Source organism: Centroberyx affinis, unplaced genomic scaffold (assembly GCF_046629955.1).
Source record: "Centroberyx affinis isolate AG114_WGS23_722 - 3 ecotype Tasmania unplaced genomic scaffold, CSIRO-AGI_Caff_v1 ptg001279l_1, whole genome shotgun sequence".
Classification (NCBI taxonomy): Eukaryota; Metazoa; Chordata; class Actinopteri; order Beryciformes; family Berycidae; genus Centroberyx; species Centroberyx affinis.
The window spans coordinates 92,732-164,820 of record NW_027279788.1 but is presented as its reverse complement, the minus strand read 5'-3'; the positions used below and the strand labels follow the sequence as shown (position 1 = coordinate 164,820).

Here is a 72,089-nt window from a genome sequence, read left to right as displayed (position 1 = left end):
GTAAATGTTTCTCGCAGAGAGATATCACGGTCACACAGCTTGTTTATACACACAGTGGGTTGTTTAGCCGAGGGGATCCAAGCCTTTTACAGTGTTTTCCTGAAAACCAACTACATCGTTAAGCTCGTCTTTAAGTGTGTGTGCTCCAAATAAGCCTGCTCTCAGATTTGTTGATTAAAAACTCCAGAAATTTGGAACAACAAATTCAATTTAACTGTTCTATTCAAATTTGCTCTCTCATAGCTTTCAATACTGAATATCTTTGCCTGAATCCCCACAGCCAACAGCCATCGTGTGAACAGACCTGGAAAACGTATTGTGCTGGCACCACAGATTGTGCACAAGTGACAACCGCTGCTGATTTGAATATATCTCCAAAATGATCCATCTGAAAGGAAATAAACTTTCCAAAAAATATTTTTCAACCCCTTAGCTTTCAAATGTGTTGCACTTTAGTTTGGATGAACAACATAATAGATTCTCCATGTCAAAATTATCTCACTCCCACACTGCACTAAGTCATTCCCACAACATAAGGATCTTGTTTCCCACAACTTAGTAAGTCGTGGCCACAACATATATCACGTTTCCACAAGTAAAAAAAACAACAAAAAAACAAAAACAAAACACCATTTCACATCCATGATTTGGGCTCAAAAGAGGAGAAATGCTAGCTGTGGCATTGAAGTGGAGGCAAAGAAAGTAGTCGTATGTGTAGCTTATCTGCTGGGCAGAAGAAACTCTCTCTAAGGTGGAGCACCATGACACCAGCAACTATGGGCAATAAGACATTCACGTTTTACACGATGAACTCAGCTCCTTAAAAATGCCACCACAATATTATATAACATAATATAAAATGCAAAATAGAATAAAATAAACCCAGACTGACAAGAGGCAACCTAAGTATAAAATAGATAAAAATCAGTAACTAAATCTAATCTAATCCAAAACACAAAGGTAATACCACAGTAGGATACAAGAAACAGCACAAAATGCAGCAGAGTGGTCAGAGTTTAATAAGAGATCAGTTGATGGTGGTTGATCCAAAGTACTTAAAGCAGCAATATGTAACTTTTTGTCTGGAGACACAAAGTATATTGTTAGTGTTGATGAGATCTTGAAACATGAGGTAACCAGCATCCATAAAACCCACTACCGGTGTTGAAGAAGGAGACAACAACAATTCTGATGTTCAGAAGGGTTTTAAAGGGCGTTGTCTGCTGCACGTTTAGCCTTGCTGTTCTTTCATTTCTGACTGCTTTTTGCCGTTGTTGTTGTTGCTATGGTTTCCCTGTGTTTGACAGCCACAACCCACGGTCTCCATTCCATCCATCCATCCATCCATCCATCCATTTTCTAGCAGCTTAACTCCTCCTGGAATCGCTGAGACAAAGGACGGAGCTACTCCTCATTAGGCATTTAATATTCATATATTGTTAGGTGTTTCCATTATTTTGTTAACCAGTTATTTAAGTTAACTCTTACCAAGCCTAGCATCTGATGACAAGGACTAAGACGAATCTAAATAGGAGTCAAACTCATAGAGAGCATAGTCAAGTGAGAGAGCCAAACAGGAAGAGATATATAAACAAACACTCCATCTCTCTCATAAACTGATTTTATGCTTTATGTACAATAGCAACGTTTTTTGATTAGGCCTATTATTGTTATTTCTGTTCTGTTTTTCATCTCTTCCTGTGTTTGTGAAATGATGGAGGCCTGCGGCAGGCAAGTTGTGACTGGCAAAGGTGACTTGAAGCTGTGACGGTAATGGAAGACAGTAACAGCGCTGAGATAATTACAGCATTTTTGAGAGCATCGATTGGTGGATTGCTGTCTTCACGCTATAGACTGTGTGCTCACATGCACACATACACACACACACACACACACATGCATGCTGTACATTGAATGATAATAGCTGTCATCTGTGTGGATAAAATTGAGAAGGAACAATATCTTTGAGTAGATTGATGTTGATGTAATAACACAAGGAGGAAGAGACAATTTTTACACATTAACTCCACTCTGACAGCCAGTCCCTGTACTCTTCACCCCCCTATATAATACAATCTCTCTTCTTTTTTTTTTGCTGAAATCAGATTAAAGATACCAGTTTGTAAAATGTTCAGAAATCAGCACCTCCAGTGGGTGGGGTGTGTGTGTTTGGGAATGTGTTCTCCTGCATTGTTGCTAGCTACCTCCTGCACTGATAATCTTCTGGCTAAATAACTGAGCTACACACGTGCTGTGACTGTGATTAGCCATGTCCCACCGGGAGGGAGATTTATGAGCTCCAAGCTGTATTGTTTCATTCTAAGTCAGATACTAGGTGCTGAAAGCTCTATAGCAAGGCGGAGGTGTGCTATACTGGTGGCCTTTTTTAAAAGTTTCATTTACTAATCACTCTTGATGAACAACAGGGATCTTTAAATGCTTAATTAGATATTAAATTGCACCTTAAGGTTCAAGAAATCTCTCCAAGTAAGACTTCACTGATGTGCCTGTGATGCACACCTCCACTCTCCCCCCCTACCCCCACCCCCACTCCCACTTTCCCACATACGCAATACACAGTCAACGTGCAACTTCCCATAGGGGTATAATTACCTTTGTGGTGTAAACTGGGTAATTACTCGTGTCTCCACTTAGCTCTCAGCTGGAAACATCAAGTCGAGAGAACAGAGGGAGACAGAAGAAGCATCGCATCTGCTGATTCAGATGCAATAGCACTGATCGTGCAATTCATGAACAAATCATTACAGAACCACATGCTAGCATAATGAGAACAATATATATACAATCACCTGCATCCCCTTTTATGTTCTCCCCTCCCTTCTATAAATACCTATTATGAGAGAACAAATGCATTGCATGGAGATGGCTTGTGTGTATGCACGTATATGCATGTTGGTGCGAAAAAGAAAGATTGCAGGGAAAGAAAAAGAAGTAGCGCCTGCATGTTTTCACAGTGCGTGCTGTAAATGCATAGCTTCCAATTGACAGTGACTTTCAATATATGCTTTACAATAAAATAAAGTGAATTTACAACTCAACATGCAAGGGAAAAACAATCCAGTCCACTCATAAATTTATGAGTAGCCTATAGAGTTACGTTTTACAGCTTCTATAAAGCCTTCATTATAATAGCACAGACCTCTCTTCCTCTCTCTCCCTGTTAATGGAAAAGTAGAATAAGTAGAACCATCCCACTAGGTGTATCTAATCCTGGTGAAGATAAGCAAAACAAACAAGGGGAAATTATCAGAGTCATATCCGTCAGTGATCAGATTAGAAGCTATGAGGGTAGAGGATTAAAGCAGCTATCTACTGGCTCATTCTGAAGTACAGGTGCACACAGGAATGACATCACCATGATTACCTTGTGTGGTATGTTTACCGTTGTGGGCTGCACAGCAAGAGCTTACTGTGGATTGGCGGAAACATAGAGACAGTGAGGAGGGCTAGAGAGGTGCAGCATGAAAATAAATAAAAATCATGAAAAAAAAATCAATTTTGAAATATTTTCTTTATCGAGGTGGAGGGGTTTACGTGTCCCTGTGACCCTGAGAGCTGTGTGAGGCTTCTGGCAGGAATGTTTTTTTTAAATTGTCTTTGCCTTTTGTCATTCACATTTTCACACCTCATACTTTTATTTGAAAAGTGCAATAATGCTTTTATCTTGTAGAAAATGGTTTGTGTTAACATTGCAGTAAGTGGACACGGGTTAACAACATAGGAAATAGATAGAAAAATGAACCGATATAGAAAATATCGGTTCAGAAAGACCCTTATGACGGCCAAGGATACAAATTTGAGAACCTAGCCCAGATTAGCGACACCGGAGCGGGGCCCACTCCTGGAGCCGGCCTGGGAGCGGTGCTTGTAGGTGAGTGCCTGGTGACCGGGTGAACCTTGTAGCTCGGCTGGGCTCAGCCTAAAGTGTTGTTAGGAGGCTGTTGCCTTGATGGCCCAACACCTGCAGGGCAAAGAGTAGGGATCAGGTGCCTTGCCGATTGGGCAAGGGGGGAGAGCAGGGAAGGTCTGGGTGTCTTGGACCATGAAGACCAAAACTGGCTCTTGGGACATGGAATGTCACCTCGCTCGGGGACGGGGGGGGGGGGGGAGCCAGAGCTTGTGCAGGCGATTGGGAGATAACAACTAGATAAAGCTGGGCTCACCTCAATGCACAACACCGGTTCTGTATAAACTCCTTGACGGGGGATGGTCCCTCACTTAGTCCGGAGTTGATCAAGGAGAGAGGCGCCGGGCGGGTGTGGGGATACTCACAAACCCCTGGCTGGTCACCCCACAGTTAGAGTTTACCCCGGTGAACGAGAGGTCCGCCTCAATACAACTTTGAGTTGCAGAGGGAAGGACTTTGACTGTTGTTACACATGCCAAACAAAAGCTCAGAGTATCCAAACTTCTTGGAGGCTGTGGGTGGGGAAAAGGCCCTGTCTACGGACTTCATAGTTCTAGTAGGGGACTTCAACGCTCATGTGGGCAACAATGAGGAAACCTGGAGTGGTGTGACTGGGAGAAACAGTCTGTCTGATCGGAGCGGTGCTTTGTTGTTGGACTTCTGTGCAAGTCATGGACTGGGCATAACAAGCACCATGTTCAAACACTCATAAGTGTACATGGTACCAGATCGTCCTTGGCCAGAGGTCGCTGATAGACTTTTCATTTTAATTTTCTCATTTCATCAGAGCTGAGGCCATATGTTCTAGAAACTCAGGTAAAGAGAGGTGCAGAGCTGTCAACCGATCACCACCTGGTGAATTGGATCAGATGGCGGGGTCCAGTGGAGGTTCTGGCCCTTTTGGCGTTTTAAGCAAGGTGTCAATGTTGTTTTCCTTATTTATGTTTTTTTTTATTTCCTTCCATCTATCTATCCATCCGTCCATCCATCCATCCATCTATCCATCCATCCATCCATCCATCCATTCATCCATCCATCCACCCATCCATTTTCTAGGGTCACGAGGGGCAGAGGCAGTAATTGGAAGCTTGGCAGCTGTATATCAGCTGCTGCTGGGCTTCTATTTTTGTGTGTTTAGGAGAATGAGGTTGCATTCGGTTTGTTAGGTGTAGTTTTAGTGAGCTGTAGTGAGAATGTTTGGCGCCCTTTAACACCGGGCGAACTGTAAATGACAATGGGACAAAACATGGTAGAACACAGTGTAACAACAACAAGATGCATAAAATGACAAGACAGAGAAATAAAATAAATTAAAATAGCCCTGATACAGAAAAAAACAGTCATAGGGGAAGTGTGTGTGTGTGTGTGTGTGTGTGTGTGTGTGTGTGTGTGTGTGTGTGTGGTAGTGCATGTGTGGATGTACAAAAAGAGCAAAAGCAATAGAAGGGGAGAGAATTTGTGTGTTGAGGTACTGAGGGAAAACTTCAAGACGATTGGATCATCAGAAGCAAAGAACAAATAACCAGACTGCTTTAAAGCTTCTCATAAAATTCACAGCATAAACTTTTTACCTTTCTTGCTGAGAATATAACTTCACTCCTATTTTTACCCCGCTAATAAGGGCACACTAATGACTAACAACAGCCCAACAAGGACTATTATCCAAAAGGTTTCTAACTTATACTGTCATTGTTCTTACTGTAGGACAATAGCAACTTCTTTTTCTGAAGTGAAAGTTAGACTGGAAGGAACTGGAGAGAAGTATTCATCAGTGGGAACATGGACAACTGAAACTGATGTAAACCAGAGCACAGCATTCATGCCACGCATTGATCAAAGTATGGTTTAATCAAATGCAAACAAAATGCAAATTACTGAATGTTTACCATTCAGATCAGCGTCATTACCAGTACAAAAAAATCATCCAACAATCATACAGGGAGAAATCCATTGTAGGAGAGGCAGAGATACCATTGGGTATCGATTGAGGGAAGGTGGGTACAAGAAAAAAGCTAATTACAACATTTCATCACAAAATAACTGCTGGGATGCATTGAACGTCACAGATTGGTGATATAACACTGTAACAGTATCCAAGGGTCGATTTTTCTTTAAAGAATGATATGAGATAAATATCGTACCTAAATCTACCTCAAGTAATGCCTGAATGAATAATATCTGTGACCGACCCTCCTGTAAATGTATTAATATGAAATGCATGATGTATCTGGAAGAATAGTGTCTGTCTAATATATCATTTCTACTGAAGTCTGAGTCATTGTGACATTTAATCTGGTGCTCCACCTCCCTCCCTCTCTGCCACTAAAAGCCTTCCTGGTAGCATTGCCTAATGTAATAATAATCCATTGATTAGGTATGCATGCCATATAAGAACAATGGATCGATGTCAACTTCATCTGCCAACTATATTATATCTACTTGGGTTGACTACTAATGTGTGTCTAAAACAATATATCTCATGATTGAACTATTTTAATTGCAGTTGATTAATATTCTCTATTGGTTTATAAATCAGGTTACACTGGCACTTTCAAATCTATCTGCCTATCCATCTCTCTCTTTCTCTCTCAAGGTGTCATGCATGCATATAGGCACACGGCTCGCACTGTGTATGCTGGCCTTGGTGTTGGCATGGCCTCTGGCTCTCCAACTGGAGCAGAAAAAACATACATAAATGCCCTCTGGCCAAATCTGTTTATGATGGAGAGAGAGAGAGAGAGAGAGAGAGAGGGAGAGAGAGAGGGAGAGAGACAGAGAGGGCGATAGGGAAGGTTTATTTAACTGGTGGTTGGAAGGAGAGAAACAAAGAGAGGAGAAGATGAGAGGGACCGTGGAGTGGTGGGGAGAGAGAAATCAATGAAGAGCTCAGAGAAGGATGGCTGTGGAAACAGTAAGGAAAAACAATAGATAATGTTGGTGGAGAGAAAGACAAAAGGAAAGACAGATGAGGAGAATGACGGGATGAGTAGGGAGCGGGGGATTGGGTAAATTAAGTGAAGAGTGGGAGGAGGAGAGCAGGGAGGTGGTGAACAAAAGAAAGAATGGCCTCCTACATGAGAAACTGGGAGAGAGTCACGGTAGGAAATTAGGAAAGTAAGTAAGAAAGCTGCACCTACGGGTCCCTTCCATGAATACGTAGCATGAAAGAAGAAAGAAGATTGTAGAATACCGATGCTGCTGTCTCTGGAGCTCTCTCTAACTGGGCTAACTGACATCACACACTGAAACACACACACACACACACATAAAATAGGGCCCTATAAATACCCTTCTAAGAGTGAAGTGTCCTTGATAACACAATGAAATCCTTGAGCAGACACAGGCAGTCAAACTGTCTATTAAAATGTTCTGTAGGACCAGCAGAGATAAAGTTGGCAAAACAACCCGCACAGACCTCATTCAGCTTTGGGGAAAACACAATTTCCTCTTCCTGCGTCATGTGACTGGATGCGTTTTGTGGATGCAACAAGAATTTGTAAGATATGCACATCAAAGCAAAGCATGCAGATATTTTATAAGATGTCGCATGCTGGGTGAATTCCTGAACGTGTTGAAATTAGTGAATGTGAATCTGACCTCTGGGCCCGTGTTCATAAAGCATTTCAGAGAAGAGAATCGCTCCTAAGTGGCTAAAAAAAACTGTGAGTGACATAAATTCAGTTCTACTTTTATACCTAGGAGTAAGAGTTATTCAATAATCATCCTAACATTTAAGAGTACTCCCAAGTCGGAAAATATTTAGGACACCTCGAGATGTGACCTAAACTAGTTAGGAGTGGAAAAATAAGCTTGAGCTACCTTGGCTACTGTACTCAAATGTTTAGGGCCACTTCCTTAATTGACAATATGAAGATATGTACATTCAGGCATCGTGTGTTGGCAAATAAACATACTACCTGTGTGTTCGGTGGCCTTTTTAAATGTGCTTATTTTGTTACGGCATTTGGACAATATTAGGTACCACTGTTTCTCACATTCCTCAGGACTGCAGACAGCATAATGAAATGCTGTGCTTACCTCCTCCGCTACGGCCTTCCATACCTCTTTTTTGTCTCTGCTCGTTAAGGTTTCGTTGAATTTTCCATTTATTATTTCTTTGTTTTATTGCTTCTACACGCCAGTTTGGTTTGCGTTTACTCTCCGTTTTGGCATTGCTCTTGACATACAATTGTAGCTTTTATAGTGTCATTAATTGGTTGTGGAAATGTGTGGGCTGTTAGACTAATTGGCTGGGAGCCTATGAAGCCCAAAGCCAGTAGGCTAATCTATGCAGACATAAACAATTTGTTACAACTTGATTTGCATTTCTAATTTCTAAGTGGTGTAGCCTACAATGACATGCCAAAGTGTTTCATTTTGTCAGTTGATAAAAAGGTTTCCTAGGATTTCAAACCATCGTTGTGTGGAAGAAAACTGAGGACAAGAGAGTGTCAGTTTGACAGCTTTATTCAAGCTGCAGGTTGGGAGCAAAGGAACTCAACATCTTGATGATTACACTGAGTTTTATAGTGTTGAATATTCATGATTATGTTAATATGGATATAATGTAATAAAGCTATTGGTCAAAAAGTATATGGTCATATGAAGAAGAGTGAACAACCAATGATAATTATAGTTGTAGCACTTTAAGGAGATGTGTAATAAGAGGTGAGCACCTTCTTCTAGAGGACAACACGTTTTTATTTTGCCTGGGCCACTTGGTCAGTGTTATCTATGAGATTTGGGCATTTTAACATTCCAGGCTCACAGTTCTGTGAGAAACACACAAGATGTTTACAGTTTAATCTTATAATGGTGAAGCAGATTCAGTATTCTTGAGTTTTAGTCACTTAAGGTGTAAATATGGGTCAAAGGTTACATATTAAGTGAGCATATAAGAATGTTGCTTAGTCTAGCTTTCTTTTCCATTTTCCTCAACAGTTGCATATAGTCTATCCCTGTTGTTGTTATCGCCTACAAAAGAAAGAAAACTAAAAGCTTATTTGTTAGCTGCAATGGCTCAAAGGCCTAGGTAGCGTACAAATTTGTTGACTGTATGTCTTCTTTAATGAAACCAAATTGCATTTCCTTGTAAACCCTTAAACTTGCGATGCACCACTGTTGCAGGTGCCAGTCCCCAAATGAAAACTATCCAAGTGCAGGCCACGTTGGGCTATAACACATGGTTTACAATAACAGTAGTGCTAAGACCCAAGGGATAATTTCTCTATTCACTGATTGCTTTAGACTGATGCATAAGGTAGCCTGCGCTGGAGACATTATGAACAGACATGAGGCGAATCCTTAGAGAGCCATTTATTACCACTCAACATTCTGGTCTTTTTCATCTAAGCTGAATTGCACAATCACTACCATTTGCCAATACTTAACCTTTATTATACAGAAAAGTCGACTAAACAAGCTTGCTTTCTTTCCCAGCTACACTAAAGAAATAAATTACCATGGGAATCAAAGCAATCAAAAACAGTTGTACGTTGGGTTTAAACAATAATGAGCGTGCGGCTGGATCGGCTGCTGTAGCCTCTGTGTGCTGGATTCTCCCAACAGTTGATTTCATATTGCTTGCACTTGCTTAGGTAATACTGAGATCAAATTAGGACATTGGAAAATTTCCCCAGGGTCTTGGCAAGCTGGGTGAACCATTCTTAAGCTATTTTTCCAAGGCAGGCGTTTACACATGCAAATGCGCAGACATTTCTAAGGAGATAACTATCAATGTGGCAAAATCCTCTCACACAGAAACGCATGAATGTGCACATCATGAATCTAGTGTGGCGTAGGTATACTGTAGGCATCATTTGCACTTGAAGCCAATGCTACGTGAATGGTGCATGTACAGTACACTACATCTAAATGAAAGACTTTATGCCAGTGTTACACCTACGCTACATGTGTCGAAGGCTTGTGTCTCCACTGTAACTCCTTGTACACTCTTGGTTCCAAGTCTTGGTGTGACACTACAAGTGTTGCAGGCACTGGTTCTCTAGAATATTGTTGGTCTTGCAACGTCATCCACACACACACACACACACACACACACACACACACACACACACACACACACACACACACAGCACACACATTCACACACGGGAAGGCTTGAATGAACTACGTTTTAAGATAAGAATACAGAAAGATAGACTGTGATCAGGGCTACGACCTCTGTGATAACCGCAGCTCATTTCCATTTGCTGTCCTTGTAGCACTCACACGTACACACAGAGAGAGAGAGAGAGAGAGAGAGAAGAGAGAGAGAGAAAAAAAGAGGCAGAGGAACTGCGTGTTCACCCCACTGAAAGTCCAAACAGAAAATCACACATAACCACACCATTCCCAAGAAGAAGATATGACAACCTTACCACCAACCCAGTTCACTACCGCTTAGAATGTCACAGAGATAAAGTTCTCTAAGGATAACAAAAAAAAAATGTATTTCTCTTAATCTCTTCACTATGTCCTCCTCTGTCCCATAATGCCTTGGGGCTGGCCGGGGCTGCAGACTGACGCTTCTCCATCTTAAGTCTCAATCGCCAACAAGGCTTTAAGTTGGAAATGACTTTCCGATCCCATGGACGCCTTTTTTTAGATTTTCTATACGAAATACGGAGATACACTCTCTGCACCCTGCTTATGCCAGCAAATTAAAAAATGTCGACCACATCCAGATACAATATTTTTTTTCTGTCAAATCTTTGACCTGGCAAACTTTCACAAGTATAGCAAACCTCAAAAGTGGGGGTTAGTTAGAGTTGTTAGCAAGGTTTAAATGGTGTCAGTCTTTGTCTTTTATTTTTTAAATGAGTGAATTTCTCTTTGTGGATTAGTGAAATATGAACCACCAGCGGCCTTTTATCGTTCAGTTCCTTCCCTTATTGATTATTTTCTCTTCCCAAAAGCACAATCTGGAATAGTGAATGTCAGACAGACCACTACATTTAAAACCTGGACCTTGGATAGCTCATGATCTGTAGTCATGAAAAAAAGAAGAAGAGATGAATAGAAACCCCCGACCTTCCTAAAGTCACAAACTCAGTGGAACAGTCTCTGCAAAAGAAAGCGGGAGATAATGGAAAAAGTTGAGGGAAAGGTGACACCGGGATGAAAAGATCAGTGCGTGTGTGTGTGTGTGTGTGTGTGTGTGTTTAATCTCCCGAGCCTCCACACACAGCACGGCTCCCAGGCAGCAGACAGGAGATGGTACTGATCGTAGTAGGAGTGAGGGGAGCAGGCGGCTTGCTGCCAACATAAATCAGTGTCATGCCCTTGGGCCACACCTTACCAGAGAAGCATGTCACTTAAGCGCTGCCCTTGCTGGATGTATACTCAGACTGAACACAGACCAAGCCCTTTGAAATGCTCAGCTACTGACATTAAGGTGAACAATGTCTCCCGGAGTAATGTAAAGCAGCTACGCATGGTGTATCTAAAAACGGTATCCAGAATGTCTGTGATATGTCTATGAAATGTTTGATTCTTAAAGCAACAGCGCCTGTGTAGTAAAATCCATTGTTCGTAGCTTCTTTCTTATAATTTAGCAACTATTTAACCTCAAAATGTAGTGTAATAGTGAAGACATAGTGCAATATTCAAATCAGCACAAATACTTACAGTGCAACACTTATATTCTGTATTTGATTCTGATCTTATCTTTTTCTTCTACTGTTTCTATATTGTTTTTTTATATCAGTTTTTATTGGTTTATATTGTCTTTTATTCTTCTCTGTCTTTTAACATAAGCAACACAAGCAACCTCTAAGCTGCATTCCTTGTATGTGCAAATACTTGGCCAATAAAATGTTTTTGATTCCTTATTATTTTAAGAACAATTAGTGGGTCCATATAGAACCTGAAAGGTCTAGAGTGGCCTTTTAGAAAAAATTGGCCCCTAGCAACATCATTTTGAACTGTTTGAACTGATGCTGATGAGTTTCTACAAGACTGATCCAACACAGTTATTGAATGTCTCAATACATTGGAATAAAGAACATTTTTTTTTTTTTAATTATTGATCTTTGCATTTAGGGCTGTAAACGGGATATTACATTATAGGGGTTAATAAATGTTATTTTGTTTGAATTGTTAATTATTGACACACACACACACACACACACACACACACACACACAGCAAGAAGCATGGATGATGAAGACAAACACTGTTAACTTAACATCTTTTTAATTGCTCTCTTCTCTTGTTTGACATTATTGGAAGTCCAGAAGGAAAACACCCACTCTAATATAGATGCAAGAACACAAAAATGACACGGAGAGAGTAAAACAAATTTTTAAACACTCATCAAACAAAGAGTCATTTTAACAAGCATTCATCACTAAATCCACACAGTCACATGCTAACATGTGCATCTCCCACAGACATTTATCTCCAGCTTGATTTTTTTTAAAATAAAACAATGAAAATGAAATAAATTTGTGAGTCATCTCTCTCTAAAATCTTATTAAACAAACACTGAGCAGATGATGACCTAATGATGTCTAAAGCTAGAGACCTAAATAAAAAAGGAAAAAGGACCTCTAAAGAGGTCAGCTACAACGACTCACATAAAATACCAAATAACACGAGATACATTAAAAATGTCTTCACTTTTCGTCACTCATGAGAAGAAAATAAAATAAAAATGTAAGAAGGTCTAAACCAAAGTTCTTTGTAACCAAAGCAAGTCAAACTTCTTTGTTAAAAACGTCATTAAATTAAAGGTAAAAGTCATCTACATGAAATTTCCACAGTGTCACAACTGACCAGACATTTGTTGGAAGAAAGAGGAAAGCTAAATATCAGTCTTTTGTTTGGCTGCCGCTTAATCAGATGAATCTTTGGTTGCCCCTCTGCTGCCTCAGCCAGATATGCCGTTATCTCACTGGTGGAAAAAGTCAGCGACCGGTCAAAGACGCGTTTCATCACCAGGCGGCCATTTTGACGACCGGGATCAAGTTCAGCTGGCCATTTTGCGGATGCTGCTGAGGAGTCTCCTGCTGTATTCCCTGTGGTCTACTGGCTGGATTTCGATTACTGTTGCCTTCACACGACTCTCATCCTGAAGAGGGAAAAGAAATGTGTTGACATGACTGTAGCACCGTCAGATAAACTGACATTTCTGACAAGTAGCAACACATTTAATTGAACCTCAGAATTCTGAATTGATGAGTAAATGGGCTTAATGAACAAGATATGCAATATATTCTACTTTTCCATGTTACACATAATTGTTGAAATTTCAACAGTTTATAAGAGCAAATAAAATGCCACAAGGTAAATATGTGCATGCAAGTGTCTTATTTTAAGAAAGCTTTGGTCCCCTAATTCAATGTAATTCAGACTTACAAACTTTTCTTTAATCCGAACAACCTCCGCTGGTAAGACACACTGCACATATAGTCGACGATGTTGTGTTTCCTCATAAAGCCTCAAGACCCAAAAATTCCTCTTCACACAAAATTAGATGGATTAACCCCATGACAATAAATTAATGACACAATTAACAATTCCGCTAAGACTCTTTGGACAACCAGCAACAATGGTTTTCATTTTGCCCATTATCTCATATATGATTCAATAGCTCTATTAATATTTTCAATTTGCATCTACCTGAGGATGGCAGGCAAATTAAACGATACAGGGGGTTGTCAAGACAAAGGTCCCACTTGACAGAAGGTGACAACTTATTTAAAAACAATGGTCTTCCAAAGGACAGCGTACTGAGAGGGAGAAAGCTTTTTAATTTGATGCGTCTCCACGAATATTACAATCACATCTGGAGAAAACAATTACTCAGCGGCCTAACATTCACCCCTATTCTGCAATTCAATTACAGATAGGGGCGTGCTTGTGCCCATTGAAATGAACTGGCACCACTTATGGACACCTGAATGAAGACGAATATGTAGGCAGACATCTTCACACACAGCCAGACACAACACCACTTACAAATACACTCATATGCATCATATACAAACTCTACGGGAATCTGATAAGATTATAATGTATCAGAAGGTTAGATTAGATAAAACTTTAAGGACCCCAATTGAGAAACTGAGTTGTTAAAAGCTGTAAAGAATACTATCTAGCAATGGCTATAGGACATGAATGAGAATGGAGCCAATCAAGTATATATCAAGGTATAAATCAAGGCATAAAATGCAACCAGTAATTACAATCAACAGAACATACTGATTAAAATACAAAACTATATGGATTTACAGCGTATGAACATTTACAAATTTACGACATAATTGCAGGGTGTCAAAAATACGCACTGTTGGTTCTCTTCTTATTATTAGATTTACAGAGCGGATGTGCAAGTGTGCATTGTAATTTATTCACACTATCAGGTATACAGAAAGCTGGTGATGTGTAGAGAAATGTGTCCAGGTGTGCAGGTGTGCTTTGTCAAAAGCTATTCACATTATCAAATATATCAAATTTACAGACGTAAGTATAATATTTATCCTTCCATCTACCATCATCATCAAATTTCCAGGTGGAGGTCACATATATACAGAAATGTGGTTTCACTGGGTAATTCAGGTAAAATATGACATTCACATGGCTCTGAATAGCAAGGTTTTATACTGTGTCCATGTGTAGCATCCACACAAAAGTGTTCACCTTCAGCCATGTGAGAATTTTCTCAAATCTTTTTTTACAGAGTGGGGACAGCGAAGGTCCCGCTTGTGATGTTGACAAGGCCTCTGCACAGTGTGGACTGTTGATAATGCAAAGTGAATGTTAAGTGTATGTGTGTGGCTCTCAATGGCCCGTCTGTTAACATAGAGAAGGAAAAAGAGCTCCTCTCTGACACTAATGTATTCATTGAGACAAAATCAATTCATTCACTTCAGACAGATAGATGCACGCACACGCACACACACACGCACACACACACACAGACAGAAGCACTTGTATCCACATAAAAACACGTTCAAGGCACTCATCCAGACAAAGCCAGATCCACACACACATCTTTTTGCAACTCAAAACACACTTATTCTATCCTGTTGATAATCAAGTAGAGCGTAGTATCATCAGCTTAAAATGAAAGGTGCATCATGATAGTGTAACTTGACTAATTGATGATCATTGATCTACCGATCTAATGCTGATAATGTAGTCTCTCTCTCTCTCTCTCACATGCACACACACACACACACACACAAACTTCACAAATAATTAGGGTAATGAACATGCAGTTAGCGTGGAATCGATTAAAGAAAGTACACACATGATAAGACTCAATATAGCTTAGTGGACGGAATTCATTACAAATAAACGCTTCAGCCCATTCCCAAATACCAACTGTATAAATAATATTGGATTGGCTTTTAACAAATGCAAATTTGATGTTTATGCAGACAACACACTCATGTGTGCTCCCGATCCTGCAGGATAAATCTGATATTCAGTTTGGTCTGAATTCTATTAACTGGCCCATCAACCATACTGAGCTCTGTAGCGACCTGGAAGTAGCATCAGATTCACTTCCTGCTCTCCCACCTCTCAGAGGCACCGCCTCAATCAGACCTGACAGACAGCTGAGATAGCATCACATTTAAAGAAATTCTACATGTTTTGTCTGCCAGGTTCTACTTTATTCTGCCTCCTCAACATTTGTACATTTATCTATATTTAGATATAAACCAAATGTAACTATTAGAATCTTAATTTTCTACATGTCATCTATACTGATTAAAATATAAATTAATGCTCTTCAGCAAGATCTTTTTTTAATATACTGTATACATATATTTTTTGGCAACAAATTTGGTGATTATACAGTCTCTGCTGTGGTGTTATATTTTGCATTTCCCAGAGACCACTTGTCAATCAAACAGTGTGTCCAGTACTGTGATGTGTTTCTATTATTGTACCGGGTGTTTAGAACAGTAAATGTAAAAGCTTTCGTGAAGTGAATATAGATTGAATCCCTGTTGTGTTACATCAATCGGTGATAGAGAATAGAAAACAAATAGGACATTTATTAATATGAAAATGTCATGGGCTATTACTTTAAACTTTAACAAAACTATAATTTGTCATGAACTGTAGGCTGACATTTACAGATAGTCTACTTCTTTTTTAATCATAAAATATAGGTCATGGGCTGAACTTCGTCAAAAGTAAAAACAGAGACTCTACAATAACTCACACTGTACCACTGCAATCAGCAAATATGTAACATTCAGCTATAGGCCTGTGGGGTCTAATATTTATAGTAGACAGCACAGAAAACTTTTGGGGATTTGAGTGCATTGTGCTTGTTAAGTCTAACAAGCGGTAGTTTATCATCTCTGCTCTGCCCTAAATGTTATAATACCAACATGAGACACATGTGTTTGCAAAAGAAGTTTAAACCACAACTCTAAAAATTATCCTAACCATGGTTGCTCTCTCTCTCTCTCTCTCTCTCTCTCGTTACGGAAAGTGGTGCAGCACAAATTGTGTGAGTTCATTAATCTTGTTGAGCTTCAACATTTCATTACATCGCTCTACTTTTATGAAATCAGCGTGACAGAAGTTTGATCTGTTTGTCTTGTGTCAACTAACCTTGCCGCTGTGAGCTGTGCACAAGTCTGGGGGAGAGAGTCGACGGAGAGAGAGAAAGACGCTGCACAATAGTGAAGCAGAGGCTCTGCAGACCGTGTGACACTTACAATGGCTCTGTCAGCCTAAATCAAGTTCATAGCTTAATAATTACTAGCCTAAACATTATCTATTCTGGACAAAATAAGTGTAAGTCTCCAGTATAACATTAAATTATCAAATTATGTATCAATTTTGAACTTCACTGGCAGAGCTCAGTAAAGGGGATCTATTCCCATTTTGGCTATAGAGGTCAAATCTTACCACTAATATTCTACAACAATGAAAAACAACTTTTAAATAAGATAATATCTAAACATTTAGAACTAAATCCCAGTTTGAGACTGCCATTATACCACTGTTCCCATACATTTTCCAGTATTTCTCCAGACTTTAACTGGTGAGTAACCTGAGTATGCCGATAGCTCACTGACTGTCACCTAGCCATATCACTCCGCAGCTGAACATTACTCTTCACTGCAACAAATATCACCGTATGTCAAATGAGCCTACAGCTACAGAAAATGTGTATTCATGTGTATCAGGACTGAATAACAATATTTCTCCAGACTTTTTTGTGCAATTGCCAAACTTTTCAAGAGCAGCACATTATCATATGAATTGTGCATACTTCTCCAGAATATGCAGATCTGCTTCTGAGCTCTGCATTGTATCCCAGAGTAGGTTTTGTTGAGGTCACACACCGGACAGCTCCGAGCCCAAGCTACATCTCAATCATTCCACTCAGACTGTCAGTATGTGCCCCAAGTAGCAAATTAGCCTTTCAATAATTAAGCTAATTAGGCTTAGACAGACAATAGCTAAATGCTAATTAGTGCCTAATTAAGAGAAATGAATCCACAGCCGTATTTGTTTTCTGTTATCCCAAGTGCACTGGCTACATAACAAGTCCCAGGTCCCTGTGATACTGACTGACTGAAATGTTTTCAGATGTTTTCAACATGATGTGATTGACATTGTGTTGTGATTATGTCGTATTCTGCACATCTTGTGTTGTAGCTCTACTTGCTTGGATCTACATTTCTGTGAGAGATAATAACTGACGACGTGTCTGGTTGTTAGAAATTCATGAGTGACATTGAGTCCATTAATTAAACGTATTATCTGTTTGATACCAGGACCGCTTGCCACAGATAATAAAATCGGAAACTTTTCAATGTTTGTTTAGCAAGATAGTTCCACTAGCAACTTTCTCTCATTGTTCAGCAAAAACCTACCACTTCAGCCTGCTGCCAGCTCATCCTAAAGGTTTCTAATAGCCAGTGAAATACTTAGTGGCGATCAAAATACCAAATCTGTAAACAATGTTAGTTTTTATACCTCTATCATTTAAAAAAAAAATCTATATTTTCATACATAAACTTATTTAACTGCTGCATTTTATATGGTTTTGTAGCTGAAATGTTGTCACTGTCAACTGACAGAGAATCAGGTTTATGTTTCTAGCTAATGTTAGCCAGGGGTTTGTTATATTGTCTTTATCTCCCCTCTCTATAGCCTATATCTATGTAGCCTTTCCCTACTTTTTGGTTTGTCATATTGCGAAACCACGACTAAACAAGACCATTTACTGCTTTCACGACAATAGCACTTCATTGCTATCTTGGGCATTTTGAAAGCCCATTTATTCAAACCATTATGCCAGTGTATGGCTGAAATAGAATGCCTGCTAGTGTATTAATTTGGAACAGTGATAAGATAGTTGTTTGTAATGGACATCCACCAGCCAATCACAGTCGAGTTTTCCTATTAGGCAGAAATCACTGAAAGAACTCTCATTTCTTGGAGGACAATGATGAGCTCCATTGTGTGTCATTCAATTCTCCTCTTTTATTCCTCGGAAACTAAATTGCATTGTATCAAATTCTATTGTGCTCCAGTTTATAGCCACTTACGTTGTAGGTCTCCAGCTTCATTCTGATTTTAAAGATGTGAGTTGTGAAGTTGGCTTTCTGGAAGACTTCGTCGAATACAGCGTCGTCCTTAGGAACAAACAAAGACACACACACACACACAAAGCAAAAAAAAAAAAAAAAGAAGAAGAAGGTAAACAAAGTCAAGGCCAGAACGCATGAGGACAGCACAGCGGTTTACAGGAAGTAGTCCATTGAAGTTAGACCTTCTGGAAAAATTGAAAAGGCAATTTTCTTGTCAGGATGTGGACAGCCTATTTTAGGCAGAACTGTGTGTGGAAGTGTACGGATATGTGTGCATGTGTGTGTGTGTGAGTGTGTGTGTGTGTGTGTATGTCTCACTGCTTCTCTGAGCTGTCCCAGTGTTTCTGCACTGTGACCTAGCAGGACCTCAGCTGTCTCCTGGAAGCATGTCACCCACTGGTTATCCCCGAAGTCTGCGATGTTAGCCTGGGAGACAAAGAGAGGGGATGAAGGCGAGTGTGATTTTGTGTACGTGTGACTGTGTGATAAGTGAGTGTGTGTGTGTTTGTTTGTGTGCGATCACAGAAGTTACAATATTCCTCAAAGTTTTGGTTTAGACCTAAGTCTGGTTTGAACTTACAGAAAGTAAGAGTCTGTACTTAAAGTTGGGGAACTCTTTGTTACACTTTTCACAGCGGTACAGTCCGTTCTGCTGGTCTATGACCTTCTTGCTGCAGTCTGCAGAGGGACACGCCTGGTACAGACAATTCTCCTTACGGCAGTACAGCACCGTGGCCACGCAGCTGAAGTACTCTGCCTGGGAAAGGATAATAAAAACAGGAGAGAGGAAGACATCAAAAGATGGGGATAGAGCTGCACGATTAATCAAAAAACAATCAAAATCACTATTGCTTACTGCATTTTCTATCATGTAAGAGGCTGCCATTTTTTCCAGATGGAAAGACGCTTCAGGTTCCCCCTTAAACAATGATTGCTACTGTGGAGAATATCTACACCGCAAATCGAGGTGCAAATTGGACAATCTTTTATTCTATTCAAACCGGGTAAACCTTAAGCATTAGCATTTATTTTCAGGATTTTTTACAAATTGAATTTTGTGCCAAAAAAAAAGAGTAAAAAAGCTATCACTACATTTCACATCGCAATCACCATATTTCAGTCACAATATGATTTTTGTCAATTATGTGCAGGTCCATGCCAGAGGAGTAAGCTGACAGAGAGGAAAAAAAAGGACAGAGAGAGAAGTTTAGCATTTTCTTTGCATTTTCTTTCATAATAATTATTGAGAGAGAAAGAATGAAAAGGGGATGAGCAAAACCAAGTGCACACAGGACGCCCTCCAATGTGTTTAAGCTCCCTACAGTTAAAAAACATAAAAAAAATAAAAACTCAGATCAAACTTGGCATCGTCAATAAAACTGTTGCCAACAAGTCTGTCCAGCTGGTAGATGCTTGCTGTTTACACATCTCTATTTGACTTCCAAACAATCTTGGAACAGTTTAAAGAGCGAGCAGAGGGAGTATGAGAATTCTATGCATAATAGATGCAAGATGGGCCTAATCTCTTTCTCCCTGTCTAATACATAAAGTCTGCACACACACACACGCACACTCACACACACACACAGAAAACATGCAAGGTTATATGCAAAGATCCCCATCAGACTTACACATTTGCAATACAGATACAATGAGTTAAACTTTTTCAGTTATGAATTTAAATTAAAGCGTACACAGTCAAACAGAATCAAATTAAAATGCAGCGGCGTTGCGGTAATTTAAACGGATATTAGCACCTTAGGCGGCAGAACTCACACTGGTAGAATCAACAGCTAAAGAGGAAAGAAATGCTAATTCTGAGAGAAAAAGGCTATTCTCTCATCCTGTGGAGAGGCGCAGCATTCCATTTCCATAAATATAAATATAAAGAATGCACACAGCAGATGAACTCTGTCTCCCAGGGAAGAGACGTACACATACACACATGCATGCACACAGACACACATGCGTATTACAAACAAACAGAGGCATGCACTTGTGTGACTACAAACAAATAAGGGCGCACACACACACACACACACACACACACAGATACACACATGTACGCAAACACAGATAGGCCTAACAAAAACAAAGCGGCTCGGGTCAATCAATCTCTACATAATTTCTGCCAGCCTCACCAGAGGGCACTTCTTCTACCAGGAGAGCAGGTCTTAAACAAGATGTTGGAATGAGAGCCAGAATTTAAAATGAAATCCTTTAAAATGCATTCTAAACAACAACTACAAGCTAGAGCTGGGCCAGACTCATTACTAATGTTGGCCTAAATGAGTCTATCAAAGACTCTCTCTAGGACGCTGGCCAAATTCACACACAAACACACACCGACTGAGCGATGCTGCGCCTCGGTTATACAACCCACATATTTTCTGTAAAGTGTTCGGCAATTGCAGTGAATGTAAAAAGGCCATTAAGTTCTCTGCATCCCTTGTGAGATGGCTGACTGTCCTGCGTCCCTGTGACCTCTACAGATACTGTCAGTCAGACTTACAGCCCTCTGACACTTCCTTCCCCCTAGCCAACACTGAGTCACAGCCTTATAATCTGTCCACCCATCCATCTACCCATGCCACACAGTGAGAGCCCCTCCAAAACACAAGCTAACAAGGATTTTTTTTATTTTTTTTTAATTGGGAGAATTTACCCCGTTAGCAACAGCCCTCTCCCACTCTCGTGTTTTTCCGCCTGCATGCCTGCCTCATCAGATTTTGCAGACTTGGGTAGATTGGAGCGCTGCGAGGTGGGATGGCGATGCGTAGGGAAGGTGGCAGGGGGGTGGATGTGGTGGAACGAAAAGAAAGCCTCCTGATTCGGGGGCTTGTCGAGGCCTTGTGATGTCGGCAGATGCTACCGAGAATGTAAGGATGGAGGTCAGCGGGATCTGGACCACAGAAAATTCCATCACGACTAGACTGAATAAATCCCCCTGCATTTGTCATCGTCTCTCCCTTTCTCGCTCTGCTTTTTTCCTCTCCCTCTGTATTCCAGTGTGTACACGGAAGCCTTGGGCAAAGTCTTAACCTTAAGCACACTGAGGAGAACCTAGAAGAACAGCATGACTAATATCACACACAAAAACAGATACACGCAAACACACACATACACACACATACATCAGTGAATACAGGCTTACCTAAAGATACATACAACGCAAGCACATGCACACAGACACACACAGACACACACACACACACACACACACACGCACGCAGAGCATTTTGAAAATAGTTTTCATTCCTATCACACTAAATCCCTGTGTCACCTTCTGGCACCCAAATGCAATTAAAATTTGTATGTGGCAGGGCAACGAAGTGAAAATCTACTTCACATAATTGACGTGGTTGCACATGCCAACTTAAATACTTGTCCTAGAACCCCAACACACACACACACACACGTACACACACATACACACAAGACTACATTAATTAGAAATGGCGTACACACGCACATGCACACACAAGACACACAGACGCAGACACGCACACACACACACACACAGAGTCACAGTCATGCACATGCATGCAGGCAAACCAGGTAGAATGCTAAATTAGATTCCTTCAAACTAAAACCTAATGAATGGGATTCCATTATTACCAAAGCTGCAGCCTCAGAGTATGTGATAGACAACCTCCTTAAAGCCGTTCAATTACAGAAAGGGGGAGAAGAACGGTGAAGGGGGTGCATGGGGTAGAGAGTGAGAAAAAATGGGGTGTGAGAAGACAAAAGAGAATGAGAACGAGGAAAAAAAAAAGCAGAGGGGAGAAAAGAATCTGAGCCTCAATTATTTACACACTCTCACCTTTCAACTCCTTTCCCCACATCTGCCTCTCAACTGTTCCTTTCTGCATCCTTTTCTCAATACCCCCTTGCCACTTCTCTCTCTAAGTCACCACACTCCTCTCTCTCTCTCTCTTTCCTCTCACTCTTTTTTTCATATGGCCTCATTTCCTTCTCTCCTTCAATGCAGGTTTATAAGTGATGTGAAGTTTGAGTGGCTCTGCCGGGCTACTCCTACGCCGTCTCTCCCACGTTCTCCGTCCACTCTGCTTCCCTTCCGGTAGTGTTACGCCCCATAGGCTTCCTCTGCCTCCGCCGCGTAATTAGAACTTTTTATTAGAAACTGCGTTAATTAGAAACTGCTTACGGGTTCCTTTCAAAATCAAACTTGAGGGATGAGGGAGATTGGACATCTAATTCATTTGATGGAACGTTTTGAGTGGCACACACCAGTTACACTGCGCTGTACTTGAAATAGTCCAAAGCAAAACTTATTAAAATGCCATGAGAGAGTTCTCGCATGATCCTCCAACAGCATAAGACACTTTGATCCGTACTGTGAACATGTGAACAATACCAGCTCTCTCCCAAAGCTAAAACAAGAGAACCATGACTCTAATCTGTGAAGTCATACCAAGGCACAGCCTGCAGCTGCTCTATTTACAATGAATGGGAGACTGACTGTGGATTTATGTGTTTGTCTAAACGCTTACATTCAAATGAGGGTGAGCAGCAGTCAGTTCTAAATCAGAAAATCCGTGCTTGTTAGCAGAAAATCATCCTTGATGGCATCGAGTAAGTGACCTTTTCCAGTTTGATCTCTGTGTAGCTGCACATTTATATGAAAACATATATTAAAGGAAAATTCCACCCTCTGGTACTCTTACATTGTTATATATTACCAATTTGTGATGTTCAGTATATACCAGGAGATATTTTGTGATGAAATGTCATTTATTTTTTGTATTTTATTTACTCACTTTCCTTCAACCTGCCTCATCTAATTCTATGTCAGTAAGTGATTTCCTACATTCATACATGACTTCAGGCGTGAACTTCACCTGTGGGTTTTATGTGTAGGTGGAGGGAGCATGAGTGTGAAAGTGAACGAGTCGAGAAAAAGTCGCGGGTGCACACTATACGTCAAAAAGCTGTGATCAACTGTAGCCAATGAGAGCTTGTGAAGAAACCCGGTGCAAGAGGTGGGAACGATAAACAGACTCAGAACAGACAATCCATGATGCTTGTGTCTCCCCAGCCATTCTCTCCTCCAAATTCAGCGTCTGGCCCTCTTTTCCTGCACAGGCGACAAAAGCAGGAAGCTGCTGCTCCATGTCAAGCTCCATCTGCCACACTCAAGTCACGTGAAAACCCGTCACCTTCCGCGTTTGTTTTCACGAGATAGCGGAGTATCGAGATGCCTCGCAACCAAAATCCAAGTGAAGAATCTTGTAGTGCGTGACCCTTGTCTGTGCCACATCGTTTAGTGTGTGCACCAATATGTTGATGAAAGACAAGGAACTAAAGGAAAGGACGTCATTTAATGAGAGTAGTAGAGTGATTTGGGATTTTGATATTGAACTACAGAAATTACACAAAACACATCTTGTGGCTGCATTACATTCTGGTCTATTGAGGCTTCTGTTGAAATTGGTCTTTCTTCCTCTTCTACGATAGGCTTCTCCCTGTATGATTATTGAATGTCGATGCAAAATGGCAAGTCTAGAAATAAGCCCTTGCTCTTTGATTTTGAGTGACTGACACCAAAACCTGACATTTACCATTGATGTGTGTTCAGTCTGAATATTGACTATAAAAGTCACTCTGACGAACGGTCAGCCGGGCTGGTCTGTCAGTCCCACAAATGTCAAAAACCCCACTGCGCATATAAAGCCATGGGATAAAGAGATACAATACCTATACATTTCTCAGGCAGCCACACTGGTGCTTTAGCTCACTTGGCAGGGCAGTGGACTTTCCTGCAGGGTCTGAACAGAGTTTGACTCTTGAACCCAGCAAGCACAGAATGTTTACATTATGCTATTTGACATGGTGAGTTAAAAAGAGCATTTTCCCACCAAGACACTAAGAAAAAGTTTACGCCCCACACCAAACTCAAGCGTTTAGTTTGATAACACTCGTTGATGTTGCACACAGTCAAGAATAGGTCTAAATAACAGATCATCGATTAGGCCTATTCATGAACATCCCTGTTAGTGACTGCACAATCTAGTATCGGCCTACTTCAGACTACCACTTGTCACAATGACCACAATAAGGTAACCTGCATCTGGTTGCAGTGTGAGCGTGTGTGTGTGTGTGTGTGTGTGTATGTGTGTGTGCATGCGTGTTTGCTATACCTTCTCTCCTTGTCCCAGGCATTCATTCTTAACGTCGCTCAATGTTTTCCAGTTGACCCTTGCTCCACTGCCCGCTGACCTCGTCTCTGTCAGGGATTGGCTGTTTAGTGCGTAGCCCTCCTGGTAATACCTACGCAACATTAACACACACATGTTCACAGACATGTTCACACACCAATAACCACACACACATACATGTAAAACATGACATTCGTTATTCAGAATGTAGGGAGATGGAGAGCAAGGGCGAAAGGGGAAGGAGGGTTTGTTGAGGAAAATGAGAAGAGGAACACAAACAGAGCGTGCTTCAGAACGCAACTAATGATCCCCAGATTCTCAGGTGATTACACTACACAAGATACACCATCAATATTAGTCATCTGAGAATATATCTGGGTGTATGTATGTCTGTGTGAAAAAGATTAAGTGAATGCAAGTGCATCTGTGTCTTTGCATATATTAATACACTTTGATTTTTCCCGTGTAGCAGAAAAAAAAATTTGTTCTACAACACTAAGTAAAGAGAGTATACTACATCTGCTGTTATCTAAAGGAGCCATCTTCAAGTTTCATTTAACTATTCCCTTAATCCCTTTATTGATTGACAGCCACCGCACCTATATCCTGCAATCTATTTCATACACCATTCATACACCAATCTGTTAATCAGCCTTTTATATTTCTATCCATATATGTCTCTGTGTCTGTCCCTCTGTCCGTCCATCCATCCATCCATCCATCCATCCATTCAATATCCCTTTCAACATCTCAGTGCATCAGTGTGACTTCTACTCTGTATTCTAGCCAAGCAGAGCGCAATCTAATCAAGGCATCATCCACATTCATTAGTTTTTTCAATTATGCAAGTAAGCCTGGTCAAAACAGTCCCACAATGCACTGCATCGCCACGGGAACCAGAGTCAGACAGACACTCTTTGTTTTTACAAAATGCAGACCTAAATGTTAAAAAGGAGTGGAGGCATACTGCGCTACTTTCTCCCCCTGCTCCTTGAATAACATTCGTTGTCATTCATTCACCGCTGTCAGCGTGTAAACTGGGGAGAAGACCAAACAGCAGTGGAGATCAGGGAAAAAAAGCCAGGGATTAGAGAGGAATGGAAGGAGGAATGAAAGGAAGGAGGGGCGCCGTTTTTTAGTTATTTAGTCCTTTGAACGTCAGGATGAGATGGTGTATTGACCAGAGACTAATAAGACCGAGATTAAAGCTGGAGCAATGGAGCCTGCCTCTCCCTCTCTCTCTCTCTCCCTCCCCCCCTCCCTCTCCCTCTCTCTCCTTCTCTCACACACACAACACACAAACACACACACACACAGAGTAACTGCTGTAACTAATGCAATGCACACAAAAATGGCCAAGGCTATTGTTCATGGAGTAATTAGCCAAATTTATAAATCAGACACTAATGAGTAAAAGAGCGTGCTGAATAATGCCCAGTGTTCTGAATAATGCCTGCAGGTACAAACATTCCCCTTTATTTACCATATTCACACCTGGAAGCTGTGAGAACACTGCTTGACGCAATCTTCTGCCTAAGAATAGCATTCCGTCACTGTGCACCGTGTAACACATATCACATGCACGCTAAAGTACTTGTTGGACATATATACAGGCAGAAAAATATGCATTTATATTTCAGCAGTGGCCAGACTTGGGAACGGTCTTAATGAGTGAATGAGTCATCACTCAAAATCCCTGCACAGGAACTGCTAATAAGAATCCAGTTTGATGTGGTTCACTGTGTCCCCATCTTTGTGCGTACACACACACACACACACACACACACACACACACACACACACACACACACACACAGTAGCAGTTCAATGTTAGAATCCAGAAATATCCGTGTTCCCGTTATTCTGTTATTCCCTCCATCCCGTCCTCTCTACATCCTGTCTAGAGTATCCCACTGGGACCGAGGAGGCGTGTGGTACCAGTCTCCCGACGTGTGATCATCAGGGTTTTATGCTTATGTACGTGCATATAGGTGTGTGTGTGTGTGTGTGTGTGTGTATGAATGCATGTATGAATATTTCCACATGTATGCATTACAGCAACAAGGAGGTCTCTGTTTGTAGAGCTATGTGCATGTATAGGCATATTGTGTCTTGTCTGTTGCTTGTGAATAGTGTTTGGATGACTGTGTGTGTTGCGTGTATATGTGGACAATTGTTTGGGTTTGTGTGTGTGTGCTTGCGAGTGTGACTCACCAGGCCCTCAGTCGAAAGGCCTCAGGTATGTCTGGGTTGACCATGACTGTTGAGCTAAACAAAACAGAGAGAGATCTGCCCCCAAAATCAGACAGGCGAGCTCCTTTGATGGCGACTACAGGAAGCTCAGAGCCATCAAACCTCTCTGCCTAGAGAAAGAAGAAAAAACTATTAAAGGGAGTAATGAAGAGAGAAAGAAATAGAGAACAAGAGATGGCAGTCATATTATTGTCTTTTTTTATGTTCACTGTCTGTAGCTTGGAGTGACCAGAAAGCGATATGTGAGCATGGTGTGCTTTTATAATTGGACAACCTACGAGTTAATACGAAACCCATTTTTGGATTTTGGCAAAGAAGAGGGATTAGCCCTTGCAGATTGAATGAGCTTAGAGAAGAATAGTGCCATTTCATGCAAATTCCAGTTTTATTTAGCCTTCTGTCTGAAATCTGGGACTCTGGTCCAAAACACTCCTGAAGGTCACAGGGTTGAATTGACCGATTCAAATTTTACAGCCCAGAAAACCCAATCAAACATCCCCTAAACGCAAGAGCACACACAGGGATATGCACACACACACACCGACACAGATGCATACGCACCCATGCACACACACGCACGGGCACCTACACAAACAGACAGATTAATTACACCATGCTTAACATATCTTCATGTTTAACTGCAAATCCATCGCTGGATACAGAGAGAGAAAGGCAGAGAGAGAGAGAGAGAGAGAGAGAGAGAGTGAGAGGGAGTGAGAGTGAGAGAGAGAGATTATAGTTATTACCTCCTCTCCCCACAGTGTGACTGTCACCACTTTGCCAGTGGTGTCCATTAAGTTGAGGGCTCTCTTGGAGACTTCTCTGCTGGTCTTAGTGGTGATACGGGAAACCTCCTCTGCACTCTTACACACTCCAATCACATCTACAGACAGAGAGATACATCTTACATCTATATCTATTGATAGCTCTTACTGCAAGTACAGGTAGACAAACATAGTTACAGTGTGGTAAGGGAAAGGAGGAGAGGAGAGAGGGGAGGGGAGGGGAGGGGAGGAGAGGAGAGGAGAGGAGAGCCTTTAGAGAGGAGGAGGAGAGGAGAGGAGAGGAGAGGAGAGGAGAGCCTTTAGAGAGGAGAGGAGAGGAGAGGAGAGAAGAGGAGAGGAGAGGAGAGGAGAGTGGAGCCTTTAACAATACAGACTTTTGACAGACTTTTGAATTGTGTCTTCATGGTATAAACAGTGAAAATGCCTGCTTTACATGGTGTGAATCGGTGATCAGATCATAAGCAGTTAAAGATCCAACATGGCAGAGCTGACACCCCTTGGTTATTGCCAAGTCATTAGAGCCAGACTGACATAAATGTCATACCAGGCTGGCTAACACCCAAGCCCGCATTCCAAATCACAACGAACACACTCATTCCTCATTCATGTTCCCTGTCATGCTCAAGGCCTAAACAATTCATTCAGGATTACCGCACTGAAGAGCAGTCGATGCTGAGCTGTGAGAAGGTGAGGAGCCTGGCCTACCACAACTAACATTACAACCTAAAACAAAACAAGTCAAGTCCAATTAATTTACAAAGCACTTATAACAAGGTTTGTCACAAGGTTCTACAGAAAGCAAAGGACACAAATACAGATAAAACAACAATAAAACAATGGAAAGGGACAATAACGATAGGGGAAATACATCACAAAGACATGGAGGTAGAGATGTTTTGTGTGCGTGTGTGAGTGGGAAAAAAAATGATTGAAAGAATCATATTAATTATGCGAAACTGTCATTCTCTAAACTTCATCTCCCCGTCTCCTACCTCCACTAACCTTTTTCTAAACTTTCCCTCTCACCCCCTCCTTCTCTATTCCTCCCTTGCTCTCTGTCTCTGCTCTCTCAGCCCTCCTTAATTCCATTATGATTGAGACGATGTCATCCACCTCTGAACTCCATTATCACCACAGGAACAGGCTGACAGTTCTCATTACCATGTTATAATCCCCTATTTAACAAAGGAGAGGAGAGGAGAGGGATGGAGAGTGAGGAAACGGAGAGAGACAACAGACAACACACATGACATATAGTGCTGCTCCTCTGCGACTGTTGCAGACAGTAAAACCCTTTAGTGTGTCTCTGAACTGGCTGCACTGCTCTGGACAAAAAGATATGCCTTTGTTGTGCTTATTATGCAATATTATGACTTGGTATGTAAACCTACACTACCAGTCAAAAGTTTGGACACACCTGATTGAATGTACTATGTTTTTCATTATCTTAAAGCCATTTTGATCTAAAGGCTTAATGCATAAATGCTTGAAATCTGTTTCCTAGACAAATATAAACAGTGAAGTTGATGCCTATGTATAAATTTCTTTCCAAAGCTTTTGCCTTTCCATCAAGGCTAAGGGTGGCTACTTTAAAGAATCTAAAATATAAGATAGTTTTGATTTGTTTAACACTTTTTTCGTCATTGCATAATTCCATTTGTGTTATTTTATAGTTTTGATGTTTTTACTATAATTCTAAAAATGTGGGAAATACTAAAAATAAAGAAAAATGTGGTGTGTCCAAACTTTTGACTGGTAGTGTTTACGTGTTATCCAGGTCGTAAAATGTTGACTGCATCAATAAAACCACCGACAGTTTCCAAATCTACAGCACAGACACAAGAATCGCCCACAAATGGCCAAATCCAGTAACATGCAATGTTATTTCCTCTGCCTTCTTTTATCGTACTATTTACTGCCAGTCGCGGCAATGCCCACCAAGTGCAATTACACTAACAATTACAACCTCATTCCCCCAACTTCAGAAACATTAGCAGGTCACCACTGCCACACATGTGCATTATCTCCCTAATAACATTGAGCAGAGGCTGACTGCCAACACGCCTAAATAGCCAATTTCAACCCCAATCTATACCGGGACGTTCCCAATTTACCTGTCACAGAGATAAGACATTGACGTGAGGCAAAGAGGGCAGGCACCGCAACTAACCTTCATAAAAACAGTGGAATGAGCATTATCCTCTTTTTATCTCTCCTCTATACTGTATGCCTGAATTAACTTCCCCTTTGACCCTGTTCTAATGTATTATTCCAGGCTGTACTATTGATTGACACAGGCCTATCTATGTACCTCAATCATTTACTATCTATATCTATATCCTTTAATTGATTGGGGTGGCAGGGTTGACTGAGTGGTTAGAGAGACCATCCAGGAAGTGAAAACCCACCAGTTCAAATTGAACCCCTACCTACTCACGCACTGTAAAGCGCATTTTATAGTCGAAGGCAACATAAATGTAATGTAAAGCGCACATGTAAAGAACGTGTGACGCTTACATTTAAGTTTTTATACTTCTGCGTTGATGTGCATGTAGCATCGTTGAAATGCCGTACACAGGGTGGCAGTGTTTTAAAAAAAAAAATCATATTGCACCAAAACTAAACAATCACCGGCAAAAACAAACATGGACGAGACTATAGCAATGCAGCTGGAGGAATGGGATGTTTTGGAGCGGTCATGATCGTCTATGATCAACCAATCATAGTGCGTGACTCCACGTATACTCAACGCAAAGTTGAGATTCTTGGGCAGGTATGCAACACCTCTGCAGAAACCCTTTTCAACCCCACATACGTGTCAAATAGCGTCAGTTTACATGCAGAGACGCTATTTCCATTAAAGTATAAAATGTGCTTAAGTCGTTCTGGAGTCATCAGCTAAATGGCGAAAATGGAAATGTAAACACACTCTTCGAATCCTGCTGCCTCTGTGTCTTGACCACCCTCCTCCTCCCCCTTACCGATGATGGCATCCTTGTCTCTGTTCTCCAGCTCGGCGATGGGCACGAAGTCGCACTGCATGGTGGGAACGCCCTGGCTGTCACCGCAGGGCACGATGGAGCTATTAGCATGGAGCGTCATCTCGTACTCGTTCTTCAGCGTTGTGTACTGCTTGTTGGCCATCTTCAGCGAGGCCTTGCTGATGTAGTACACCTATAGAGAATGGGCAAGCAAGATGTGTTATAAAATTAGACCTAATCAAACTGTACCTGTGAATATGAGGCAGCTATGATTGAACAGATTCATTGACTTTATTGATCCTGCTAGGGAAATTATTTTTCTTACAATACAATGGGGCCAGCTTTTGTTCTCACCCAAACCACATAATAAGACTGGAAAAGCTTCAGGTCCTACGAAGATGTGGTGTCATATCAGCACCATCACTTCTCTAATTCACCAGAAAATAGAGGCGGCTGAGAGTGAGTCTGCTAAACAGCACAATTTAAACTCAATCTGCAAGGCACACTTCTTCATTTACTCTCTCCAAATCTCTCAATATCCTCTCGCTCTCTCTCTCTATTTTTGTCTCTCTCTCCGTCTCACTAGTTCTCCCTCTCTCTCACTCTCTGTCTCTCTCTCTCCCTCTCTCCCTCTCTTCTTACCCCACACAGAGATAGGAGCATGAAACTAATGTGATAAGCATTCTGGCCGCTTAGAGCCAGTCACGCCCACTCACTGTTCTGTCAATACTCAGACCACGAAGGGAAGACGGATTCATTCCTTTATTTATCTTTGGAGGGCAGAGGGCACAAATTGGATCTGGGGCTGTGTTGGGAGTCACTGCTACTGGCTGATACCTGAGCCAGTGGGGCTAGCAAAGTGATGGCCGGGGTTAATTGAGTTATTAAGCTCTGTGGGCTAGACTGAGCCCAGCAAGAACCTCAGCATGTGTTCTATCTGTCTGTAATTACATAGGTATATAGGAACATGCACGGGGCATGTTCTGGGTGTTTGGAGTGAGTACTCCCCATCTTTGCACAAAGGGTATACACACTAATATGTCTAACTTCTACACTGAGACAAACAGTAGCAAGGATCCCTCATTCAGCTGGTCCCTAGACTGGTGCTAAGTGGCACTTGGGTTCTTACTAGCCACCATGATGCTCTGGAGGACGTTCACCACCCCCTGATGACAGGTCACTCCTTAGCGAAGGTTTCAACTCACTGCGTGACCAAGTTTTAAATCATTTATTGAGTGACATTCACTATTCACCTATATCGCTACCTAATGGCAATGTTACAGCCCAGCTTGTGTAGGTTAATCATGTTAATAATATTAATGATAATGTGATACTTTTTTTTTTTATTCCTCTAGGCAAATTCTCTTTTGCTTGGCCCCTCCATGGCGCAGGGTCAGCTACAGAGCTGGTAGGGATTCAGAGTCTTACTGAAGGACAGCAAGGCAGATGCTTGCTGACACGGGGGTTTGAACCACAGGCCCTTTGGATGAACGATCTTCCTAACAACTAGCCCTCCCTGCTGCCCCCAGCACCCCTCTAGGCTGACTGGTTTGGCAAAAAAAACAGTGCCGTTTATTCTACATTTCTTCCCTTTACTAAAATGCAGGAGTATCTTAGTATCTTAAGTTTCCACGTAGTCGTTATCGCTTCAAGTGTGGATGGATGTGATAAGTGGAAGTCACTCACCTTGCCTTGCTCCACTAAAGGGAAAAACTTGTCCACCTCCTTGTTGAAGGCTGTGATCTTGATCTCCCCCTGTCAACCAGAAGCACATTTCTGTTAAACAACATCGCGTGCCCCAGAAAAAGATAATACAGCCATGCCTGACACATGTTGACAAGTGCACACATGACAGACAGCCATGCGGGGCTTGTAAAAGCTGCCCTCTACTCACACTCTCATCCACAATCTCAAAGGAGAAGAGCTTGCCCTCTCCTTTAGAGTTACTCCAGGTGCGGATGCTGGACTTGTTGGTGACACGGGCTCTGATGGTCCACCTGGGGATACAAACAGAAGGGTGGGATGACTCACGTCCTGCGAAGACTTCCTTGGTTAGTGGTTTATTATGCAGCTCACATTTAGTTTAATGTTATGTAATAATGACTCAGTGTTTAAAGCTATGTGTCAACAAAAATAACTTTGGAGAAAAAGGCAGAAAATGCCAACGCATTTTTAATTGGAAAAAACACCTTTGTTTAAGTTTATACTGTCACATTAACATGTTTAGGGATAGTGACTTCTGAACTGACTCCCTGTTGAAGACAAAATGCCCAAACATGTTGGAGTTTTTAAATGATTCAATATGAACTATTAATTCTAATCTTTGCAATTTTTCCACTTGAAAGAGCCTTGGTGCCTTTCCTCATGTTTTCATTTTCTATTTCCAGCAACAACTTTCTTTCATGTGAATGCCTACAGAACAACTTAATCTGCATTTTCTATTTAAAAAATTGCTTTCTTTGACCACCGAAAAGGTTATGAGCAATTAAATTTCAGACGTTACCGTCTAAAGGTGAGCAAAAAGAATAAACAAAGAATGCTGCAGAGTCACACTTTAAACAGCTCCCTTTTTGTTAATGAGCATCCCAACTCAGCTCACGTCACTCACCAAAGTGCAACACAACTGTGCAAAAGAACAATTCCCAGGGAAATTGGATGAGTGTCTTTTCGGTTTCTTTAAAGTTACAAAAAAGAAAAAAAAGGCATCCAGCAACTTTCTTTTCAAAGACTGAGCTAGGTGTTGTACAACTGCCAACTCCTGGATGCATTTAAAATGTGCTCCTTGTTCTGTTTTTAACAACAGCCAGCCAAGCACCACAGTTTATGCAGCAGTGAGCTTTTTGACTGCGTTGATAATTGTGCAGTGGAGGATATTCATACCATAACTTTGCCAGCAATTAAATCCCCTATCATGAGAGCAGCTGCTGGCCCGGAGTGAACCCCATTCCCTGCTCAGTATGGATAAGACTGCTACACCAAGGTTTATGGCAGCTAAAAGCCAATTATAGTTGCTCTAGATGCTATTACTTAACACCAACAGAATGGGATGTAAAGGCCATGCAAACGCACATGAAAGAGCACATGTGCACATACAGCGCATCCCCACAGAAAGCTATGTAATCTTTTGTGTCACACACACACACACACACTTTAGTTCATGCAAACACATGTAGAAGAACCGTAGCTGCTGAAGTCATCTGTTTTCCTTACTGTAGGTACTCCCTGACTTCAAAGTTAGAACAGTCATCAGTTTATTACAACACCTAGAGGCACAGTTATCTTTACAGCTTGCAATTTCAAACTTGGCTACGTTATCAGAAGCCCAAACATGGAGAGTGAGTTGACAGGATACCTTTACTCCAATCTGGACAACTACATCGTGCTATCCTGTGCTCTTCTCCTTTTGTGGCCAAGTTTAAGGTCACAGAAAGAGACTTAAGCCTAATGAAACGATAAGAAGGGAGAGGGAAAAAAAAAACAGCAGTAAAATGGAACCCTGGAGGAGGCAAAGAAATTGGGAGAGGGAAGGAGGAAAGAACGGGTTGGGCCAAATCCCCACCGGGCCAAATAACAGAATCAAAACCTCAGCAGCAGACCATAAAAACCCAGCGGTACCTGCCGTTAAAGCGTCCATTTCTGAGGCGACAGCGGCCATTTCATTTCATTTCCATGCAAATGGACTGACTAACATGCACACGCACAAATCCACACACTCACACGCATTGATATAGAAAAACGAATGCTCACATATGCATGCAAGCAAGCACACACACACACACACACACACACACACACACACACACACACATGTGCACACAAACACATATACACACATACACACACCTCTCCAAACATGCCCCAAAGTGCTACTCAGGAATGGCAGTAAAAGAGGAAGTAGATTCACAGTGTGAGAGGAAATAGTTTGGCTGATGAATGAGCGGCAGGAAATAGGTCGCAAAAAAATCTAAATTAAATCATAAATGCCCAGAAAATGCAAAATTTCCTTGCGATTTAGGCAGCAAATATGATTGAATTAATTTCTACCTGTACAGCTGTATCATTTGAAATTGTCCACTGCAGAATCCAAGTCACACTCACATTCCTATACTGTACATGTGTATGAATATGCGCACATGCAGACTTGGTCACAGACACACACACACACACACACACACCTTGACTTACTTGGATTGGTAGGGGTTGAGGCTCGTGATAGGGACCATTTTTACTGGAGAGGTTTGAGAAGTGCCGGGTGCCATCATGGGTGTCTTCTTCACAAAACCTCTGCCACGGCCTCGGCCAAAAGAAGGGGCTGCTGGGAAACAGAGTCAGGAGGATGCTTAGAGGAGAACTACAGATCAACGAGATGGCAAAGTTTCCCACACTCTGGATAAACATTAAGCAGTACAAATTTAACTACCAAACATCCTGACAAAGAATATTTGCTATGCTAGCAGTTGTACCCAGAATAGTTTAAGTTCACTATTATCTGATCACGTGACTATCTGCCACAAAGTTTAACTGTCCCCACATTTACAAACAAAGTTTGTGCCAATGAGTAAAACCAATTTTTCTCAAGTATTAATTAATTGTCAAGTATTCATTTCATAATTAGGATACATATGCCTTTCAGCCATGCAAGAAAAAAACAATATTGTAGTAGATCAGTCATAAGAAACTTTCAAAAGAAACTCTCATAGCCTCCAGCCTAAGATACAAATCTATAAATCTCACAGATTTAACCATATTCACACATTTTTATCATACAAAGCTACCCAACCTGTCTAGTTACTTGAGGGTCTTTGGCTGAAAGAGTAAAAAAAAAAAAAACACCTGAGTTGAAAACCTCTGAATCATGTCATATGCTGTCCTTTAATTACTCTGTTGGTATTATTATTGCTGTCATGGTTTAAGCAGCACTGTGTACTTTTGGGAAAAAAATGCTAAGATATGATATCGCATCTCATAACCTAGCCCAAAAATAACTTCATAAAGCAAAGACTACTAAAACGTGAAGAACATATTTCCTTTGTTCCTAACACTGCGCAGCCCGGCTTTAATGTTGTTTACGGCTGACAACGCCAAAACACGTGAACAGTTCGGACCGGCCTCCAGAAGCACAAGGTGTGAACTCGCCCTCCCACAGCTGAACAGCGTCAGGCCCAGCAGCGGTGAGTCAGGCTAGCTTCTTCACTAGTGTGTAAATGAAATGTATTTCACGCAACGCCCCGTGTTGGCATGGATGAGCCACCATACGCAGCAACGGCATTTGGGGGAAGAATTGTCAGGGATAAAAAGATATTCCTCAGAGAGCATTCCCCTGTTTTAAGCTCCTATTGTGGAGCACAACAAACACTCACCTCCATGATACCCTCCTGTGTGTGTGTGTGTGTGTGTGCGTGTGTGTTATGAGCCAAGTCCTGGGGGAAATCACAGATTGAACAGCTATTTTCAGGCGAGGGGTAATTAACATCAATATTCATACGCACACTATCCGGATGGAGCGTTAGAGGGAAGGAGATGGGTAGAGAGAGAGACAGAAGGGGGGAGACGACAAAATAAGGAGGGGGGGGGGGGGGGGGGGGGTGTTGAAGATGAGAAAGAGAGAAAGTGAGTAGAGTAGGATAAAGGTTTATCAAGAAAGCTCATTTTCTGTGATTAAGATCAGTACAGGCTCCTATTATGTGTGCCAATAACACACTCAACAGTCCCTGTCTGTGAAGAGTGCTTGATGGTCGGGACAGGAGAAGAGAGAAAGAGAAAGAAAGAAGAGAGAAGAGAAAAGGAGAGAGAGAGAGAGACAAAGGGATAGACAGAAGGAGAAAGTGAATAAGTGAGTGTGTTTGCGTGTAGGACCACTTGTAGGTTGGTAGGTCCTCCAGTTTAAGACCTCATGAAATGAGAGAGAGAGAGAGAGAGAGCGAGAGAGAGGGAGAGAGGGGGGGGGGGGGGGGGGGGGAGAGAAGCAGCAGCAGCAGAAGAGTAGTGGGAGGACAAAGAGTAGGACAGCTGACCGGCAGAGAATGATGAATAATGAATAGTTTCTAACTGCACTTCAGCACATGCAGATGTCTTTTTGGAATTTAAATATCTTCTGCGAAGCATTTTGAAGGCAGTGTATTTCACTGATAGCTGTCGATGAATATTTAAATGTGAATATAGATCCCTCAGAGTGACTACTGTGTCATAACCTTTGACTATACACCTAATGAAGAAAAACTCTACTTTGGGAGTCATTTCAGAATGTTAAGCTGAGATATAGGGCTGGGCAAAATATCGTATATCAATTTCGTCTGGGATTTTGGTTATCATAATATTGTGAAATAACTTAAATGTTACTTCTTCCTGGTCTTAAAGGCTGCGTTACAGTAAAGTGATAACATTTTCTGAACGTAGTAGCCTGTAGTAAAATGAAAATGAGTAAAATAAACAATGATTGGCTTTATCTGCACATCATATCCACACTTATTACAGATTACACATTACTGATTACTAATGATCATTACTAATTTTCAACATTTTCTTGTGTGTAAATATCTTACGAAAGCACAAATCATCCCCAAAATAGCATCATATTATCGATATCGATGTATTTGGTCTAAAATATTGTGATATTTGATTTTGTCAATATCGCCCAGCCCTACTAAGATAATACAATATTTTGACTCAAATTCCAGTTTTCCTTTGCATTGATATACTGTAGCTTACAATGTGGCTTGTGATTAGCATGTAGCTTATATCCTATTGTGTGGCAGCATATGTGGCACCTCTGAAATAATATGTGTCCTCTTGTTTTTCTGACACTCTACTGAGCCCAGAGAGAAAAATATCTCTTTCCACCCCCCACCCCCTCCAGGGAGGTCAGAGGTCAGTGTCGGTTACAGAACAGCGTCCTGGAGCTGGTAGGGATTCAGTGTGTTGCTCAAGGACACTTCAGCAGGGCGGATGCTTGCCGTCAAACGGGCTTGACGCCGGTTCCTCTAGTAAAACGACAGCTTCCCTAGTCTGTACGCCACCCGCTGCACAACTGAAATACTTTATTTGTAGCATTTAGCTTTTGCGAGAGAACGTAAACAAATTTATCGACTCACTGAAAATGACATTTACAAATAGATTTTAAAGTATTCAAACATTTGGCCACATTTAGTGGGAGAAAACACTTTGAGGCGTTATGCAGAAGGCTTGTTTTCTGTTATGGAGACGAGAGCAGGACCATTTCATCAGCAGAACAATTAAATGGAGCAGCAGGTTCGAGGAATCTGGAGGGATCTCCGAGGTAGCATGGATCAAAGGATATAACGAGGAAGGAGTCTGATGAACTACTTAATGCAGAGCTTCATCTTTGCTGAGTCAAATTAGTGACTCTCTCTCTCTCTCTCTCTCTCTATTGCTACAAGGGGATTCAGCTCACAACACAATATTCATGAAGCCATGAACTGGAGGAGCCCACACATGCTCCTTCATTTACAACACACACACACACACACACACACACACACACACACACACAATATACACCCAACACTCATTATCCACCCACATGCCTACATCCTCCACAGAGGACTATTGGGTATGTTTCTGCCACATAACAAAATCAATGTCTATCTCGGAAGCAGCTGAGTGTATAAAACAACTGACTGAAACAAAGGCTAAGCTAATAAAAGAAGATCCAATAAAACACATGCCACTTTAGGCATGATACATGGTACCAGCCACTTTGGCAGGAAACCAACCATCATTTGGAGGTCCTATTCTGTTATAAAACTCGGGCTGGGTGGTAAAACAGTGGAAGGGGCTGCTGAGTTATGGACTCCACCAGATTCTGTGGCCAGTGGGCAAAAAAAGATAGTTTCCTTCCCTGATAGCTGGGCAGTAAATATGACAGAAGTGAACAATGTGATATGCAAAAAAAAAAAAGAAAAAGAAAGGCTGACGAGCTGAAGAAACTGTGCAGTCTGTTTAAATAATTACCCCTTTGACTGTCATTCATTTAGCCTTTGCTGTGGCGACATTTTGACTGATCATTAACTAAATTGTATGTTCTAGCTTCACCTGGTTCTCAGACCATCCTCAGACCACAGAGACACTCCAAATAGCAACAACTATGAATATCAAAGGAGTAAAACACTGAATTTATTCTTTGGCCCATTGGTCTGCTTAATGTGTGGCATGGTGAATGGGAGAGAAAACTGAAAAACAAAGACTGTGTTGGTCCAGAACTATCGCAACAGCTGAATGGTATTAGGGAGGAGAGCCAGTGAGAAGACTGCAAATGATTGGATAGTATCCTTCCTCTAAAAGGGTATATGGCTCCCTCTGTCGGTGAGATGAAGTTTTGTCAGTAGAGAGATTTGCAAGATGGTTTGCAAGATTAATCAACAACAAATTCTCTCTAAAATAATTGGGCCAATACTATTTTAATAATTTAACTGCCTCCCATAATTCCCTATTATTCTAAAATTAGCATTCCATTATTACCTCTGTGCAATAGGGCTGGGCAATATGGCCAGAAATGTTCCATGTGATCTTTTTTTTTTTCATATTGATTGATGAAAACAATCATCACAGAAGGGTTTGTCATGGTTTAAAATGTAAACGACAATAATTTCTTATCCAATCAAGAAGCTGAAATGTAAAATGGTCCAAAATTATGTTGAATTCAAAACAACACAACACTAGACAGACATTTTCAACATTTAGTTCAACCAATAACTTTCCTTTTTAAAGAAATGAAAAGAAAAACCTCTGACATTATATACTGTATGGGCCAGCAGAATACAGTTGAATACAGCCAAATAAAGAAATGAAGACTCTTTTATATTACTCTGATATTTCATCACTGCAATCTCCTTAGCAAATAAGTAGCATTAGGCTTTATGAAATCTAATATTCACGCACAGAAGGCTTGAGGGGCTCTGTATTGTTGTGTTTGAAAAGCATTAATTTAGACATCACTGCCTTACTCGCCGTGGCTTGGGATAATATGCACAGAGTATTTATTGGTATTCTATGAGTGCTGTTGGCTTGAAAAATATAGTCCAAAGAATTTTTTATCTGACTGAATCTGATAGCTGCGCGGGGCAGTGTCCGTATCATATTTAATCTGCTTCATCCTCACCCTGCTCACTTCAATAGGGAAAAGCACAAGTTTTGTGATTGTATATTCTTGCAAGTATCTACGATTTCATTACAGCACTCAATAAGAACCGTTTTGAGAGATATGAGCTAAATTGCTGCAGCGTGGTGGCAAGAAAAAAAAAACAGTCTGGCCTGTTTCACTCCCTCTGAGAAACTGTGGGGTTTTGCTGTTCAACACGCTCTGCACAAGTTGGGAGAGAGAGCAGGGAGAGAGGAGGCAGGAGGCTGTATCTCATGGTCTCTCTGTTGCATCTGTCATGTTGAATCCCATAAATTTTAAACAAAACAACCAAAGATTGTGGGATCAACTTCAGGCAGAATATGTTCAGAATGCATCACCTGCACACTACATTACATTATTCATACTACTCAGGTTTGGTTATGTCCCATCTTGATTGCTGCTGCTGAGAACGGCTGCGCATGTCAACAACACGCAAAGCTATTTCTGCCGCTTGGTTAGCTGGTTGTGTTGAATTTGGAAGGAAAACTGATACCAAAAATATCAAGAATAAAACTTGCAAGTTTATCATCATCAAGGCAAATTTTAGAGTAATAATTATCAAGATTGTTATACTGTCCAGCAATGACTGAGTAGACAAGAACATTACATTATTATGTTGTATAGAGATATACCATAACATAGGGATTGGACGACATATCGTAATTCAATATATTGCAATACAGAAATGTGACAATACATACCGTGGGGCAGGAAAAAGTCTCGCGATATTAGCTACATTTTACTCTGCTGTAGTAATCACAAATGAGATGGTTTGCTCATCACAATTTCACAAGCTCTCCATTGAAATTATATTATTTGCACTTTATAATGACATTTTTAAATTGTTGTTTACATTCTAGCAAGCCAATGCCATCGCTAGAAAGATTTGTGCCTCAGAAATAAACATTATTCTGCAGAGTCATACTTTGTTGTCATTGAACTTTGATTTATTTGTGGTCGTATCGAATCGTGTACCCCACATAGCAAATCTAATCGTTTTGTGAGACACGTGTATCGTCCCATCCCTGCCATAACATCACATATCCACAAATCTCATCACATGACACTCACCTCTGTTGAACTTGGGTGAAGGTGAAGGTCCAGGTACTGTGGCGGGTGGAGGGGAGGACGGGATGGAGGTGCTTGGAGCAGACTTCCGGGGAGACGACATCTTATCTGCAAGTTGAACAAACAGCATGAGGGACCTGCAGAGGCTCTGCATTATTGTTTCTAGTTTTGCGCATGCCTATTTTTAACAGAATCTTACCATCTGCTTTATATGGGGTGGGAGTTCCAATCACCCCTCCGGTTTCCTCGGCAGACTTCATTACCTCCATGTCCATCACAATCACCACACGCCTGGAACACAGGTAGAAGAAAATAGGATGAGGCCAGAGAGGATTGCATGCATCAAATGGAGGAAAGGCAAGGACGGAAGGAAGGAAGGAAGGAAGGCAGGAAGAAAGAAAGAAAGAAAGAAAGAAAGAAAGAAAGAAAGAAAGAAAGAAAGAAAGAAACGATGCATACCTGCCATCTGACAGTGTGTTGGTGACGGTCTTCTTCAGCACACACACACAATGAGGAACCAGGAGACCCTGCTCTGCCAGTCTGTTTAACTGGGTGGCCAGCAGGAAAGCTACACACAAACAGATACATTACATACACATACATCTCGCTTATTATATAATAATACACAACCAGTCAAACATTTGGACACACACATTTTCTTTAGTTTTTACTATTTTTCACATTTTAGAATAATAGTAAAGACATCACAACTATGAAATAACACAAATGGAATTGTGCAGCGCCCAAAAAAGTGTTAACCAAATCAAGATTATCTTATATTTTAGATTCTTTAAAGTAGCCGCCCTTTGCCTCGATGGAAAGGCAAAGGCTTTGGAAAGAAATTCATACATGTGCATCAACTTCACTATTTATATTTGTCTAAGAAACAAATTTCAAGCATTTAAGCATAAGCCTTTAGATCAAAATGGCTTTAAGATAATGAAAAACATAGTACATTCAATCAGGTGTGTCCAAACTTTTGACTGGTAGTGTATATCATTTTTAAAAAATGACCAAAAAAACCCCAAAACAAATCACGCTAGCCGGGCACACAAGTCTTTCTCAACATTGATTTGTATTTTTATTAGCTTTTCATGATATTATTGTCAGCTTTTACATATTTGTCTGTCTCCCCTGTCAACCTACTGATGGCCCGTGTGTATCTGCACAAGCCGAGCCCACAGTGTGAATGTTTTCTGTCCAGAGGGAGATACTCACAGGCCAGGGAGATACTCACAGAACAGGGAGATACTCACAGGCCAGGGAGATACTCACAGAACAGGGAGATACTCACAGGACAGGGAGATACTCACAGGCCAGGGAGATACTCACAGAACAGGGAGATACTCACAGGACAGGGAGATACTGACAGAACAGGGAGATACTCACAGGACAGGGAGATACTGACAGAACAGGGAGATACTCACAGGACAGGGAGATACTCACAGGACGGGGTGATACTCACAGGACAGGGAGTGCCGGCCGTCGCTCATGATGAGCCGGAACCTGGGTGGACCGGAGCTGCTGCTGATCTGACGGATGTTCTGACAAACAGCAGGAAGGAGTGTGTGGGTTAAAACAACACAAGCGTCGAGTCCTAAGATCATGAAACTAGCTGCTGGACAGGGGAAGGGTCTTTGAAGAAGAATTATCATCATCAATACTAATAATGTAATAATAATGTGGTAATTTATTGATTCCCAGCTGCTGAATTATTCAACATCTAGGCCTGTATTATTATGTTATTCTAAAAATTGTCTATGGCATTTTGTATGGCAACACTATGAGTGAGTGCCAGACACTTGTATGAAAAATGATACATTTGTTAAAAGCACTCACCAGCACCTGAAGCACAGGATTGGTCACCTCTGAGCCTTTGAACAGGGCCTAGACAACAACATACATTGACTTGTTATTATCTACTGCCTGACCCTTCACATTACGTCATCATGTTGCCAATGTAAAGTCATAGTCTAAAATGAAGTTGCAGTGGGATTATATTATACCACCCTTAGCAGGTAAACATAGCGGATAGAAAGAATGGGAATATATTAGACCAGACTATAGATCATAACAGGACAGCATGGCCGCAGTTATTTAACTGCTGTTTCCATCAATCATATGGAGTCAAATCTTTAGATTTAATAATAGCAAGATTTTTGGCCTCACAATGCAACATTCTAACTAAATTTGCAATAATATTTCAATAAGCAACCGTTTCATCATCACAGTCCTACGAGCATGTTTTAGCATGTTGAATAGCATGTTTTAAAATAGCAGCATGACACACAATTTGATCTGCTTAATGCTATTTTAGATACAGCTGATGAATCTGGAAACCTCATTAGTGCACAGTGCTAGCAGCTGCTGCTACTACGTTGCTGCATAGCAGACTCAAGAAGTATAGCAAGTTAAAAACAAGACAAAACCATTAATTCTGTTCTTTTATTGTTGGTGCCTACTTCAGCTGCCCCCTCGGTGAGTTTCACACTCATGTTCCCTTGGATAAAGTTCTTCAAACAGCCAGGCGATACCCGTAGTGTTTATTTTTCTTGTGCGTGGTAATGTGGACACTGGACAGCTGAGCTGCACTTCTCGCGACAAATCTTAACGATACTTCCGGATTGTCAGCAAGAGTCAAGCTAACCAGAACCATACCGGAAGTAGGGCGATTTTGCCTTCAAAATAAAGGTATGCGTATTTGGTCACTTTTGGAAAGAATATATTGGGTGTACAGAATATGGAAGACAAGGGTGGAAAGAGAACCAAAATATGCTAGAATTGATATTAAATCTACTAGAATCGATAGCCAATTACTAGAAGCAAATTTACTGGTGTAAAAACTATAGTAGAAAAAGTAAAAAGTAGCTTGTTTAACATCAGAATCAGAAATATTTTATTGATCCCCGAGGGGAAATTGGGTTACATTGCAGCTGCTCACATTGTAGAAGTGAATATATATAAGCGTAGAGAAATTATAAGAAATTATAAGAAAAATAGAAATACGAAAGTATGAAATATGTAAATATGTGCATTATACTACAATATATAACAATGAGAATAAAAATAATAATAATAATAATATAGAAATAAGAGAAATAAGAATTCTGTACAATATGCATCATACTCCCAATATATACATACACCAGTGTAAATAATTAAATAATTAATAAGTATTGCACAGTTGAATTATTGCACAAAAAAATTGGTATTGCACAGTTAGATATAAGTTATAAGTTATAAGTTATGGGTTATAACTGCTGACAGGGTGAAATAAGTTCAAGAGCTAGTCTACTGACTCAGAGTGTCTGACACTCTGAGGGAGGAGTTGAAAAGTTTGATGGCCACAGGCAGGAATGAGTTCCTGTGGCGCTCTGTGGTGCATCTCGGTGGAATGAGTCTTGCACTGAATGTGCTCCTGTGCTTGACCAGCAAGTCATGGAGCGGGTGGGAGACATTGTCCAAGATGCCATGTAACTTGGACAGAATCCTCCTCTGTGACACTGCCACCAGAGAGTCCAGCTCCACCCCCACAACGTCACTGGCCATGCGGATCAGTTTGTTGAGTGTGTTCAGAGTAAACTTGCTGAGTTACTTAAAAATCAGAATATTATAACATATATTTTTTCCTGTGCAATGTAAAAGGGTGGAAAGGACAGAGAATTTGAACTAGGTTCTTTTAATAAAATACATCACTAATTAAAGTTCATTTAGAAAGGAAAGCATGAATCAACAACAATTTAGGGACATGTTTGTGATGGTTTCTGTACAGACAATCCCTCTTTTCTTCACGAACATTATATATACTGAATCAGTGTTTTCAAAACCTTAACCCTGAATGGGCCATGGACGATCTTGCCTTACCTTTTTTCCCTCAATCATTCCATGTAAATTGGCCGGCTTCCATTATGATGCTCATGAACATGAAGAGCCGAAGAGCAGATTCCTCCTTAAGTAGATTTTTTTTTTGTGTTTGTTTGTTTATTTTGTTTTGTTTTATATTCATTTATATTCTCTACTTCGCATTACTCAAAAAAACTTTGACCCATGGTAGTGTGTTGTGAAAGTACAGGTCTGCAGGAGAGTTTTGACACATATCTTGCGTGGCAGCAATGAAAGGTGAACTCTCCAGTGTCAAATTTAGTCCGAAAATCAGTGTTACAGTTTCGCTGACTTTGAGGGTGTGTCATGATTTTTCTTAAACCACCTGGGCCTAAATGTTAGTGCGCTGTGAAAGTGCAGGCCTGTATAGTAGCAGTCTGTGTAGCCTATGCTGTCCAAAAATTGTGCAAAAAGAAGTTTTTTAGTCAAGATTTTAGTGTTGTGGATTTGTAGAAATTAGGCTTTTATTCTGAAAACATCGTACCGGAAGTCTTATTCTTATTTCAGTTGGCGGGCAGCCAACACAGGCATGGTAGACAGGCTGATATAAACTGGCCTTTCCTTGAGATACAGCGTGTCAAAACAAACGCTGAGCTGCTCCGCAGTGCTCGTGGTGTTTCCTTGTGTTTCATGATGGATCTTCCATGCAGCCGGTGGCAGGATCACGTTGCACAGAAATGGACCGGACTCGACCCCGAGCTGAAGGACTATTTTACGTCCCAGCTTGGAATAGATGATGTTTTCAAGTGTGCCCTAACTCAGACAACGTGAGTGAGCGTGAACATATGTAAAGTAACTATCTAATCGCTGACACTTTCAGTCAGCCTGTATCTGTAAGACCCCCATTGCTTCCATATAATTATGAATGTCAAGAGGCCGTTGGGAACTATTAGAAACTTACTGTTATGATCAGCCATTTGAAACTAATTGGACTGCTTATCACATATTTTTGCTCATGTCTGGTTGGTACAAATGCTGCATGCACTTGGCCAAAGTAAATAGATTCAGGAAGCAATGGAGCCTAAGTTGAATATCTTGAATTAGTTAGTTCAAAATACAGTAAAACTTAGCTGATGAAGCTACCAGTGAATTGCTTTGAATGTGCAGGCATAGATTTAGCTGTCCATCTAAAAGCATTGTCATTGAATTTTTACTGCATGTGTGTGTGTGTTTTCTTCAGCGGTGTCTGTTTGTGTTTTCCAGCCAAGAGGATCTGGACTTTCTGCAGGAAATCTCCAAGGGACGTCCTGTACAGAAGGACACAGAGCGGGCAGCCAGATGCAGGGAGAGGGGAAACTCAAGCTTCAAGAGCAGAGATTACACTGCAGCCGCCCTGCACTACTCACAGGTGAAGTGAACACTGTCTTTTAAAAACAAAAAAAATACATGTTTGTCCCTCCTTACTTCCCAGTTAAGGCTCTCAGCAACTCCAATCCACTCCAGTCCAGCATTTAATGAACATAAAGCCAGTGACTCCATCACTCCATTTAAAACTGCTAAGCTCTTTCTTTGATTATGTCCACTTTGCATCTTTCCAGTTTGATTTTTTTATTTTTTTAATTGTTGATGGGCTAAACAGGATATTAAAATGCAGTAACGTAATAATAGTCTGTAACAGTATTCATCATAGAACTGAAAACTGTATTAAGTTGTAGCCATAATCTGATATAACAAAACTGTGAAATTAGTATAGCCACAAGCAGGTTCAGAAGCTACTGTGTATATAGAAGTGTTATGCATATAGTTGACAAGAGCAGTAGTGTAAAAATACATACGTGTGATTCAATGCCAGTATACCTTATAATACGGCATACCTCCCAGTGCTACTTCATATGCATGAACAGCTTCCCCCCTGTCTCTGCCATCACTCTTCTGTACGACAGGGCGTGTGTTTTGCTCCCCAAAGTTCGGAGCAGCTGCCTCTGTGCTACGCCAACCGCTCCGCAGCCCTCTGCCATCTGCAGCGCTACCAGGTGAGACACCGGCGGACGTGCTTTCACATCCAAACAATGAGTTAGTACTTGAAGCATCATTAAAAGTCGTTGAAACCAGCATGTACTGCTTCTCTGTGTCTCGTAATCAAATTATTGTTTTATGGAGTATTGTGCAGCACTTGATTCTAGCAATCCTGGACGAAAAAAAAAAATCTGTATTAATTTGTGTGCATACAAAACCTTCACATGCTTCATATAGTGTATATAGTGTGCACATAAAATGCAAATGAGTTGCATGTCATCATATGCATATGATTTAATGAAATAGGGCATACAATTTAATAATGTCTCGGCTTGTACGGCAAACCTTTTGATATGTATGTATATATATAGATATATATGTATATATATATATATATATATATATATATATATATATATATATATATATATATATATATATATATTGTTTCTAACTTGTTCACGTAACACAGCACTTCACATGTACTATTATCATTAATTGGCCTACCCCACTCTCGTGAGCCTGGGAGTGCAAACAACCCTTATGTGAGTGGAGGACAGACACTCTTTTCACCCCATTTAGCTATAACCCAAATCTGTCAGTCCCTTGCCTATGTGATACTAAAGACCAGAGGGAGCCGTGACCCTTGTGAGACATGCGGTCAGAGAGGGCCGTCGTCCAGAGGACACCTAGTTCCCTATAATTAGAGATGTCCAGGGACTTCTGGAGCTGGAGACTTCTGCCGGGCTCTTATATTTTATCTCAAGCCTACCAGCCTTGACGTTGGCTTATTAACGAAAACCTTTTCTCACTAATTAAGTCCTTTGACTCTCTAATAAAGTAAAGTGACACATTCCAGAGCAGTGGTTCTCAATCCTGGTCCTCAGGAGCCAGAACCCTGCTGGTTTTCTGTTTTACCTGGTAGCTGATTATATTCACCTGGTGTCCCAGGAATCATTCAGCCTTAGTGTCACTTACCTGCATGGGCATGGTCTGTCCATTGGAGAACAGGAATCCCCCAACCCCAGAACAACAGCTTTTACACCACTTTCCCTACCTTGGCTCGACCCATACTGACGTCAGCTGTGGCTAAGAAAGTAAACATCTTGTAAAAAATCTTGTGGTTACTCATTTTTAAACCCAACATACACTTATCAGTTCCTAAGAACTGCTGAGAGGCTTGCTTCATACGGGAAACCTGGCATTTATCAAAACATTAAACAGCTTACAAAGCATGTTAATAACAAAACTGAACAAAACTCTTTAGCCAAGCATTGAGAGGTGTTTAAAATTGTACAAAACAGACCAAACTAGGCTGTCTATTTGAGAGTGGACTTTCCCCCCTTTCTAATTTTTCAGCCCACCTGCACCTGGTGACTCATACCTACCTACTCATGACCACAAATGGCCAAATTCCTTTCTCAGCCTTCTCAGCTGACGACGGGTCAGAAGGTTTCTGCCTGGACCTTGAGGATCCGTACTCAATCCTGGGCTTGCCTCAACAGTTGATACCCAAAATGTTGACTTTGATAAGTTGCTAAAACTTCCAGCTTCTTTATGTCTAAATTTTCTTAGTGATACACACTCTAGTATTTCTCTTCTCCTCAGGAATCCCTTGATGACGTGGACAGGGCTGTGAAGTATGGCTACCCCTCTCATCTGCTACACAAACTACAGGACCGCCGTGCACAGTGCCTCAAACACCTCTCTGTGGGTCAAAAGGGAAAACCGGATCATCACCAACCTGCCTCGAAGAACCATAAAGGACCAGATAGAGTAGAAAGACCAAATGTAAAACCTCCCAATGGCACTGATCCCGTATGCTGCGTTTCTCCTCAAGTCGCCGTCTGCTTCAGCCCAGAGAAAGGTCGACACCTGATGGTTACAGAGAGAATAGCAGCCGGGGAGGTGATCCTGAAAGACGGGCCGTACAGCTGTGTCCTCATACCAGGGAGGGAGGAAGTGACAGGGAAGGAGAGGAGGCAGGACGCAGGGAAAGGAGACTTGTTTGGAACAGAGGACAGGCGCTGTCATAGGTGTTTGAGTGAAACGGTGTGTCCTGTGCCATGTGAAGGGTGTAGCTACAGCCGTTACTGTTCAAGTGGGTGTCGGCAAGAAGCCTGGGAAGAACATCACCGCTGGGAGTGTCCGCTTGGAGCAGATCTGATGGTGATGGGTGTGATGTCACAGCTCGCCCTGAGGGTGACACTAAAGGCAGGATTAAAAAATGTCCAAATGGCCAGGGAGCCCATTAGAGACGAGGAGAGTCGTTCTAAACCAATCACGGAGTCGAGGCCAAGCTGTTTAGATAATGACTCTGAGTCCAGGAACTCGTTCTCATTTCACACAAATGAAGCCGAACCTTCTGCTTTATACTATGGTGACTCATACCTCAGCATCCACCACTTACTGCACCACTCGAGTCGCCACAGCCCCAGCCTGCGTTTCCTGTGCGCAGTTACCGTAGCAACACTGTACCTGAGGCTTAGCAGGGCAGGGCCTCCACCTGCGTCTTGGGACCTCAGCGGATCCTCAGGGGCAAACGGCCAATCGCAGGGCCCAGACGATGAGGGAGAAACTACAGATTGGAGTCCGGAGCTATGGCTGCTGGGAAGTGCAGTTCTGAGGCACATGCTGCAGCTGAGGTGCAACGCCCAGGCGGTCACTACGCTCCAAGATACAGGTGACTCGCTAATTCACCTTAAATGGGAGTATTGAACTGAATTTCGGCTTTCACAAATGTTATCACCTTGCCTTAAATCAGTTTGTAACGGTGAACAATCACAGCTATATCTCATACTTACTGACAGAACTCATAAGGCATAAGAGTATATTTTGTGGTTGAGGTCTGATAGCACCACCAGACCAGAAGCTCCTTTACAAAAGCTCAGACAAATATTTTGTGTGTCATACATGTCATACATGTAGACTGAAACATCCTAGGCCATGGGAATAATGTCTAATTTTTAGTACTAGTATTCCTTTTTAAATCCTTCTATAATTGTATTCATATTGATTATACAATCCACTGTAAAAGAATCAGTGCTTGCCTGTTTAATTCTTGTGTTACAGGCCCCATAATGACTTTCTGACCCTTCCTGCATCCCACAGGAGCGACAGACTCAGCGGTGCAATCCAACCGGGAAATCCGCATTGCCACAGCAATATTCCCAACACTTAGTCTTCTGAATCACTCCTGCTCCCCCAACACCAGCCTGGTGTTCAATACTGGAGCCAGTGCTGGTCCAGATCTGTCTGCAGACTTTGGTGCGGATGTAGCTGAGTTCAGCGATGATGGCTGTGGTGTCACGGTTACAGTCAGAGCGGCCAAAGTTATCACTCCTGGACAAGAGATCCTGCATTGCTATGGTAAGAAAAGGATGATGCTGGGGATTCTGTCCTTGTCAGAATCATTTTTAACTGGCAAGCACAATTGTTGCAGAAGGAAGTTGACCTGGTTAGTGTGCTGACACATTTCAAGGCAATTACACACAGAATTTGACACATTAGGTGCAGGACAAAACAGGGCAGACAAGACACACTGTATGGTAGTAGACTAAACATAAAAATCCTTCAAGTATACAGTACATTCAGAGCCGAAGAACTGTTCCAGTCCAGCCTTCATAGCAGTCTGTACTGAAATAATGTATGTGTCATTGCATCCATCTGCAGTGCTGTTTTATAACCTGTTGTCTTGTGATGTGTACCTTTATGATTTACCTCCTTCAGGTCCTCACAGCAGTAGGATGATGACCCATGAACGCCAGCGTCTCCTTGAGGGACAATACTATTTCCTCTGTAAGTGTGAGGCTTGCAACCTGCAGCAGGAGGAGGAGGCAGGAGGAGGAGGCGGTCCAAATGAGTCTGGACTCCAGTGTGGCAAGTGCAAAGGGCCTTTCAGAGTGGGTGTTCATTACTGTTTTTTTCTTTTTTCCTGCACAATTATGGCAAATATTATCATCTTGAATATTTTTCTAGGTATTGTGATCGTCATTATAAATCATTATTAGTATTGAATAATTGATTTTTATATCACTATCTTGACTATTTTCAGCTACAGTAGACATTCTAAATAAAACAATATATTCAATATTTATGAAATGCTAATATTGTACAGTTATTAATTGGGAACACTAAAATGATGCAATACGATTAAACATGATTAATTGTGCCGCTGTTGATGAATCCTTCATTCAAGGTTTACCTTAATATTGTTGACAGTTCCATCCAGCTCATTTGATATGTCTTTTCTCAGTTTCAGAAATGCAATAAGGACAAAGGGACGGGATTTATATGTTCGCAGTCATCTTGCGGTCAGCGTATGTCTCACTCTGAAGTGAGCCACAGACTACAGGAGGTCAGGAGCCACCTTGAGAAGGCTGTGGACCTCATGGAGAGAGACAGGCCAGGTGGCTGTGAGAGATAATATCTTTGTATCAGATCATGACATTCTACTGTCCAAATGGCGCAGTATGCAGAAACAGTAATGTATCATTTTCATCTCTTTGGAAGTTCTTTGGAACATCTTCATGTTAGTCTCATGCTTTCTTTCTCCTCAGATGAAGCTCTGAGGATGCTGCAAAGGACGGTGTCTCAATCTGGACTGATCCTCACAGAGACCCATCCACTACAGGGGGAGCTGGCAGATGCCATGGCCAGAGCGTACGCAACAATGGGTGAGAATAATAATGAGGGCTGCAACGATTAATTGATTAATCGATTAGTTGTCAACTACTAAATTAATCGCCAACTATTTTGATAATCGATTAATCGGTTTGAGTAATTTTTAAGAAAAATAAGTCAAAATTCTCAGATTCCAGCTTCCTAAATGTGAATATTTTCTGGTTTCTTTACTCCTCTATGACAGTAAACTGAATATATTTGGGTTGTGGACAAAACAAGACAATCGACAATGAAAATAATCGTTAGTTGCAGCCCTAATAATAATGTGTGTGTGTATAAGCATGTGTGGTGTGTGTTGAGTACACCTTTATTGTTTGTGTGTTATTCTGTCCATCCACCAAGGTATTTTTGCATCTGTTAAAATTGACCATTTAAGATAGAGCCAAAAAAAACAATAACAGAATGCTCCAATACCTCTGGGTTACAAATGAATCCCTGACCTTTCCCTCAGAAAAAACTCCATCCCATAAGTTAACTACTCAATGGCCAACTGAGTGGTTAAACCTATATGGGCACATAGGATTTTACAGTCCTCTTACTGCCTTGTTTCCCCTCTGTTCTTGCTACAGGTGACTGGAACAGTGCAGCCTCCCAGTTGGAGCGTAGTGCTGTAGCCATTGGCTCCCAATATGGAGAAGACAGTATTGAATTGGGTCGACAACTCTTCAAACTGGCTCAGCTACACTTCAACGGGTGAGTCAGTTAAGCAGATGGAGAGTCAGGCTACAGTGGCCTGAGGAAACGTTTCAGGGCATGCTTTCTTCAACGCTTCTTATTAAATATACAGTAAAAGTTTAATGCAGTCATAGTGCAACTGTGCAAATAAATGCCTGGATTTAGGACGTAAAGTTTGATAAGATGAGTTGCCCCACATGAGTCCAAAACTGATTTAACAGTTCTGTATCTTTCTCCCCGTCTTCTCCCTTGCTTCTCCCAGCGGTGCCACAGGACTGGCCCTCTCTGTCATCCCCAAGGTCAGACGACTCCTCCGCCTCCACTGTGGCCCTCGCTGCCCCGAACTACATGAGCTGCAAGCCATGGAGGACTGTTTGCGAGGGTAGTTTTACATAAATGTCATATATACATAACAGCGTGGGTAAAGTTTTGTATTGGGTAGTAGAGCTTAACTATTAATGTAAAAAAAAAATTGAAATTGCAATATGAACTTTTGCAATTTCCAAATCGCAGAGGCTGCAATTAATTGCTCAAAAGAGAGTTGCGTCCAAAATGGATTTCTGAACAAGATGTTTTAGAGCTCCAGGTAATCTTGGGTCCATGAATCAAGTACAATATTGGTGAAAACCTTTCATCATACTCAGTAAATCCTGCACACTGACATCTGTTTTTTTTTGTTTTTTTTGTTTTTTTAACAAAGTAACTTTTCTTTAAACAATTTTAAAGGAATTAAATAACAAAAAAAACTTGTGATGTTATGAATCACAGTTTAAATTCTGTCAAATAATCACAATAAAAAAAAGCCCTATATGTGTGTACAGGAATTAGTATGCTGATATACAGTATAAGCATACTGTTGTGGAGTCAACAGTCAAGTCTATACAGCTAGCAAATGGCCACATGACCTCTTGGTGTCAGAATGTATCCATCAATAAATTAAATTTCATGCCTGAATGGTAGTCTTGACTACCATGCAACCACCTGCTACTTCCAAGTTACTTCTCTAAATGGCCTTGAATAAAATGTGTGCATTTGTCATGACTGTGCACTTTTTCATTGTTTGTTTGCTGTCTGTAAGGAATTGATCTAAACTGTAGCAAGTCAACAGTCAAGTCTATACAAGCTGCAAATAGCCAGATGTACATGTACGTAGAGTAGCTTTCTGACCTTTAGGTGGCAGCAGTTATCCATTGACAAATTCAATTTCATGCTTGGATGGCAGAGGCAAAAGATGTAGCACTGAATCTTGAACCTATCTACCTCCCAACTTTAAAGTCCTCATGAGTCCTTACAAGCTATGGTTATCTCTGCAGTCCCTATTCATATTTCTGTGTCATGTTTAGTTGCTTAGAAAGTTGTTGTTTTTTTATCTCTCTCCTAACTACATAGGCAAGTGATGGACATTATTGCTAGTGTGACAGACGCACAGCTAGAAAATTAGGGGGACTGTCAAGATCACAGTGTGAGCACTGCTTTAAAGGTCTGCAGGCTGTCAGAGGATGAGGAACGACTCCTGTTGAGAAAACATGACAAACTTTCAATCACAGCTGGAGCTCCTAAGGCACCTGCCAATTAGATATCACCATCAGCTGGAGAGCTGCCAATCGGACGGCCGTGGAGGATACACACAGAAAGTCAAGGTCAGAGACAAACTTGGGGCAGCTGCAGAGCCATTTGGTGAAACCAGCTGAGGAGGAGAGTCATAAGGAGGAAAACGCACCACAGGGCATGGTCTTTCTGATTATGGCATTGGCAAGGTTGCAGCAGGACCATGACAGAAAATAGTGAAGCCATTCAGGAACTGCTGAAACTGAACTGAGGTCAACCTAAAGTCATAAGGATATGGAAAAACCACAGGGAGTATTCTGGTTGGAGCTTCCTCTGGTATTAAATGGCCTGGCTGAAACTCAAGCTACTCAGAAAATACTGAGATTAGCCAAAAGGTTGACATGAGAACACATACAGTATTAAAGGGAAATACCATTCAGTCAACTAACATATCCTCAATGTCTTGCAGAAACTTTGTATTTTCCCAGTTAACTTTTTTTTGCTTGGCCTGCGAATATTAAACTAGTTAATACACATGTGGGTCTATGCCAAATAAAACAATGAAAATGGGAAAATTAGATTCTGACAGTATGCTATGCAATCAAAATAAGCAAAATCTGTATTTTTGATATTGAGAAACTTTCTCCCCTTGCTAGAAATCAGAGAATCAAGACTCAATCAAGGTCTGGAGCTGCTCCATTGACAATAATTTTTAAATTCAAATGAGCTTCACATACTAGTTCTACTCCCACCTGAAATCCAGAATCCCTATTCTCAGAAAAAGTACTTTCTCTCTTGTAAAGTGCTGTGCTATATTGAGCTATAGGCTACATTAATATGACATATCAGATATTTCTTGTTGCAGTGGGAGATAGTGGGGGGCATTCACTAAAGCAGTTCAAAATGTGCAAATGTAGTGCTCATAGCTGACATAGAGTAACATAGTGTTAGATAACAAAGCTATTTGAATGTTGAAATTCAGTGGCATTCCCCTTTAAACGCCCTGAAGAAACAGGAGTCATGTGTTACTCTAGATGTGAAAAGGCCAAATTTCACATTTCTCCCCTTAGTCTGGTGGCACATTATTATTATCTCCCCACACCTCTGGCAAAGTCTGTGTATCTCAAGATCCAAATTGCACATGCTGCTCATTATGTCAGCCTTTGTTTGTTTGTTTTCCCCCCCTCCGGTGCAAGTTGAGCCACATCTGCTTATATATGCATGCCTGTGTGTGCATATGTAGCCCAGTCAGGAGGTCAGGTAGAAAATGGAAGTCCACATTAGAATGGAATAACACTAGTAAACAGAAGATAAAGGCAGCAGGAGGGAGAAATGAGAACCAGAAGGGAACAGGAGGGTGAGAAAGAGAGGGAGCCAACAAGAAGGAGTCTGCAGACATTTCCTTGATACTCTGGTATCAGATCACAGGTTTCTCTTTGACTGTCCGCTGCCATTTGAGGTCATTTTCGGTGGCTGTGATCTCAGGCTTATCAGATGTCTTGCTATACATAATGCAATCAAAATTGGCCAGACCGCAAACAAAAAGCTGTCCTGTGTGTATTCTATAACAAGACCTGCGTCACCATCTGTAACACAGACCGACAGAGTTACTAACAACCGAGTCGCCCTGACTCAAACCGTCTCCTGTCAGTCGCTGGTCGTCAACATTACAACCGAGCCTACATGAATTATACAGACAGTTGTAACCATAACAATGAACTTTGACCTTGAGTCTGAAGGTGTTACCGGAAAGGTAAAGCGACAAAAAAACAGACCAACACAGTGACCAGGACCGGAGTGGGACTCATTTTCAGCCTGGGAGTTTCATGCAAAGTTTCATTTCAAAAGAACAAAAGAAAAGAACCATAACAATAAATATGCACGGCCCTATTCTCTGTAACCCAGTTATTTCACAGTATCCCTTTCTAAGGAAAACAATCTCTTTTTTAGTGCAAATGGATATACTGTAACTTCAAAACTTAACATGTCTAGACATTTTAACTGTCTTTATATGTCCATACCTATCACACAATGGAAATACTTGTAGTAATAGTAGTTATAATAGAGAAAATGATAATCAAAATGGTCTCTCGCTGCTACCATCACAGTGTGGAAAGCTGCAAACAGACTTAAGGTTTCAAACAAGATACCAGTAAACAGCATGAATGTTTTCCCCTTATAATGAGGAGTAATGTCCCTACTTCAGCTCAAGTAGATGACAGCTGTGGCTGACCCACGCTGAGGAGTCGCGTTTCCTGGTTGGTAAGCTTGAGGCTGGAGAACACTATGTGGTCTTTCTTTGCTGTGGCCAAAGCCAGCTTCTCTGGGTGGGGTTTCGTGGGGGATGTTGGGTGTTATAATTGGCTGCTGTACCAAGGAAGACAGAGGGAGTAGACTTGAGGAAGGAGAGCCAAAGAGAGGACCTTCCTTTCACCACTTATCCATCAACCTGCGCCTAAAGTTCTCCCATGCCGACCCCTTTGAAGGGTCTTGCATTCACCTCTGTGGGACAAAAGATCCTTCACCCCCGACCCTGATAACTGTATGAGCCATCGGTCCTCTCTCTGAAAGCTCTGACCCCCACAAGCTCTCCGATGTCTGCGCCTACCTTTAAGTGGATTTGTTCACTTGGTTATTCTCCTCCATTGCTCCATCTTTCACCCCCGCTCTCCACAGCGGAGGACATCTGATACATGATGCAGACGATGGTAATGTGGCTGGTGCTCATGTAAAAATAAAATCCCCATCACTCTCTCACACAGGCAAGGTTATTACTGACTATTACGGCAATGTCTGACAGTAAATCATAGTCACTCGAGACTGAATGTTTAATACAGGGAGGCATTAAAAAGTGACGACAGTTTGGAAAGACTCAGAGGTTCTCGGTGTGCCATATTTCTGCTTGTGCTTGTGGGCTAAAATTTCAACATCCTAAACCATTACAGTACTAAGAAAGAGAGAGAAAGGCTGGCGGGTTAAATGAGAATCACGATCTCTGTGTTTGAGAGCTGATGTAATTTCAGCTGCGCAGAGGGTCTTACTAAATTTGGCATGTATGCATGAGAGGCGTGTACCATTCTGGACAAGGTGAGGGTCAGTTGAGTCGGCAGACCCACCGGCAATCACTCTCCCATAACACTCTGTTCCCCTTACTGGAGCACAGTCACACACCTATGACTAAGCAACTTTAACCTTGTGTGTGGTGTTAGATTGGCACTCCAGTCTTTAAGGCTTTTTTTGTTTTTTTGGTAAGCAAAGTGGGACGTTGCTTATGGCACATTAGCTGGTTGTTGAATATAAATTCTAAACTTGTATTTACATGACTGGAGTTTTCATAGGACAGAATATTGGTTTCAATTGCATCACATTTTATTATACGTCAGGCCTTATTGATGACAAACACTATGGAGGAATGCTTTCTAACGTCCCCTGACTAGTGTCTAGTTTCTTGTTATGATGTTCCCAGATATGAATGCTGAATATCGCTGTCATTATTCATCCCACTCCAGGCAACAATAACCCAGGCAACATACTTCTGAAACTCAAAAAGCAAATAAACAATATTGAGGAGAAAGTTGCCCTTGGGAAATTTTTATTTATTTACTTAGTTTATATTCTGTGGCATCAGCACTCTTTCTGCAGCCTGAGGTAGTAAATATGTAAACTGAAGAATAAAAGGTCTGCTCTTTTTCTCTTTTTTGGGGTGGGAGGGGGGCCTGCTATAAAAGCGTATTATCCTGACAAACCAATAATAATATAGGAGCTGAGACATATTTTCAGGAGAAGTCTACAGTCATGAATCTCTTCTGTTTTTTGTGTGCAGTTGATGAAGCAGTAATCTTGCAGAGTCAGGCTCACGGTTCTAAAACAGGCCCACATAAAACTGTAGATCTATCTTGTCAACCAGCCATAGGGTAAGAGCTAAGAATAAGTCTCTCTGCCTCTCTCTCCCCTCTTCAGATAAAAAATAATGACCTCCCCTTTTTAATTTGCTCTACCATAATAAATGTAAGATAATCTCTTCTTCCTCCCTGTCCATTCATCCACGCCTCCTTTTCTCTGCAAATGTCCCACTCTGTTCTCAGCCGTGATGGCTGAGTATTTTCAGCACCGTGCTGAAATGTGGATGGATGATGAAGACATTTACCCCTATACCTATCCTCATACGCCTCATACATCAGTTATCCCTCTCTGTAATATAATGTGATACTTTATCGCTCCCCGTAGGGAAATTTTCTGCTCACTTTCCCCCCTCCGCAGGGAAGAGCACAGGATCAGCTGCGGAACAGGTAGGGACTCTGCGTCTTGCTCAAGGACACTTGGGCAGATGCTTGCCGCCGCAGGGGGCTTCAACCCTGGACCTCCTGTTGAAGGCTGGTCTCCCTACTCACTGAACCACCTTGCTGCTAATATCACTTTGAAGCAATTATTCCCATAAACCCACACGTCAGCACCGGCAAACACTCTGAGCATCTGTGAATACTTGAGAGGTTTTTTTTTAGCTCAAAGTCAGATGTGTCTTTCTGCAGTGCAATGATAATTTCCATAAGGATGGTATGAGTCCTCTGTGGTAATGCTAATGAGCTCAGTCGGTTATCTTGCGGGCGCCAACTCTTGCTAACTAACTCCTTTCACTGCACGCAGTCCTGGAGATCTCAGATCGCGCATCTCTCAGCAACTACACACACATCAATTATTGAATAGGTGAGAGGTGAGAGCGCTGGACTCAGCTGGTCGTCCATCTCCACAATGTCCCGCTGCCCGGGGTGTGGAACAGAGGCTGCTCGCCCAGAAAAGTTCACCCTGAGTGTGGGCAGAAGTGATGAACGGCCTGGTCGCTGATGGATGGGGAGAACTGTTCCGAAGTCCCTGACCAACATAAATATTGTCTCTTTCCTGGCCCCAGCAGGACAGCTTGCTAGGATATGACAGTATCAAGGTTTACTGAGAGATGCTGAGGGAGTCCTGTCAGGCCAGGTGTCTATAATATGGGGCTTCATGAGTGACTGACCGCATTTTGTAACAGAGAGAGAATGTACAGTATAGTATTCTTATAATTATCTGACAGACAAATGGGATAACAACTGCTTTTTCCAAAACAGTTTCCACCATTTTGTGGCAATGAAACAGGATCATCGGCTACTGGGACTGATTAACCCCTCCTAACAGGACTGGCAGTTGGCCAGTCACAGATACGGCGCCAGTGTCTTGCCCTCACTCAGGCAGTTGGTTCACTTACCGAGGTGTCACTGATACGCTTCGCCCTTCAGAGTGAGTGTCTAACTGCCACCGGGGCTTCAGTATCGTCAGTCAATAACAGCCAGAAGGACAAACAGCGGTCACCTGAACATCAGATATCAACCGTTTTGTAATTCAATCTAAATAGCCACATAGCAGGTCAAGTATCCATATCATTTGATTGCTACGTGATCATTACAAACTTAATGTTCCTTACAGACCTTGAAGAGATCGAAGTAAACCAATCCATCACTCTGCTGGAGGAGTCATTATTGTGTAATGCTAACCGCTTTAAACCATAAGGTCTTTTGGGGGGTCGAACATATACAGAAGTAATAAAGTTGATGCAGAATTTAGAATATCTATTTCCATGTGGTATCACCTCTTATCACTCTCCTGAACCATTGGTTCCCAGATCATTTTTTGTTCATATATTTGTTCAGCTTGACAACTTAAGGGTATTTAGGGCCCAACAAGTAGGGTGAATAAAGTACGTAGTAATAGCTGTAGTAGTATTGGTAGTGGAAGTAGTAACAATAATAGGAAGAAGAAGAGTAACAACACTAACAACAACAAAAACACACATTTTGACTCAAGGCAATGCTATAACCTTAAATGACATATACTAGAGTGGTTCTTGGTTCTTGGTCAGCTGTGTGTCTGAGATGGAGAAAATCTTGAGCACTTTGTAATTCAATCTTAATATCCTCATAGCAGGTCAAGTATCCATATCAATTGATTGTTACATGATCGTTAGAAACTCAGTGTTCCTTAGAAACATTATCGAGATGTCAGTAAACCATTTACTGGATAAGGTACTGTTGAAAATTGCAATGCAAACACTCTAGAGGGAAAATGACCTCTTGGATTTTAAGCAATATGCTCATGTCCTGGGTATGAAATTGAAACATCTACACAGGTAGGCCTAATGGATTTTATGTACAGGATGTTAGGTCTCTTTCAACGGAAAATTATATGAATATGACATCTTCAGCACTTCCCTGAACTATTGATTCCCAGATCAAATTGCGTTCAGACTCACCAAAATCTTAAGCGTTTGATGACTGCGAACTTCCAGTGTACTTGCAGTTTTATAGCAAATCCAAATCATTGGCATGTGATCATCACGTCAAAGTGCATAACCTACACTAAACTGTATAATGCGGATAATGATGAACTTACACATCATTCCAACTATGAGGTTTGAGGTTATTATAAGGATATTTAGTAGGCAAGTAAGATGGGTAATGGAATTTAATAATAATGATGTAAAAAAATATATATTTTGGCCAAGACAAAGTCATGACCCTAAATGGCATCATATACCTCACCCAGTGTGTCTCTGAAAATCACAGAAGCCAGAATAGCTTGTGCTCTCGTGTGCGCGTGCATGTGTGTTTAAGTGTGTGTGTGTGTGTGTATGTGCAATGATCTGTTATGACATGGGTTCAGCCATTCCACTGACCGCTCTCTACCCTTCCACACCGGGGGGACAGAGTGATCAGCAGCTACATCTAGCTCCTCTGAGTGACTTGGCTTTGTTTGGCTGCTTGTGTCTGTCTGGCCGTGGCTCACTCCATTACAACTCTAAATGACTAATTAATGGTGCCGGGACAGGTGACACCAGCTCCTCGGGATCCTTTTACACACTCATCCCCACAGGCCTCCGACCGGACTCCACTGGACCAACCGCTGCACTTCTTCACTTCTCACTCACCTCCGTCCTCTCCTCCCCCCCATCCCCTCATCTCTTATTCATCTGGTGGTGGAGTACTGTTTAAGGAGCACGTCTCCGGATAGACGGATGGACAGATTGAGAGACAGGCGGACCGGACAAACAGAGATACAGACAGTGGGTGGAATGGATGAGAGAGAGAGAGTGAGAGATGGAGGGGTTGAACTGAACTATGGGGGATGTGTTCCTATCTTTACTGCTCTTTTCAACTCTGAGGTGTTTTGCCGCAGTTTGTCTTTGATGTGGAGGACTTTGGAGGAGACGGATGAACCCAGATCTCCACCTGCCTACAAGCACATCACACCCACACTCCTCTCTGAAGAGTTTTATGTAAACCTAGTGGGTCAGATAGATAGTGTTGGACCCTGTGTGTGTGTGTGTGTGTGCGTGTAAACCACATTACTCAAAGCTGCTGCAGAGTCCTTCAACTCTTCAACCCATTTCCTCTTTTTAGTAATGGACACAGACAAACACACACACTGGCACGCACACAGTGCAGGGAGAAAGATGAAGGAAGGATTCAGATGCAACTGCTTTTACCCACGAGCACCCTGTGTAGCACAGTGAGTCCCCCGGCACCCATCTAATGGGACAGCAGTGTGTGTGTGTGTGCGTGCATGTGTGTGTGTGTGTGTGTGTGTGTGTGTGTGTGCGTGTGTGGTCCCAGCCGGTAATGATCCCGTACAGAAATGCGCACACACACAAAGCTCCTCATGTCACTTTCATAGTTGACAGATTTATGCCTCCGGGTCTCTATGGACAAGGGAGGAAAATGTAATTTTTATTAAAGTAAGTCCTCAACTTTAAGTTCTCATGCACAACGTGGATGGACACGGCTAATCCACCAATGGTAGGAAGACTGGCAGCATCCAATGAGGATGTGAGACAGGATACTGTGGGAGGAAGACGGCAGTTTGGCCTTGTAATTATAAAGACCGGCCTGTAATTTAAAGATCATGGCTTTGATCTCCACAGCCAACATATGTCCATTAACAGCAATCTGGCTTGTTGAAGTGTCTTTGAACCCCTACCAGCTGCACTCATTGTCAGTAGCTTCAGCTAGGAGCATCAGCTACAAGCCAAAAAAATATAAATGTGCAGTACGGTAGGCCACTCCAACACCATGACAGATCTTCGGGAAGGGTCAACATAAATGGGAGTTCTGTCAATATAGAGTAGATATTGCATAATTTCTATGCTACAGCACTTTGCTCTAGATATGGTAGCTGTGTAAAAGTGCCAGTGAGATTCCCAAAGTGTTCATAATGCGTCTGATGTGCCAGTTGTGTTGAGTCATGTTGGGAGATCTAACCTCGCTGCTGCCCACACTAACTGTTTTGTACATCGTGATACCCTCAGGCTTTACAGGCCTTTGTTTCTAAAGTCTTTGTGTGCATGCGTGTGTGTGTGTGTGTGTGCTTACTGGGTCATAGTATTAGATCCCGTGTGTATCAGTCATGCGCCAGCTGGAGGGAGTGAAGAAGGAAAGACCAGGTTTGGCGGTTAAAACAAGGGTAATGAGTGACGAAAGGAGCAGTGTTTCTGGCAACAGGGACAAAGAAGGGAATGAAACAGAAATGAGAGATTGGACTGCTGTACCGTGGCACCCGGGATTTGCAGCGAGCAAATAATTACACACAGAAATTGTAATCACACACAGGCCAAAACAGGATGCCTCTGCCAATTTCACACATGTGCACAAGAGCTGTCAGCAACAACAAAACACCTGAGGATAGGAGGAAAACTCCACTGCCAAGGTGGTGGGTAACTGGCCCCTCATCCACCTGTGTGCACACTCAAACACACACACTATAGTCAGGAGATGAGGGTGGGCAACCTTGGGTAAATCAATTACAAGGTTCAGTGTCAAACTGAAGGCCACCAGGAGGGCACCATAACAATATCCCAGCAACAAGCTGTGAATCGCAGCCACCACTAAATCAGCCCTCTGGACAGGCAGATAGAGCGGACACCCATGGAACAGGCGCAGAGGTCCTGAGCAGAGAAAAGGAGAGCCGAGCAGATGTCCTTGTGCATTTGGAGGAAGAAACACTATCCCTCATGACTTAACAGGCAAAACAACCTGCCGTTAATTTGGCCCTCTGTGCTTATCAGGAGGACCAGCAGCAAGGCCACCTCTCCATCATTCTCTGTCTCACTCTCTCTCTCTCTCTCTCTCTCTCTCTCTCTCTCTCTCTCTCTCTCTCTCCCCTCATCTATCCCAGACGGAGTGCCGTTGAGCATGACAATGAACCGAACCTCTATGAGCTGCCAGGGCTGCCGATTCAGTGACATACATATTTGCGTTAGAGTTACATAGAATTGTATGAGTGTACTACGAAATATAACTATCTAATGCTTTAACGCTGGGATCCGGGACTTGTTTCCAGTAATAATTAGTTTATCCATCTGGATCATGGAGTCAGGTTACACAATACCAATTGGCAGTATTACCATGGTTGGAGATGCTCTCCATAGGCCGCTATTGAAGTTTTTGCCCAGGCAGGATGAAAGTCTGCTAACGTTAGCCAATACAGGTTACCGCTAGCTAGTTAGCATACTAGCCTACCCAAAGAGGTTATATTGAAAATATTTTTTTGGCCAACCTGATATGCTAGCAGCACACACTGTAGGCTGCTGCTTCTGCCAAGTCACAATGTTTATACCATCATAAGAAATGTTATTGCCTTATTTCATTACAACAATCACTGAAAGTCAAATTACCACACATTTTACAAGGGTGGGAACTGTTTACTAGTGAGCAGATGGCACACAAGCCACACTGGCTGTTACACCTTTTTTGATAATATAATACTTCCATGGTTGTTTGGTTGTAGTCCGAACATCATTTCAAATACCTTTCATCACCAGAGGGGGAGACAAAGCAAGGAAATCCTGGATTTCCGTGTTAAATACCCTAAATGACAAACCCTGGTTGCTCTGAATGGCCCCCATGGCTCCTATGATCCTTCATGATGCAACCTGACTCCTCGTTTTAGCACCAGGTCCAACAAATTTAAATAATGAATAGCAACAGAAGATTTCTGTGAACAAGGCGAGGCAAGGCGTCAGCACAGTATTCTTCACAATGATCAACTTTAACAATAACTTGAAAGTTTTTACTAATTATGCCATTATACATGTATTTATCTTTTTGTCTGCATTCATCATGGGCCAGTAGAGAATTGAAAAGACTGGCACAAAAGACCAGAAGTTCAATAATAATACAATTCAGACTGTGGATACACATTTTGCCATTCACATGCCATGTTCTCTTTATCAGGACATAACACAGGCACCATGCTCTTTGTTTGCTCTTTGTAGATTAGATCGTCTCACCCACTCAGTAAACACACACACACACACACACACACACACACACACACATGCACACACACACACGCATGCACACACGCATGCACACACACACAGAAAGAGTGAAAAAGAAAAACAGTCCTATTGTTGAAACTGTGTCTGCGTGTCAGCGAGGATGTTCAATGACTAATGAGAGCTTATTGTTGCTGTGCAGCTGCCCCAATTAAGTAAATACCAAATGGATTAGTTTGCCCTTGGTTTGCACATGGGCCACTGCGCTCAGACCAGTTGGTGTGTTATCCTTGTATCAAATGTCTATTAAAAAGAATGGGGTTGTACCTGACAGCGAGGATACTATTAAGCAGTATTTATTTCAGGACAGATAAAATGATTTTGGCACTATAGCCTTCATCAATGTCTCAAATAATTAATTGATTTGCAATTGGCCAAACAATGGACCTATGGAATCTGCTGTGTGAGGTCTTGACCTCTCTCTCTCTCTCTCTCTCTCTCTCTCTCTGTGTGTGTGTGTGTGTGTGTGTGTGTGTCTCTGTCCCTCTCTCTGGTGAATCTAATATCCAGTCCAAAGCACCCAAACACACCCACAAAAGCATTTTGAGCTGTACCAATAGTGGGCACTACAAATGCAAAAAATTAATATCTCATAATTGACTGCATAGATTTTTATGAAAATTTTTACACACGTTCTAGGATGATGTCGATCCATGAAATGTGGTCATTATTGATGAAAGTGGGCGTGGCTTATTGCATAATAACCAAATCTGTGCAGCTGCAAATAGTTTGATAAATTAACAATGTGTTATGTTCAAGATACTTTGATCAATCTTCATCAAACTAAATACAAATGATGTCTGGACAGTCAAGATGATGTCTGTAAAGCCATGTATTGATTAATGTGGCGGACTAGTACAGTTATAATATTCTTTCTGAGGCTTTCAATATGGTGACCTATCACTTGTCCCTTTGTTTTGTTTCCCACTGCGACACAGACCGAAGTGGAAGTTGGCAGAGTGGTAAAGCTCAGGTCTTTGGACCACAAGGTCGTGAGTTCAAGCCTCTGATGAACTGTGACAACTTTGAAGTTTCATGGAAAGTAAATCAAAGTAGGTGTTTGACATCATCTGTCAATGGCAAAATACCTGAATATCATCACTGATTGGGGTGTGGCCAGACTTCTCAACCCATAGAGAGCAGCGCAGCAGCAGTTTTCTGGCCCATGTGACTTACTATTGTTTTATTCATTAATGGAGAGCACTACAATGTTCTATAAAGTGATTAGCACTGTCAGTCTGTCAATCATAGGTTGCAGTATCACACTACTTCTCCCTTTAGTTATTTTCTCCTCACTAAACCTATAACAGGCCTTTGGCTCAGTAGGTAAAGCATCAGCCTTGCATGTGGAAGATTCTGGGATCAAATCCAGACTTGTCCTTTCCAAAGTCATTAGTCATCATGGACAGATAATAGAAAGTTTGGCCGTTGTGAACAACTCCAACAATGTGGTTGCAGTGAAAAGTTTAACTTGACAGAAGTTACGGGCCAACACAAAAGCCGGTGTTATGTTCGATCTTCACAATGTGTCATTTTTTATGTGTGTCTTTCTACCTTCTGTAATGTTTTGTCTATCTGTCTGTCTTATCAAATTGTGCTTGGACCTCGCAATCGCCACTTGCGGCTATATTCATTTATATTTCTTTGACAATAAGATTGATGACAAGATGGAAAAATGTAATTCCAGAGGTTTGGTGTCCTGGATACTTTCAAGTTTACAGTATGAAATACAAAATTGATTGTGCCCAGGACTCTCACTCAACTCATTCTGCTGTAATTGCCTCTCTCTCTCTCTCTCTCTCTCTCTCTCTCTCTCTCTCTCTCTCTCTCTCTCTCCATGATATGTGCTGTAGAGCACCAGTACCAGTTACCCAGAGACCAACACTCAACTGACCCACTTCACAATAACATTAGCATTGTGACAGCAAGTTAGGGCGACACACACATACATACATATATACATACACAAATATGAAACAATCGAAAATACTGTACAGCAATATTACAATAATATCAAAACTAAAAATCACCAGCAGTATGTGTGTGTGTGTGTGTCCATGCGCTTAGGACCTAGCCTGCAATATGTGCACACTTCAACTGAATGAGTTGTACTTATCCTTACATGAGACCACCTCTCCCCACCATTCTGCGACCTTGTTCATTTCACACACAATTATGCACCCGAAGACACACACACACACACACACACACACATACACACACGCACAAAACACACACCCCTCCCACAAACATACATGCAAACACTTCTCTCATTGTAGTGTGTTATCACTTGTAGCTGTAGTGATGATAGCAGTTTATCCAAAAGGCACAGATCCCCAGCACACACGCGCGCACACACACACACACACACACACACACACACACACACACACACACACACACACACACACACACACACACATACCTTTGTTAGTTTCAGTTTGACTAATCTGATGATACATTGTTGGGGAAGAGCATTGAGATTCTACTTATTCTATTGACCATAGTAGAATACAGTATGATTTACTTTTAAATGGCTCTGTACTATACTCCATACTCCATATACTCCAAGCCATTTTGGCTTAATTAAAATTGACAGTGAAGATTTTATATTTATTTTAGTTGGCTTTGGAGGCAGAGTTTCAATTTAATTTAATTTTTTCAGATATACGGTATATATATATATATTTTTTACGTTCTAGTAGAATCCTGATGGACACACACACACACACACACACACACACAAACACATTCAAAGCATGTGAGGCAGGAAGTGAGTAACAGTAGCCCCAGGGAATAACCGTCTTTCACTACCAGTATCAGGTACTACCACTAAGTACACACACTCTCATAGAGTGCAGAGGTGGTACTATCACTCGAACACAGAGAGAGCGAAGGAGGGGGGGGGGGAGAGAGAGAGAGAGAGAGAGAGAGAGAGAGAGAGAGACTGTGGGTATTAAGATGAGGCAGAGAGACTTTCTTCCTTCCCTACTTCTTTCTTTCTTTCTTTTCCTCCTTCCTTCCTTCCTTCCTTCCTTCCTTCCTTCCTTCCTTCCTCTCTTCTTTCTTTCTTTCTTTCTTTCTTTCTTTCTTTCTTTCTTTGGTACAGTGCTTTCAGGCTGACGGCAGGCTGCTGAGAACTAATTACTGTACAGTCTCTGTACAGCTCTGCTCTACCGGCGCTGTCCGTGGTCCTGAATCTCTCGCTGCTGGCTCCGCTCTGATGTTTTCTAGCTAAAGCCAAAACCTAAAACAGAACCGCACTACTTTTAACACGGTTTAAGAAAATGGACAGTTCCGCAGTTCTCATTGGCTGTGTCAGTGTCAAATCCAAAATACCGAATAAAGGCACACCTGTGACCTCAAAGCAGTTGATTTTAATCACTGCGCCAACCGCAAATCACCTTTCATAGACCTACTTACCCTATGTGTCGCTTAGCAACCACTTTGTTTAGCTATTGCTGAAGAACTATTGCTTTCCGGAAGAATAACGTTTAACTGTTGTTATTTGATTATTATCGAATTAAAATAAAAGATTTATTGAACTTTTGCGTTCTTTGTGCTATCGCCTCGCACCTAACACCAGCTCTGAGGCGTTGTAAAGCATCGACCGGCTTATTGCTTAATTAGAATGTAATTCACTTCACCTTCATCATGCCCAGACTTAAATTGTTGGAAACGGCACCTTCGTTTCATTTCCTATTTCCCGGGAGAATAATAGCTAACAGAGAGAAATGGACCAATCCCATGGCTGAAGAGCACTACCCGCCGAGGCGAATCGCTGAGTTCGAACTGGCTTATTTATACAAGCTTATTGATTTGTTTGCCAACTCCATTCTGGGGACGTGGGGATGCATGACCAACTCTCCGAAAGCGAGTTTTCTCTCTCTGGAGAGGGGATCAATCTGAGAGCCTTTACCAAGGCCCATTAAACAGGCTCCGCTGCCCAATGTAATTACAGCAGCTGATTTGCAACAAACAAGAGATGCTGTAAATCCACGCTGCAATAATCGAAGCATGATTTGGAAAGGAAACGACTGCCTCTCCGGGAGGTAAATTCGTGATGCATCTAGTCCTGATAGATTGCGCTCTTTTACCGTGGAATTGCTCACGGAGACAGTGGGTCTCGCATGAGTAATTAAATTTCACACAACAGTGAACGCTTTTAACTAAAGAAAGGCGTCATTATTTAGCTTTCCCCAACGGCAAGTGATGAATGAATTTCGTGATTCACGAATAATTTGGCCAAGCGGACAGGCAACACGACACTACGTGGAAATCAAAATTAGTTTATTCTCAATACGGGTTTCACTTTAAAGTCTAAAAATATTGCCGTTTCCCCCAAAATGTAGCAAAGTTAAGTGGTTGTATGACAAAGCGCAGTTGGCCTTTAGGCACTTCGGCAGCAGCCTACAATTATATGAAAACGCTTGGCCACTCCAGTGTCTCCAGTCTCCTCCGCAGGTTGACTATAACGCTGAAAATGAATTTTTGCTGTTAAATAGATAGAGTGGCTAAATAGAGTAGAGAGACTTTTGCTTTTCATTCAGAAGAATCGACTTGTACGGATTAATCTGTCGTAGGCGTGTTCACCCCCCCTCTATAGTTCTCTCTCTCTCTCTCTCTCTCTCTCTCTCTCTCACACACACACACACACACACACACACACACACACACACACACACACACACACACAATTCAATCAGTTCAATTCAACACGCTAATTGGAATGAATGTTAGATAAAGCCTCTAAATCCAATTGAATAGATATAACAAAGACAAAAACAAGTACAAAGTACAAGTACCGTACAAAAACAAGTAGCCTAGCCTACATAAACATCTGTTCCATTTGTATGGCCGTCTCTCTCTCTCTCTCTCTCTCTCTCTCTCTCTCTCTCTCTCTCTCTCTCTCTCCCCCCTCTCTCTCTCTCTCTGTGACAGGCGTCAAAAATACCACCAAGGGAGCGCGGATCAGCAGCTTTCCACGCAGCCACAATCGGCTCTCCTCCACCGATCCCATGCGAAGATATTGTAAAGAAAACCCCACTTTTCTTCAGAGGCACAGAGCAGCAGGATGAGGGGGATTAAAAACAGCTTTTCTTTTCTGACGGCCAATCTAAAGTGACCGACGCCGGACTGATTCGACTTTACATGCCTGAGAGGATTGTGATCGGTCACCTTCTTTGCAAGACATACCGACATATACTTGCTTTGAGACTAAAATGGGAGGCAAGATGTGGATATTTTACAGTGCCGACAATTCAAAGTGTCTTTTTGCTATTTGGAATCAGTGGTGTTTATATTTTGCAGCAGTGGTGTGTTTGTTGTTCTCGCCTGTCAGAGCGGATGATGCTTGCCCGTCGTCCTGCATCTGTGCCAGAGACTCGGGGACAGTAACTTGTCGTGATGTGGAGGACACTGAGGTACCGGGAGGCATACCGGAGTGGACGTCCACCTTGATACTCAGGGGAAACAACATCTCAACTTTACAGCGGGGTGCGTTCATGTCCAACGGCACAGAGTTGGAAATGACGACTCTCTCGCTGTCCGATAACGGGATACAAGCTATTGAACCGTACGCGTTCGTGGGACTCCCCCGTTTGCACTTGCTGGATCTTAGCCACAATCGATTGGTATCTATCTCGGCCAGGGCTTTCCACGGTTTACTAGAGCTGCGCTCTCTTTACCTGAATAACTCTCTTTTGTCTCCGGCCGCGGCGCAACTTTCAAATGCGCTCGGCACCCAAAGTTTGCGCAACCTTCACAGACTTGAGTTAGCGGGGAACGGGCTCAAGTCGATGCCGTTGGTGAGACTAGATATCTACAATCTCCACACTTTGGTGCTGATAAATAACTCTATAGAGAGCATCGGGGGAGAAAACGTGTCCAGTTTGTACCAGCAAAGGCGCATACGCGTTTACTTATCCTTGAACCCTTTTCGGTGCAACTGTGAACTGGAGGCGTTTTATTACTGGCTGAAGAACTCCTCCCAGTGCCCGGATGCAGGGCGTCTCCTGTGCAGCGAACCGGAGGCCAAGAGAGGCATCCCTCTGGAGAAGCTCCGGGGAGAGGACGTGGATTGTATGAACGAGAACCTCGAAGCGGTTTCATATGTGTTTCTCGGCATCGTGTTGGCTCTGATCGGGGTGGTGTTTCTAATGGTGCTGTACCTCAACCGGGAGGGCATCAAACGGTGGCTCAACAACATCAGAGAGGCGTGCCGAGACCAGATGGAGGTCTATCACTACCGCTACGAGCAGGACTCCGACCCGAGACTGGCTAACGTGGCTGTTTAAGTCTCTGCAGCCATCAGCGCTATAGTGGGAGGAAGAGGAGGAGTACGTTTAGGAGGGATGATAATCTGGAAAAGTACTCCCATCTTGTCAGGGAGGCTAGGGAGAATTCCTAGCAGTGTCCCTGGACATCATGATCATCAATGAATAGTTTTTTTTAAATCAGTTTCATTATTTTCAGCATGTCAACTGGCCTATGAACCACAGATGGTAACCCTCCCATGGTGGGACATGATATCCATAGAGCCAAAGGCAGTTAGATGACTAGTATTCAAGTATTCATCTGCTTGCCAGATGAATATTTCAACTTCTAAAAGTAGGCTATTGTACATATTGTATATCTCCTCACAAAAGGAATGCTTTTCTTGCATCATGTTAACTTGTGTACGCAATACTATAGCAGCCTGCCCACCTAGTTTAGTATCATTTACCCAATCCAGCAAATGACTGAAGAAGATAAAGGATATATGGAATTTCTGATGTGAAACGCTGAAATGAAATGGTCAAACTAACATGTGTCGCAGAATTGAAAACTGCAGCCCAAAACCTTTTAATAGCCTATATTCAGAAAACCCTGGAGGGAGAGCAGGGTATGTGTGGTTATAACCTACTGAAGGAGTTCATATTGCAACGGGTGAGTGAGCAAGTGAGTGTGTGAGTGTGTGTGTGTGTGTGTGTGTGTGTGAGAGAGAGAGAGAGAGAGAGAGAGAGAGACTTGGTGTTAAGGTGAGGCAGGGAGGCAGATGTTCATTGGAGTGCCATGTTGCCAGGCGTCTCTGAAGTAAACTCATGTTTCATCATCCACCACATTGAAGGAATAAGTAGCCAAGCTTGTCCGGTTATCAATAGCCTACGACCTTTGAAAATAACACATCTTTATCTTGTGAATCTGTTTGCTTACCATTGGACACCAACTCAGTAGGTGGATCAGTATGGGGAAAGAGGGAATAGGCCTAATCTAACCATGCATGTAAGTGTTGTAGGCATAGAAAACAAAACAAAATAATAATAAAGGTCAAAGGAAAATGGTGAGTTAACAGTGTTCTTTCTGTCAGCACCCCTTTTTGTCACTGTCAGGAAATGTTGACTTCATGCAGCAGCCTGTGGGCCACTTAACAGTGGAAATGTGAATTTCCTGCTGTTTGTGAATTTCAGCCTAACTGCTAGAAGCAGGTATGAACATACTTGACTGTGATCTGCTGCTCCTGTGCTCCTTAAAAACCCTGTGGGCTGGTTGAAGTGTCTGTGACTTCCTGAGAAACAGTGGGATCGTTCAGGTACAGGCTAATGTACATCTATAACTAAACTAGGCTATGATCTGAACTATCTCCTAAAATGTCCTGTCATCACCTCCTCATTACAGCTGGACTCAATGCCAGAGAAATATAGACTATAGCCTATCATCTGATTTTAAAAAAAGCACTGGAGATAGGATTACAGCAGCATGGCATGGCAGTACTAATCTCATCAGCACTGTGACTAATAAGCCATAGAGAATGACGATCGACCTATGAAGCCGGCATCTCTCTATGGCCCAGAGCCCATCGACCTTCTTAATTAAAGGTCTACATTACAATCACAGAAATTTTGGAACCAAGGTCAAACGGGGAGAGCTGGAAAGGAGGGAGGCGGTGGAGGGCAGGGGTTTAGTGGAGCGTAATGTGCAGCAGTGGTTCTCAACATGGGGTCTGGGGACCACCAGGGGTCCTTGAGGGAGTTCCAGGGGGTCCCCAGCTAATTGACGAATTGTTAAACTTCATTATTATTTCATTTACAAGAAGTTAAC

General features: G+C 41.9%; 3 protein-coding genes across 5 annotated transcripts; 2 read left to right on the top strand and 1 right to left on the bottom strand.

Moving 5' to 3' along the window:
* Positions 1-12,123: 12,123 nt before the first annotated feature.
* LOC139648987 (replication protein A 70 kDa DNA-binding subunit-like) lies at positions 12,124-43,475 on the bottom strand. Of its 3 annotated transcripts, none has more exons than XM_071525271.1 (17): positions 43,369-43,475; positions 42,746-42,793; positions 42,372-42,450; positions 41,366-41,474; positions 41,106-41,197; positions 40,910-41,014; positions 34,885-35,014; positions 32,594-32,696; positions 32,386-32,454; positions 30,700-30,892; positions 27,680-27,816; positions 26,895-27,043; positions 24,663-24,792; positions 19,082-19,258; positions 18,820-18,927; positions 18,460-18,546; positions 12,124-13,001 (listed from the first exon to the last, which is right to left on the bottom strand). In XM_071525271.1, the coding sequence occupies exons 1-17, from the start codon at positions 43,399-43,401 to the stop codon at positions 12,900-12,902; spliced, it is 1,851 nt and encodes a 616-aa protein (XP_071381372.1). In that variant the 5' UTR covers positions 43,402-43,475; the 3' UTR covers positions 12,124-12,899. The 3 variants fall into 3 exon arrangements, with proteins under 3 accessions (XP_071381372.1, XP_071381373.1, XP_071381374.1); XM_071525272.1 differs by having other exon boundaries at positions 34,885-35,011; XM_071525273.1 differs by lacking the exon at positions 40,910-41,014 and adding an exon at positions 36,622-36,666 and having other exon boundaries at positions 34,885-35,011; positions 41,109-41,197.
* Positions 43,476-45,352: 1,877 nt separating this feature from the next.
* smyd4 (SET and MYND domain containing 4) lies at positions 45,353-53,091 on the top strand. The gene is made up of 10 exons (XM_071525269.1): positions 45,353-45,555; positions 45,992-46,136; positions 46,672-46,761; positions 48,353-49,427; positions 49,856-50,113; positions 50,474-50,646; positions 51,000-51,153; positions 51,304-51,420; positions 51,997-52,120; positions 52,365-53,091. The coding sequence occupies exons 1-10, from the start codon at positions 45,419-45,421 to the stop codon at positions 52,486-52,488; spliced, it is 2,397 nt and encodes a 798-aa protein (XP_071381370.1). The 5' UTR covers positions 45,353-45,418; the 3' UTR covers positions 52,489-53,091.
* Positions 53,092-69,193: 16,102 nt separating this feature from the next.
* On the top strand, positions 69,194-71,154 carry tpbgl (trophoblast glycoprotein like). Its single transcript, XM_071525274.1, has one exon. The coding sequence runs from the start codon at positions 69,233-69,235 to the stop codon at positions 70,304-70,306; it is 1,074 nt and encodes a 357-aa protein (XP_071381375.1). The 5' UTR covers positions 69,194-69,232; the 3' UTR covers positions 70,307-71,154.
* Positions 71,155-72,089: the final 935 nt, after the last annotated feature.

Coding starts and splice junctions, on each gene's coding strand:
- smyd4 (XM_071525269.1), top strand. CDS start 45,419: ATGATGGATCTTCCATGCAGCCGGTGGCAGGATCACGTTGCACAGAAA. Junction 51,154..51,303: donor CATGGAGAGAGACAGGCCAG/GTGGCTGTGAGA, acceptor CTTTCTCCTCAG/ATGAAGCTCTGAGGATGCTG. Junction 51,421..51,996: donor CAGAGCGTACGCAACAATGG/GTGAGAATAATA, acceptor TTCTTGCTACAG/GTGACTGGAACAGTGCAGCC.
- LOC139648987 (XM_071525271.1), bottom strand. CDS start 43,401: ATGAGTGTGAAACTCACCGAGGGGGCAGCTGAA. Junction 42,451..42,745: donor ATCCTGTGCTTCAGGTGCTG/GTGAGTGCTTTT, acceptor GCTGTTTGTCAG/AACATCCGTCAGATCAGCAG. Junction 35,015..40,909: donor TTCACCCAAGTTCAACAGAG/GTGAGTGTCATG, acceptor TCTGTTTCCCAG/CAGCCCCTTCTTTTGGCCGA.
- tpbgl (XM_071525274.1), top strand. CDS start 69,233: ATGGGAGGCAAGATGTGGATATTTTACAGTGCCGACAATTCAAAGTGT.